Genomic DNA, 72089 nt, shown 5'->3' with positions numbered 1-72089 from the left:
TGTAACCAAGCTCACGCAAACCACCCCACCAACTCCCTCAGTGTCAATTTCCTCCTTCCCCAGGAATGCCAATAGTCCTGCAGGCCATGTCACTGGCAATTCTGATGATTCCTCTCCTGCCTGGGATTCCTCCGATGCATCCTTGCGTGTAACGCCTACTGCTGCTGGCGCTGCTGTTGTTGCTGCTGGGAGTCGATGGTCATCCCAGAGGGGAAGTCGTAAGACCACTTGTACTACTTCCACCAAGCAATTGACTGTCCAACAGTCCTTTGCGAGGAAGATGAAATATCACAGCAGTCATCCTACTGCAAAGCGGATAACTGAGGCCTTGACATCCTGGGTGGTGAGAAACGTGGTTCCGGTATCCATCATTACTGCAGAGCCAACTAGAGACTTGTTGGAGGTACTGTGTCCCCGGTACCAAATACCATCTAGGTTCCATTTCTCTAGGCAGGCGATACCGAAAATGTACACAGACCTCAGAAAAAGAGTCACCAGTGTCCTAAAAAATGCAGCTGTACCCAATGTCCACTTAACCACGGACATGTGGACAAGTGGAGCAGGGCAGGGTCAGGACTATATGACTGTGACAGCCCACTGGGTAGATGTATGGACTCCCGCCGCAACAACAGCAGCGGCGGCACCAGTAGCAGCATCTCGCAAACGCCAACTCTTTCCTAGGCAGGCTACGCTTTGTATCACCGGTTTCCAGAATACGCACACAGCTGAAAACCTCTTACGGCAACTGAGGAAGATCATCGCGGAATGGCTTACCCCAATTGGACTCTCCTGTGGATTTGTGGCATCGGATAACGCCAGCAATATTGTGTGTGCATTAAATATGGGCAAATTCCAGCACGTCCCATGTTTTGCACATACCTTGAATTTGGTGGTGCAGAATTTTTTAAAAAACGACAGGGGCGTGCAAGAGATGCTGTCGGTGGCCAGAAGAATTGCGGGACACTTTCGGCGTACAGGCACCACGTACAGAAAACTGGAGCACCACCAAAAACTACTGAACCTGCCCTGCCATCATCTGAAGCAAGAAGTGGTAACGAGGTGGAATTCAACCCTCTATATGCTTCAGAGGTTGGAGGAGCAGCAAAAGGCCATTCAAGCCTATACAATTGAGCACGATATAGGAGGTGGAATGCACCTGTCTCAAGCGCAGTGGAGAATGATTTCAACGTTGTGCAAGGTTCTGATGCCCTTTGAACTTGCCACACGTGAAGTCAGTTCAGACACTGCCAGCCTGAGTCAGGTCATTCCCCTCATCAGGCTTTTGCAGAAGAAGCTGGAGACATTGAAGGAGGAGCTAACACGGAGCGATTCCGCTAGGCATGTGGGACTTGTGGATGGAGCCCTTAATTCGCTTAACAAGGATTCACGGGTGGTCAATCTGTTGAAATCAGAGCACTACATTTTGGCCACCGTGCTCGATCCTAGATTTAAAGCCTACCTTGGATCTCTCTTTCCGGCAGACACAAGTCTGCTGGGGTTGAAAGACCTGCTGGTGAGAAAATTGTCAAGTCAAGCGGAACGCGACCTGTCAACAACATCTCCTCCTTCACATTCTCCCGCAACTGGGGGTGCGAGGAAAAGGCTCAGAATTCCGAGCCCACCCGCTGGCGGTGATGCAGGGCAGTCTGGAGCGACTGCTGATGCTGACATCTGGTCCGGACTGAAGGACCTGACAACGATTACGGACATGTCGTCTACTGTCACTGCATATGATTCTCTCACCATTGAAAGAATGGTGGAGGATTATATGAGTGACCGCATCCAAGTAGGCACGTCACACAGTCCGTACTTATACTGGCAGGAAAAAGAGGAAATTTGGAGGCCCTTGCACAAACTGGCTTTATTCTACCTAAGTTGCCCTCCCACAAGTGTGTACTCCGAAAGAGTGTTTAGTGCCGCCGCTCACCTTGTCAGCAATCGGCGTACGAGGTTACATCCAGAAAATGTGGAGAAGATGATGTTCATTAAAATGAATTATAATCAATTCCTCCGTGGAGACATTCACCAGCAGCAATTGCCTCCACAAAGTACACAGGGTGCTGAGATGGTGGATTCCAGTGGGGACGAATTGATAATCTGTGAGGAGGGGGATGTACACGGTGATATATCGGAGGATGATGATGAGGTGGACATCTTGCCTCTGTAGAGCCAGTTTGTGCAAGGAGAGATTAATTGCTTCTTTTTTGGGGGGGGGTCCAAACCAACCCGTCATATCAGTCACAGTCGTGTGGCAGACCCTGTCACTGAAATGATGGGTTGGTTAAAGTGTGCATGTCCTGTTTATACAACATAAGGGTGGGTGGGAGGGCCCAAGGACAATTCCATCTTGCACCTCTTTTTTCTTTTCTTTTTCTTTGCGTCATGTGCTGTTTGGGGAGGGTTTTTTGGAAGGGCCATCCTGCGTGACACTGCAGTGCCACTCCTAGATGGGCCCGGTGTTTGTGTCGGCCACTAGGGTCGCTTATCTTACTCACACAGTCAGCTACCTCATTGCGCCTCTTTTTTTCTTTGCGTCATGTGCTGTTTGGGGAGGGTTTTTTGGAAGGGACATCCTGCGTGACACTGCAGTGCCACTCCTAGATGGGCCCGGTGTTTGTGTCGGCCACTAGGGTCGCTTATCTTACTCACACAGTCAGCTACCTCATTGCGCCTCTTTTTTTCTTTGCGTCATGTGCTGTTTGGGGAGGGTTTTTTGGAAGGGACATCCTGCGTGACACTGCAGTGCCACTCCTAGATGGGCCCGGTGTTTGTGTCGGCCACTAGGGTCGCTTATCTTACTCACACAGTCAGCTACCTCATTGCGCCTCTTTTTTTCTTTGCGTCATGTGCTGTTTGGGGAGGGTTTTTTGGAAGGGACATCCTGCGTGACACTGCAGTGCCACTCCTAGATGGGCCCGGTGTTTGTGTCGGCCACTAGGGTCGCTTATCTTACTCACACAGTCAGCTACCTCATTGCGCCTCTTTTTTTCTTTGCGTCATGTGCTGTTTGGGGAGGGTTTTTTGGAAGGGACATCCTGCGTGACACTGCAGTGCCACTCCTAAATGGGCCCGGTGTTTGTGTCGGCCACTAGGGTCGCTTATCTTACTCACACAGTCAGCTACCTCATTGCGCCTCTTTTTTTCTTTGCGTCATGTGCTGTTTGGGGAGGGTTTTTTGGAAGGGACATCCTGCGTGACACTGCAGTGCCACTCCTAGATGGGCCCGGTGTTTGTGTCGGCCACTAGGGTCGCTTATCTTACTCACACAGTCAGCTACCTCATTGCGCCTCTTTTTTTCTTTGCGTCATGTGCTGTTTGGGGAGGGTTTTTTGGAAGGGACATCCTGCGTGACACTGCAGTGCCACTCCTAGATGGGCCCGGTGTTTGTGTCGGCCACTAGGGTCGCTTATCTTACTCACACAGTCAGCTACCTCATTGCGCCTCTTTTTTTCTTTGCGTCATGTGCTGTTTGGGGAGGGTTTTTTGGAAGGGACATCCTGCGTGACACTGCAGTGCCACTCCTAGATGGGCCCGGTGTTTGTGTCGGCCACTAGGGTCGCTTATCTTACTCACACAGTCAGCTACCTCATTGCGCCTCTTTTTTTCTTTGCGTCATGTGCTGTTTGGGGAGGGTTTTTTGGAAGGGACATCCTGCGTGACACTGCAGTGCCACTCCTAGATGGGCCCGGTGTTTGTGTCGGCCACTAGGGTCGCTTATCTTACTCACACAGCGACCTCGGTGCAAATTTTAGGACTAAAAATAATATTGTGAGGTGTGAGGTATTCAGAATAGACTGAAAATGAGTGTAAATTATGGTTTTTGAGGTTAATAATACTTTGGGATCAAAATGACCCCCAAATTCTATGATTTAAGCTGTTTTTTAGGGTTTTTTGAAAAAAAACACCCGAATCCAAAACACACCCGAATCCGACAAAAAAAATTCGGTGAGGTTTTGCCAAAACGCGGTCGAACCCAAAACACGGCCGCGGAACCGAACCCAAAACCAAAACACAAAACCCGAAAAATTTCAGGCGCTCATCTCTACTGCTGATGCATCAGTACCAACAGTGCATATTGGGTCATGTCGCAGAGTCTGTGTGCCTCTGTAGACGCTCAAGCTGAGCTGTTCTCCTGGGACCCAGAGGGCAAGTAAGAAAACGCCGTCTGAATGGCCAAGACACCCTTGCGTTTACCCAACCACTCCCCATTACCACCCCCAAACGCTGTCCTCCTGTCACTCACTTTGCAACTAATTCTGCGGTGCGACCAACATCACAATTCAATTGCTGCGCATGTGCAGTGCGGCTTTGACGCAATCACAGTAAGAAAACATTGGCCGATTTGAGTACATTAGTCGCTCTGCGGCTGCGTGTAATTTGGCCCTATATGGAATAGACACGCAGGCGCAGCATATTGAAGAGCCCCCCCCTTTTTTTTCTTTTCTGTGTGATTATACTTACAATTTCCCACAATTGGGAGGAGAACCTTATGCTGTGAATATTCTAATCAAAACAGTGTGGTTACCTTATTGTTTGAAGATATATTGTGTGTGTATATACACTTTCATTAACCCTTTCTTGGTAAGACTATGCGCTCAACTACTGCAATTCATAACATTTATCCAAAACTTTGCTGTGATTGCTTAAAGAACTTATTGTGAATTATCTCTTATACGTGCTGAATAGATTAATACTAGATTACCTATATTTTCGCCTGCTGGGATTGGATCTTCTAATTCATGTTAGAAGAATTGTATCTTGCTCTGTTGTCTATACTGGTCTAAAGCTATTGTCTTTAAATTATATTTTAAATAATATTAAAAGTTGAGATTAAATTATTGTCTAGAGTGCCCCTATAAATATGAGAGTTCTTTTCTACCCTGTGACTATTTAGGTTAAGTAAAGTTAAGTAAATTGTTATGCAGAAGTCTATTTTGTCTGGTTTTATTGTGATAATTACCTAACGTTTGTTTTTTTGGTGTTACAAATATAGTAACTACTAAATGTTTATTATATATTATACATAGGGCAGTGGTTTCCAAACTTTTTTGAATCACGGCACCCTAGAATATCTGAATTTTTTTCAAGGCACCCCTAGGTCAGAAATTTCTTATTGAGAAATTTAGAAAGAAATATTACATTAAGTAGATCGCGTTTATATGTCATCCTTAGGGTCAGTTGTGAGGTGAGGGACAAGATTTGCTTCTGTTTGACCACATATTTTATGACTGGCAGCCACCAGCACTGGTTTTGCCTATTATATTGACCATGAATAATTTGAATTGGTCCTGGACCACCAACCCAGGGCACCCCTGCAAGTGTCCCGAGGCACCCCAGGGAGCCACGGCACCCTGTTTGTGAAGCTCTGACATAGGGTATTAATGTTAGTGTAAATTAAGTACTTTAATCTTACACAAAAAACAAAACATTTTTGTTAAGTACTAATAATCCAAAATTATCATATGACGTCATTAAAGTATTATATGCCAGCACATCACATGGGAACATGTAAGTACTCTCTCTAATGACAATAAATACATTATAAATTCAAACAACCGTACCTGTGTACAGGGGCAGATTGGGATGGAAAACTAGCCCGGGAAATTTATGTAAGCAGCCCTAATAGGGGTGCGGTCTGACGAGGGGGTGGGGTCTGCTGAGGGGGGTGGGATCGCTCCTCGTAGGGCCTGATTATACGCAATTACGGCCTTCCTTGTGTCTTTTGCTTTAGCTGTGTCTGAGACCAGCAGGCCCGGCGACAGGGGGGGACAAAGGGGACACCTGTGATGGGCCCCGAAGCTCAGGGGGGCCCCAAGGATCATGACCACAAAAAACGGAGCAGTAGTACCTAATTATGTTTTTAAAATCATGCACTCCTGCCTCCTGCAAATTAAGGACAAAAACTATTTATAATTACAAGCGCGCAACCCCCCCCCCTCCTCCCATTACCCAGTCACTTGGTCCAGTCCCTTGCGTTGCCGTCGTGACGCTGGACTCTGGACTGGAGCCGCCGCCACGGACGTCATTCTCCTGGTCCCCGGACTTTGTAGCTTCACAGGTATGCCACTGCCCTCGGTATAGAGAAGCCGCTGCTGGAGGTGCAGGGAACCTGCTGCCGGAGGTGCGGGGAACCTGCTGCCGGCGGTGCGGGGAAGCCGCTGCCCGCTGTCTGGGGAAGCCGCTGCCCACTGTCTGGGGAAGCCGCTGCCCGCTGTCTGGGGAAGCCACCGGCGTCACCTTATGCCCTGTTCTTCCCTAATAATATCCCTTATAAAAGCCTCATTCCCCCCTCTCCCCCCGGTGCCTGTCACACAGGATTGTATATAGGTATAATACAGTATATAGTGTGTATGTATGTATATATATATACATACACACACACACACACACACACACACACACACACACATATATATATATATATATATACATAGACTCTGCAGATAAAAGGCGGCAATTGGAGATGTTCAAATCAGTGACATAAAGTGACATGTTTATTCAAAGTTTCAGGGTCAAGCTCCCGTCAGTCATCAGGATAACAGAATACAGTGTACAGTAGTGCCACCTCTCATCTGCAGAGTGTATACCTGGGGCACATGCCCTAATGAAGAGGTCACCAGGGCAAGTAACATCTGTTGGAGGATATGTTTGAGTGCCGGTTCATATGGATTTTACATATATATATATATATCCGAAAGAACGAGGCGGCACTCAGAGGCTTGGAAACACACTTTTCACGTTTCCAAGCCTCTGAGTGCCGCCTTGTTCTTCCGGATTTCTACAGGAGCACCAGAGCAAGACAGCCGCATGAGGCAGCAGGAGTACCGGGGTGTAGGTGACATATATATATATATATATATATATATATTTTAACCACCCTCGGCTTTAAAAGTAGGGGGTTGAGGGGGCCCCAGAGCTATCAGTGTACCGGGCCCCAAAATTTCTGTTGCCGGCCCTGGAGACCAGGGGCGGATTGGGAACTAAAAGTGGCCCTGTCAAATTTTGTAGAAGTGGCCCAACATGGGCAGCATAAACACACACAAGGGCAAGTGATGTACAGTGTCATAGTCGGGGAAGGGTAGGGGGGTACAGTGTATCATACATACAGGGGTAGGGGGTATAGGGTATCAAACAAGGGGGGTACATGGTGTGTAACACACAGGGGTAGGAGGGTACAGCTGGTCACACACCAGGGGTGAGGGGGTAGTGGGGGTCACACACACAGAGGTATGGGGTAAAGGGGGTCACACAAGGAAGGGGGGTGTAGGTGGATACAGTGATCCTCGGGTGTTCACCTGTCTGTGCACCGGTCCACCTTTTGGTGAGCAGCATGGTGTCACATGTGGGACCCAGGTACATGCCAAAGGGAAGGCTGGTGGCAGGGGGATCTAGGCTGGTTACGCAGTATGGTGAGTGCTGTGCAGCCCCATGGAACTGCCCGGCCAGTAATGTCAGGTGTGAGGTCCGAACAACTTGGAACGGATGGCCAGGCTCTGCTTCCCCCACCTTGGCGGAGGGAGGGTGCCAGGACTTGCGGGGAGGGGATCAGCATGCTCGGATCTGCAGCATACGGGGAGGGGGCTCAGATCTCTGGCATCATTAGCAGGAGTGGGTGCTCGACCTTGGCTCCTGTGTGTTGGTACTCAGATCTCCGGTCGGTGGGTGGGGGTGTGTGTTCAGATCTCCGGTGGGTTGGGAGTGCTCAGATCTCCGGCAGACAGGGTGGGGGTGATGGGCGTGTGCTCAGATTATTTATTAAGGCAGGGGGTTGGTTTAGGCTCCTGTGTGTTGGTGCTCAGATCTCCGGTGGGCAGGTGTGCTCAGATCTCTGCATCATTAGCGGGTGGGGGGTATGTGTTGGGCTCCTGTGGCCCCTGGTGGGGTGCGTCGAGGCTCTTCTGTAGATTGAGTGTGGTGTGACTGGGTGCAGGTGGAGCTGCAGGCCCTGGAGGAAGTCTGGGCCCCATAGCAGCTGCATCCCCTACACCCACAGTAGTTACGCCACTGCCACACATAAAATTCGGAGGTGAACATCACATACCCTAGATGGGCCAAGTGGTTCTTATTTGTCATCAAATTCTATGTTTCTATGTTTACCACCTGCACACTGAGGGAAAGTTAATGATACCTATTCACATACACTCCACCACTCAAGTGTGGTGCTCTGACCCCAGCTTGGGTATAATCTATAGCTCCCAGGACATTTGAGAATCCTGTGAGCCTACAGAAGTCGATGTTCAGGTACTGCCACTCTGACTCAGAACTGGGGAATGAGATATGTATACCCCATATTTTCCACAGGTCACATAATACTTGAGTAAAATTGCCATGAAAAGTGGCCCGTGTAATCCTCAACACCCTAGAGCAGTGGTTCCCAAACTTTTTTGAATCATGGTGCCATAGAGCATCAGAAATTTTTCATGGCACCCCAAAGCCAAAAGTTTCTTATTGAGAAATTTAGAAAGGAATCTTAAATTAAGTAAATTGTGTTTATATGTTCAAAATATGTTCAATTGTGTGGTGAGGGACAAGATGTGCATCTGTCTGTCCACTGTTTGGCCACATATTTTATGCTTGGCAGCCACCAGCACTGGTTTTTCCTATTACATTGACCATCAATTATATGAATTGGTCCTGGACCACCAATCCAAGGTACCCCTGCAAATGTCTCAATGCACCCTAAGGTGCCACTGCACATAGTTTGAGAGCCACTGCCCTAGAGCTAACAGACTGGAAGGAGCCTGTAGCAAAAAAGTGCAGGGCGCACAATAATTTATGTGGCCCAGACAATACATAGTTCTGCCAGACAAAGGTTCTAAATGATCTCTCACCCGCTCATATAAGTTCAGGAGGTTTGTGCAGATCAGCCTCTGAGAGCGGCAGCAGCGGGAAGTTTCTCTTTCCTGCAGCGCACACACTGTGTATCTGGCTAGTCTCATCATGTGCAAACAGATCAGATAAGGCACTTGCTAGTGTGGTCTGATCTGATGCAACTATGCCAGGAAAGTGTTTAAGGGTTGTGGCAGCTACCACCAGTGGCGTAAGTTCGTCCTAGACGCCCGGAGGCAATATAAATACAGGTGCCCCCCTATATAGAGGCAAAAAAATAAAATTATATATATATATATATATATACACATACACACACACCACACCACACCAATATTGATCCTGCAGGCTATATATATATAGGCAGAATGAGGGGTCATTGTATATATGAGGCGGGATGAGGCAGAATGGGGGTCATTGTATATATGACAAAAATGCAGATTCATTAAACGGGCATTGAAACGTTGCACTACTTCAATTGGTGTCAGTGTGCAAATCATTGGAGTGCCGCACCACCTCTATTTTGCTAAACTACTTTGCTGTGAGGGCACCCAATGTATTAGTCTATTATGTGGCTGTGCCAGACCCCTACCTCTATCTATATATACACAAACATACATACAGTATACTGGCAGTGCACTTATACAGGGAGAAAGGGAGCATAGATGGATACCTTGTGTAGTGAAAGAAGGCTCTACTCTCCTCCCCAATTACCGGAGGCAGAGCGCAATTAGGAAGTGGAATACAAGGCAAGCGTGGTACCAGCTCTTAAACTCCGCCTCGCACGTGTGTCCATCCATCCCGTCCCCCCCTTCCCCACAGCAGCGGGGAAACGGTAGCAGCAGCTCCTCTCCTACCTCCCACAGCAGGCGCTCACCAGCGTACTCTCCTGGGGTTTGCGCTGTGGTGGCGGCTTACAGGAATGAGTCAGTTCAGTGACGTAACTAGAAATTTTTCTCCCCCAAGCCAAAAAATTATTTCCCCCCCCCCTCCATAATTGGCAGTATAGAGTGTGTGGCTTCGTTGGGATGGCTTACCATAAAGGGGCGTGACATTGCAGGAAAAGACTGCGTTATACCCCAGTTTTCCAACCTGCACGCCCAGACGGGAAAGAAAAATAATCCTGATTCATGCCCCTTACATTATTTGTAATTTTTCCTCCTTATAGTAATGCCCAGTATACATTATGCCACATACTGCAGTGGCCCTTAGACATTATGCCACACACAATAATGCACATGACATAATATGCACACACCGTAATGCCCACGACACATTATGCCACACACCGTAATGCCCCCGACACATTATGACAGGAATCGCAATGCCCGTTATACATTATGCTACACACTGCAATGCCCCTGATACATTATACCACACACCGTAATGCCTGTGACACATTATGACAGGAATCACAATGCCCATTATACATTATGCTACACACTGCAATGCCCTTGATACATTATAGCACATACAATGTCTTTGACACAGTATAACACACACCACAATGAGCCTGAGACATTATACCACATATCACAATGCCCGCGATATAGTATACCATACACCGTAATGCCCGACACATTATGACACACACCGCAATGTCCGTGATACATTATGCCACACACCGTAATGCCCATTACACATTAAGTTCTACAGTAAGGCTTCTAATTACTTTTAAATTACCTGCTCGTTGCCAGGGGTTTCATGCTCTTGGTTCCATGCACGGTGCCAGGGGTTTTCATGCTCAGGGTGTCATGCTCGTTGCCAGGGGTTTCATGCACTGGGTGTCATGCTCGTTGCCAGCGGTTCCATGCACGGTGCCAGGGGATTTCATGCTCAGGGTGTCATGCTCGTTGCCAGGGGGTTCATGCACTGGGTGTCATGCTCGTTGCTAGGGGGTAGTGCTTGTTGCTAGGGCCGTGCTCCCAGTGCCACATATGCCCCCAGTGCCAGATATTCCCCCACAGTGTCAGGTATATGCCTCCAGTGCCAGGTACATGCCCCTAGTGCCAAATATACCCCCCCCCAGTGCCACATATGCCCCCTCAGTGCCTGCTCCCCCCAGTGCCAAATATTCCACCACAGTGCCACATATGCCCCCTCAGTGCCTACTCCCCCACAGTGCCAGCTATATGCCCCCAGTGCCTGATATTCCTCCACAGTGCCAGGCATATGCCCCAAGTGCCAGATATTCCCCCCACAGGGCCAGGTATATGCCCCCAGTGCCAGATCTTCCCCCACAGTGCCAGGTGTATGCCCCCAGTGCCAGATATTCCCCCACAGTGCCAGGTATATGCCCCCAGTGCCAGATATTCCCCCACAGGGCCAGGTATATGCACCCAGTGCCAGGTATATGCCCCCAGTGCCAGATATTCCCCCACAGGGCCAGGTATATGCCCCCAGTGCCAGATCTTCCCCCACAGTGCCAGGTATATGCCCCCAGTGCCAAATATATCCCTCTCCCCAGTGCCACATATGCCCCCCGCCCCAGTGCCAGGTATATGCCCCCCAGTGCCAGGTATATGCCCCCCAGTGCCAGGTCTTCCCCCACAGTGCCAGGTATATGCCCCCCAGTGCCAGGTGTATGCCCCCCAGTGCCAGGTCTTCACCCCCAGTGCCAGGTATATGCCCCCCAGTGCCAGGTCTTTCCCCCCAGTGCCAGGTATATGCCCCCCAGTGCCAGGTCTTCCCCCACAGTGCCAGGTATATGCCCCCCAGTGCCAGGTGTATGCCCCCCAGTGCCAGGTCTTCACCCCCAGTGCCAGGTATATGCCCCCCAGTGCCAGGTCTTCCCCCACAGTGCCATGTATATGCCCCCCAGTGCCAGGTATATGCCCCCCAGTGCCAGGTCTCCCCCCCCCCCCTCGTGCCAGGTATATGCCCCCCAGTGCCAGGTATATGCCCCCAGTGCCTGCCCCCCCCCTTGTGTTGGAGGGACACGGAGCGCATAGAGCGTCTCTCCTGTGTCCCTCCCTGGCTCTCTCCCCCGGCTGGTCTAATACAGGAAGTGCCGGTTCGTGAGCCAATCAGAGCTCACGAACGGCACTTCCTGTATTAGACCGCCGGGGGAGAGAGCCAGGGAGGGACACAGGAGAGACGCTCTATGCGCTCCGTGTCCCTCCAACACAGCAGGGAGGGAGACCGCAGATTGACATGCGGACGCTCGTCCGCATGTCAATCTGTGTAAAGTCAGTGGGCGCTGCGAGGCGCCCTCTTCAGGTTAGGAGCCCGGCGGCAGCCGACTCCGCTGCCTCCGGGACTTCCGCCCCTGGCTACCACAGAGGCTTAGACAACCATTACAAAGTATATAGCATGCAGACAACAAGGATACAACAGAGTAAGACCTGGCCCCTTTTATAAATCTCTATAGTATTTGTATATTTGGAATCAGTATGGAGGACTCTATGACTTCTGTGCTCCAGCTATGTACAATATGTTGGAAAAGGTTTGCATAGCCACACATTGGATGACTTCTGTCACGTCCTCTTTCCCAGAATGGGTTGCCATGAATATCTCAACTATCGTCCATGAGAGGCTTTTATATGATGGCAGGTGTCTCCAGATGCTATGGAATCTAGAAACAAGAGAGCAGCTGCACCATGCTATGGAATCTAGAAACAAGAGAGCAGCTGCACCATGCTTTGGAATCTAGTAAATCTACATGACTTTAGAGTCCTATTTGCCTGTGAATGTCCAAACATTATTAAATAAGTTATTCTGCGCTGCACAACTGCTGTCTGGGTTTATATAAAACTTAGCAATATAAGTGTCAATGTCAACATTATTTCTCCTCAACTGTAAATTTTCAAGCTAATTAAACTGCACTATAGCATGTCTTTATTTCTGTTCTTATTGAAAGCGCATTTTATAGGATATATATTCATACTTCAAAATGTATTGTACTTTGAATGTTTCCCCTTTATTTCTGTATCTTTATAAAATGTGAATAAAAATGCTCAATTTAAAAAGATTGTGTAAAAACTAGAGATGTGCACTTGAAATTTTTCGGGTTTTGTGTTTTGGTTTTGGGTTCGGTTCCGCGGCCGTGTTTTGGGTTCGACCGCGTTTTGGCAAAACCTCACCGAATTTTTTTTGTCGGATTCGGGTGTGTTTTGGATTCGGGTGTTTTTTTCAAAAAACACTAAAAAACAGCTTAAATCATAGAATTTGGGGGTCATTTTGATCCCAAAGTATTATTAACCTCAAAAACCATAATTTCCACTAATTTTCAGTCTATTCTGAACACCTCACAATATTATTTTTAGTCCTAAAATTTGCACCGAGGTCGCTGGATGACTAAGCTAAGCGACCCTAGTGGCCGACACAAACACCTGGCCCATCTAGGAGTGTCACTGCAGTGTCACGCAGGATGGCCCTTCCAAAAAACACTCCCCAAACAGCACATGACGCAAAGAAGAAAAAAAGAGGCGCAATGAGGTAGCTGTGTGAGTAAGCTAAGCGACCCTAGTGGCCGACACAAACACCTGGCCCATCTAGGAGTGGCACTGCAGTGTCACGCAGGATGGCCCTTCCAAAAAACACTCCCCAAACAGCACATGACGCAAAGAAGAAAAAAAGAGGCGCAATGAGGTAGCTGTGTGAGTAAGATAAGCGACCCTAGTGGCCGACACAAACACCTGGCCCATCTAGGAGTGGCACTGCAGTGTCACGCAGGATGGCCCTTCCAAAAAACACTCCCCAAACAGCACATGACGCAAAGAAGAAAAAAAGAGGCGCAATGAGGTAGCTGTGTGAGTAAGATAAGCGACCCTAGTGGCCGACACAAACACCTGGCCCATCTAGGAGTGGCACTGCAGTGTCACGCAGGATGGCCCTTCCAAAAAACACTCCCCAAACAGCACATGACGCAAAGAAGAAAAAAAGAGGCGCAATGAGGTAGCTGTGTGAGTAAGATAAGCGACCCTAGTGGCCGACACAAACACCTGGCCCATCTAGGAGTGGCACTGCAGTGTCACGCAGGATGGCCCTTCCAAAAAAACACTCCCCAAACAGCACATGACGCAAAGAAGAAAAAAAGAGGCGCAATGAGGTAGCTGTGTGAGTAAGCTAAGCGACCCTAATGGCCGACACAAACACCTGGCCCATCTAGGAGTGGCACTGCAGTGTCACGCAGGATGGCCCTTCCAAAAAACACTCCCCAAACAGCACATGACGCAAAGAAGAAAAAAAGAGGCGCAATGAGGTAGCTGTGTGAGTAAGATAAGCGACCCTAGTGGCCGACACAAACACCTGGCCCATCTAGGAGTGGCACTGCAGTGTCACGCAGGATGGCCCTTCCAAAAAACACTCCCCAAACAGCACATGACGCAAAGAAAAATGAAAGAAAAAAGAGGTGCAAGATGGAATTGTCCTTGGGCCCTCCCACCCACCCTTATGTTGTATAAACAGGACATGCACACTTTAACCAACCCATCATTTCAGTGACAGGGTCTGCCACACGACTGTGACTGAAATGACGGGTTGGTTTGGACCCCCACCGAAAAAGAAGCAATTAATCTCTCCTTGCACAAACTGGCTCTACAGAGGCAAGATGTCCACCTCATCATCATCCTCCGATATATCACCGTGTACATCCCGCTCCTCACAGATTATCAATTCGTCCCCACTGGAATCCACCATCTCAGCTCCCTGTGTACTTTGTGGAGGCAATTGCTGCTGGTCAATGTCTCCACGGAGGAATTGATTATAATTCATTTTAATGAACATCATCTTCTCCACATTTTCTGGAAGTAACCTCGTACGCCGATTGCTGACAAGGTGAGCGGCGGCACTAAACACTCTTTCGGAGTACACACTTGTGGGAGGGCAACTTAGGTAGAATAAAGCCAGTTTGTGCAAGGGCCTCCAAATTGCCTCTTTTTCCTGCCAGTATAAGTACGGACTGTCTGACGTGCCTACTTGGATGCGGTCACTCATATAATCCTCCACCATTCTTTCAATGGGGAGAGAATCATATGCAGTGACAGTAGACGACATGTCCGTAATCGTTGTCAGGTCCTTCAGTCCGGACCAGATGTCAGCATCAGCAGTCGCTCCAGACTGCCCTGCATCACCGCCAGCGGGTGGGCTCGGAATTCTGAGCCTTTTCCTCGCACCCCCAGTTGCGGGAGAATGTGAAGGAGGAGATGTTGACAGGTCGCGTTCCGCTTGACTTGACAATTTTGTCACCAGCAGGTCTTTGAACCCCAGCAGACTTGTGTCTGCCGGAAAGAGAGATCCAAGGTAGGTTTTAAATCTAGGATCGAGCACGGTGGCCAAAATGTAGTGCTCTGATTTCAACAGATTGACCACCCGTGAATCCTTGTTAAGCGAATTAAGGGCTCCATCCACAAGTCCCACATGCCTAGCGGAATCGCTCCCTTTTAGCTCCTCCTTCAATGCCTCCAGCTTCTTCTGCAAAAGCCTGATGAGGGGAATGACCTGACTCAGGCTGGCAGTGTCTGAACTGACTTCACGTGTGGCAAGTTCAAAAGGTTGCAGAACCTTGCACAACGTTGAAATCATTCTCCACTGCGCTTGAGACAGGTACATTCCACCTCCTATATCGTGCTCAATTGTATAGGCTTGAATGGCCTTTTGCTGCTCCTCCAACCTCTGAAGCATATAGAGGGTTGAATTCCACCTCGTTACCACTTCTTGCTTCAGATGATGGCAGGGCAGGTTCAGGCGTTTTTGGTGGTGCTCCAGTCTTCTGTACGTGGTGCCTGTACGCCGAAAGTGTCCCGCAATTCTTCTGGCCACCGACAGCATCTCTTGCACGCCCCTGTCGTTTTTAAAAAAATTCTGCACCACCAAATTCAAGGTATGTGCAAAACATGGGACGTGCTGGAATTTGCCCAGATTTAATGCACACACAATATTGCTGGCGTTGTCCGATGCCACAAATCCACAGGAGAGTCCAATTGGGGTAAGCCATTCCGCGATGATCTTCCTCAGTTGCCGTAAGAGGTTTTCAGCTGTGTGCGTATTCTGGAAACCGGTGATACAAAGCGTAGCCTGCCTAGGAAAGAGTTGGCGTTTGCGAGATGCTGCTACTGGTGCCGCCGCTGCTGTTCTTGCGGCGGGAGTCCATACATCTACCCAGTGGGCTGTCACAGTCATATAGTCCTGACCCTGCCCTGCTCCACTTGTCCACATGTCCGTGGTTAAGTGGACATTGGGTACAACTGCATTTTTTAGGACACTGGTGAGTCTTTTTCTGACGTCCATGTACATTCTCGGTATCGCCTGCCTAGAGAAGTGGAACCTAGATGGTATTTGGTAACGGGGGCACACTACCTCAAGAAATTGTCTAGTTCCCTGTGAACTAACGGCGGATACCGGACGCACGTCTAACACCAACATAGTTGTCAAGGCCTCAGTTATCCGCTTTGCAACAGGATGACTGCTGTGATATTTCATCTTCCTCGCAAAGGACTGTTGGACAGTCAATTGCTTGGTGGAAGTAGTAAAAGTGGGCTTACGACTTCCCCTCTGGGATGACCATCGACTCCCAGCAGCAACAACAGCAGCGCCAGCAGCAGTAGGCGTTACACGCAAGGATGCATTGGAGGAATCCCAGGCAGGAGAGGACTCGTCAGAATTGCCAGTGACATGGCCTGCAGGACTATTGGCATTCCTGGGGAAGGAGGAAATTGACACTGAGGGAGTTGGTGGGGTGGTTTGCGTGAGCTTGGTTACAAGAGGAAGGGATTTACTGGTCAGTGGACTGCTTCCGCTGTCGCCCAAAGTTTTTGAACTTGTCACTGACTTATTATGAATGCGATGCAGGTGACGTATAAGGGAGGATGTTCCGAGGTGGTTAACGTCCTTAACCCTACTTATTACAGCTTGACAAAGGCAACACACGGCTTGACAAATGTTGTCCGCATTTCTGGTGAAATACTTCCACACCGAAGAGCTGATTTTTTTGGTATTTTCACCAGGCATGTCAACGGCCCTATTCCTCCCACGGACAACAGGTGTCTCCCCGGGTGCCTGACTTAAACAAACCACCTCACCATCAGAATCCTCCTTGTCAATTTCCTCCCCAGCGCCAGCAACACCCATATCCTCCTCATCCTGGTGTACTTCAACACTGACATCTTCAATCTGACTATCAGGAACTGGACTGCGGGTGCTCCTTCCAGCACTTGCAGGGGGCGTGCAAATGGTGGAAGGCGCATGCTCTTCACGTCCAGTGTTGGGAAGGTCAGGCATCGCAACCGACACAATTGGACTCTCCTTGTGGATTTGGGATTTCGAAGAACGCACAGTTCTTTGCGGTGCTTTTGCCAGCTTGAGTCTTTTCATTTTTCTAGCGAGAGGCTGAGTGCTTCCATCCTCATGTGAAGCTGAACCACTAGCCATGAACATAGGCCAGGGCCTCAGCCGTTCCTTGCCACTCCGTGTGGTAAATGGCATATTGGCAAGTTTACGCTTCTCCTCCGACAATTTTATTTTAGATTTTGGAGTCCTTTTTTTACTGATATTTGGTGTTTTGGATTTTACATGCTCTGTACTATGCCATTGGGCATCGGCCTTGGCAGACGACGTTGCTGGCATTTCATCGTCTCGGCCATGACTAGTGGCAGCAGCTTCAGCACGAGGTGGAAGTGGATCTTGATCTTTCCCTAATTTTGGAACCTCAACATTTTTGTTCTCCATATTTTAATAGGCACAACTAAAAGGCACCTCAGGTAAACAATGGAGATGGATGGATACTAGTATACTTATGGATGGACCAGCGACTGCCGACACAGAGGTAGCTACAGCCGTGGACTACCGTACTGTGTCTGCTGCTAATATAGACTGGATGATAATGAGATGAAATCAATATATGTATATATATATATATATATATATATATAATATCACTAGTACTGCAGCCGGACAGGTATATATATTTATTATGTAATGACTGATGATGGACCTGCTGGACACTGTCAGCTCAGCAGCACCGCAGACTGCTACAGTAAGCTACTATAGTAGTATGTATCAAGAAGAAAGAGAAAAAAAAAAACACGGGTAGGTGGTATACAATTATGGATGGACCAGCGACTGCCGACACAGAGGTAGCTACAGCCGTGGACTACCGTACTGTGTCTGCTGCTAATATAGACTGGATGATAATGAGATGAAATTAATATATATATATATAATATCACTAGTACTGCAGCCGGACAGGTATATATATTTATTATGTAATGACTGATGACGGACCTGCTGGACACTGTCAGCTCAGCAGAACCGCAGACTGCTACAGTAAGCTACTATAGTAGTATGTATCAAGAAGAAAGAGAAAAAAAAAACCACGGGTAGGTTGTATACAATTATGGATGGACCAGCGACTGCCGACACAGAGGTAGCTACAGCCGTGGACTACCGTACTGTGTCTGCTGCTAATATAGACTGGATGATAATGAGATGAAATCAATATATATATATATATATATATATATATAATATCACTAGTACTGCAGCCGGACAGGTATATATATTTATTATGTAATGACTGATGACGGACCTGCTGGACACTGTCAGCTCAGCAGCACCGCAGACTGCTACAGTAAGCTACTATAGTAGTATGTATCAAGAAGAAAGAGAAAAAAAAAAAAACACGGGTAGGTGGTATACAATTATGGATGGACCAGCGACTGCCGACACAGAGGTAGCTACAGCCGTGGACTACCGTACTGTGTCTGCTGCTAATATAGACTGGATGATAATGAGATGAAATCAATATATATATAAATATATAATATCACTAGTACTGCAGCCGGACAGGTATATATATTTATTATGTAATGACTGATGGCGGACCTGCTGGACACTGTCAGCTCAGCAGCACCGCAGACTGCTACAGTAAGCTACTATAGTAGTATGTATCAAGAAGAAAGAAAAAAAAAAAACACGGGTAGGTGCGGTATACATATACAATTATATATATATTATATACAATTATATATATATATATATATATATATATATTAAACTGGTGGTGATTAATTAAACTGGTGGTCAGGTCACTGGTCACACTATCAGCAACTTGCAAGTAGTACTCCTAAGCAGACAATCACATTATATACTGGTGGTCAGTGTGGTCACAATGGCAATGTGGCACTCTGGCAGCAGAGTGCCAGCAAAAGTGTGCACTGTACGTTAAAATATGTACTCCTGCTCTCAGACTCTAACTGCTCCCCACTGTCAGTGTCTCCCCCACAAGTCAGATATACAGTCACACTATCTATCACTTCAGCAAGTAGTAGTACTCCTCCTAATGCTCCCCAAAATTACTAAAGTAAATAATACTGTGTCTCTCTCTACTCTAGTCTCACTCTCTATAAACGGAGGGGACGCCAGCCACGTCCTCTCCCTATCAATCTCAATGCACGTGTGAAAATGGCGGCGACGCGCGGCTCCTTATATAGAATCCGAGTCTCGCGATAGAATCCGAGCCTCGCGAGAATCCGACAGCGGGATGATGACGTTCGGGCGCGCTCGGGTTAACCGAGCAAGGCGGGAAGATCCGAGTCGCTCGGACCCGTGTAAAAAAAACTGAAGTTCGGGCGGGTTCGGTTTCCAAGGAACCGAACCCGCTCATCTCTAGTAAAAACTGATAGTGCATACATTTTAATCTAGCAGATTATGCACTTTAGTAAACACCATAGTCTTGGAAATGCAGTATTTAAAACATGTGTATAATAATGAATTATATGATGGTGACTTTGTCTATACAGACCACACTAATGCAGATGACCGTACCTACCAGTCAGTATATAAAACTCAATGACAACTGCACTAGATCTAATAAAGGCCAGAATACATACCTTTTGTAAATAAAATAAAAAAAGTACAATTATGCAAGTTATTATTACCAGTGGGATGACTTAAGTGTTACTTTTTATGTTTTTTCCAACTACATCCTTAAGGCCTATTTATCAATGAGTTTTAGCTGTTTCAAACTCCTTGTGTATAATAAATGGTGCTCCAGCCAATCAGCTCCCAACTGCCATTTTTTAAACACATGAAAGGAACTGATTGGCTGGAGCACCATTTATCATACACAACAACTTTTAAATAGTTAACACGTGTTGATAAATGGGCCCTTTAGTTTGCAATATGCTATATTGGAAATGTTATTTTCTCACAAGAAAACATTAAATCTGTTAACTCAACCACTAATTTTGAGTGGTAGGAAGGGCATGTCTTGGTGTAGTTCCTATAGGAACAAACCCAGCACCCATGTTTTACCATGTTCCCAATATATATATATATATATATATATATATATGTATAAAGAGGATATCTCTGTGGAGCGCACTTATTTTGTAAATTGATATAATTAGATTCATTTTAACGGATGATTCATAAAGAGAGGATGACCTTACACATGTAAACACCCATATTTAAAACACATATATCTTTTTATTATAAGAACAATATAGTTTAAATTCACATTTATATTAAAATGAATTGATAATGAACATTTATTTTACATTGAAGATACAGTTAAATGTTTTAACATTATTCATGTAAAAAATAAAATGATATAAAAGAGCTTTAATCCAACGCGTTTCATCTTATAGCGACTTCTTCAGGGGTGTTTTCTAAATAACAGCTCTCTGTTTATTTTGAAAAAGCTGTATCATTCATAAACATAGAATTTGACGGTAGATAAGAACCACTTGGCCCATCTAGTCTGCCCATTTTTTTTTATCCTTTAGGTAATCGCAACCCTCTTTGAACCTTAATTCCTTGTAAGGATATTCACATGCCTATCCCAAGCATGTTTAAACTGCTCCACAGTCTTAGCCTCTACCACCTCTGATGGAAGGCTATTCTTCTTATCCACTACCCTTTCTGTGAAATATTTTTTCCTTAAATTTCCCCTGAACCTGCCAACCTCCAGTTTCAGTGTATGTCCTTGAGTTCTAATACTTCTCTTCCTTTGAAAAATGTTTCCCTCCTGAACTTTGTTAAAACCTTTGGTATATTTGAAAGTTTCTATCATGTCTCCCCTTTCCCTTCTCTCCTTCATACTATACATGTTAAGATCTTTTAGCCTTTCCGGGTAAGTTTTGTGATGTAGGCCATGCACCATTTTAGTTGCCCTTCTTTGTACACTCTCTAATGTATTTATATCCTTCTGGAGATATGGTCTCCAGAACTGGACACAGTATTCCAGATGAGGCCGCACCAATGACCTATACAGTGGCATTATTACTTCTCTTTTCCTGCTACTGATTCCTATCCCTATTCAACCAAGCATCTGACTTGCCTTTCTAATTACTTTGTTGCATTGCTTTCCTGCCTTTAAGTCACTTGAAACAGTGACTCCTAAATCCCTTTCCTCCTCAGTAGTTTCCATTATAGTACCCTTGATACTATATTTAGCCTTTGGGTTTTTGAGACCCAAGTGGATGATTTTGCATTTTTTAGCATTAAACTGTAGTTGCCATGTTCTTGACCATTTTTCAAGCCTAGCTAGGTCATCAATCATTTGTTTTACCCCTCCTGGTGTGTCTACCCTGTTGCATATCTTTGTATCATCTGCAAAAAGGCATACTTTCCCTTCAATACCATTTGCAATGTCACCAACAAAGATATTAAAGAGAACTAGTCCGAGTACAGATCCCTGGGGTACTCCACTGGTAACATTTCCCTCCATAGATTGCACTCCATTTACTACAACTGTCTGTTTCCTATCCTGCAACCAGGTTCTTATCCATTTAACTATTCTATAATCCACCCCCACACTTTCAAGTTTATTTAGCAGTCTGCGATGTGGGACAGTGTCAAATACCTTACTAAAGTCTAGATATGCTACATCTACAGCTCCCCCTTGATCTATTATTTTCATCACAGAGTCAAAAAAGTCAATAAGATTTGTTTGGCATGATCTCCCACCAGTAAATCCATGCTGTTTTGGATCCTGTAACTTGTTTAATTTAAGATATTCCACATCTCTTTCTTTTAGTAGCTTTTCCATTACTTTCCCTACTACTGATGTAAGGGTTACTGGTCTGTAGTTACTTGCTTCTTCCTTGCTTCCACTTTTGTACAATGGAACTACATTTGCTCTTTTCCAGTCCTCTGGAATGGCACCTGTATTTAGTGACTGGTTAAATAATTCTGTTAATGGTGCCACCAGCGCCATCTTTTAGCTCTTTTAGTATCCTTGGGTGTATCCCATCTGGCCCCATTGATTTATCCACTTTTAGTTGTGAAAGTTCAGTTAGGACCTTCTTCTCTGTAAATGTACTTTCATCTACCTTATTTTTATGAATGTCCTTGCAACATAACTGGGGCCCCTTCCCTTCCCTTCTTCTGTAGTAAATACTGAGCAAAAATAATTATTTAGGTGATCTGCTATTGCCTTGTCTCCCTCCACCAAATTCTCACTCTCTGTCTTAAGTCTTATTATTCCTCCATTTGATTTTCTCCTTTTATTTATATACTTTAAAAAAGTTTTGCCCCCTTTATCTACCGACTGGGACATTGTCTCCTCAGCTTCTGCCTTTGCACGTCTGATCACTTTCTTAGCATCCTTCCGTCTGTCAAGATACACGTCTTTGTCATTATTATTTTGAGTCTGTTTGTATTTCCTAAAGGCCATCTTTTTTGCTTTCACACTAGTTGATACTTCTTTTGTGAACCACACTGGCTTCCTTTTCCTGGTGCTTTTCCTAACCAGTTTGATACAAAGATCAGTTGCACTTAGTATTGCACTTTTCAGTTTTTCCCATCTCTCCTGCACTCCTTCCAAGTTCCTCCAGTCCATCAATGAATCACTTAAACATCTCCCCATTTTTGCAAAGTCAGCATTTCTAAAATCCAACACCTTTGTTTTTGTGTGACAGGAGTTGGATCCTTTCTTTATACTAAACCATACTGCTTGATGATCACTGGATCCCAGGTGCTCACCCACATATATGTCTGATATCCTGTCACCATTTGTAAGAATCAAATCTAATATTGAGTCTTTGCGAGTGGGCTCCCTCACCAATTGCTTGAGAGATGCTCCCTGTAAGGAATGTAGAAATTTGCCACTTGTAGCTGAACTTGCAAAGGACCCCTCCCAATTTACATTAGATAAATTAAAGTCTCCCATGATTATAACTTCTCCCTTTAAATCCATTTTAGAGATGTCCAACAATAGGTTCCTGTCCAAATCCTGCCCCTGTTATTGTACTAGAAATTGTTTATAAAATAGATTAGAAAACTTGAGACATTTAGTGGGGTTCCTTATTATATATCAGTTTACAAAATAAGTGCGCTCCACAGAGATATCGTCTTTATTTTCATTGTTATTGATCTCTATCGACAAGGAATCCGCTCTGTGTTGAAGCTTGCCCCTTTTTGGAAATATATTAGTATTGATTTTAGCTAATTTAGAACCTACTAACTGACATAAAGAAAACAAAAACTTCAGTAGTGTATACTAAGAGCGCACTAAGGGATCATACTATTATATATATATATATATATATATACATATATATTTATATATACATACACACACACATGCACAGGATTTTAAAAGGGGAGGGTCCTGAATATGATATGTAAGTGGGAAAATGGGTTCCCATGATAGGGGCTGCAAGCTTAAATGTATTAATCAATGTATGAGCCAAACTCCATTATTTATTATGGGTTATTATGGTACGTGCATATATATATATATATATATATATATATTAGCTGAATACCGGTGCTTCGCTATGGAATTTCAAATATAATCACAAAGAGATGAAAAGTGCTGGCATTTAAGCAACTTTAGTACTGCTTTAAAAAATGTTAACATATAAAATACAAAACTACACGTATACCCGGATTGATGCTGTCAAAAGGCTGGCACTGAGAAGAATGATCCGCCTCCTTCTCTGCCCCGTCCCGCCTCTGATGCTGCCCTTCTCAATGCTGTGAATGTCGGGACGACAGGCCAAGCTCGCCCGCTGTATGTTAAATATGTAAGGTTTGCAGGGATAGGCTGACTCTATTCCAATGGGCCCTAGGTCTCCTTACTTAGCTTCTCGCTCTCCTTAGGGCTCCTCCTATTTTCGCACAACACTTCAGGTCACTGGGAGAGCTGTCGGTAGCCTTTACACAGCAGATAAGCAGTTGCTGACTATCAAGCTTACCTTTAATGCAGTTAAGAGTCAAAATATCTATGTCTCCTTTCCTCCTATTGCTGAGAGCAGTGGTGGAAGTACCGGAGTCAATGGAGTCGGCTGCTTCCGGGCGCAAGCCCTAATGGGGCACCTCCTCCATTGCTCTGGTGTCAGGGATAGATTACCTGCAGTGAGTCCTGCAGCATGATGAGCCTCGCAGCTGCAATACCGCACGGCTGTCAGTGTCCGGGGGGAGGAAGCAGGGGTCGGGTCACCTGTGGAGCCTGATGAGCGGTCACTGGTCAATGTCTCCAAACAGTGGGCGTGGTGTAGGCAGAGCGACACTCCCGTTACACCCACACTTCGCCACTAGTATGGAGACACTAATCCTAGGTCCTGTGTGCTTTGGGCTCATTCACTGATCTCGACAATGGCGGAAGTGAGATCAGCAGTCTAAATTGCAGTGTAAAAATAAAGAAGGGAGAGGAGCTGTGTGTGTTTGTGTGAGGGAGCCAACTTGGAGGTGGGAAATAATTTCTGTGAGAGGAAGGGAGGAGAGCTGTGGGGGGATCTGTGTAAAGGTGGTGCGCTGTGTGTGTGTGTGTGTGTGTGTGTGTGTGTGTGGAGGGGTTGTTGTTGCTGGTGGTGTCTTTGTATGGAATCTGTGTGAGGAAGAGAGCTGAGTGTGGGGTAGGGGGATCTGTGTAAAGGTGGTGTGCTTTGTTTGTGGGGAGAAGAACTGAGTGATGGTGGAGAGCTGTGTTTGGGGTGGTGGGGGTCCTGTATGAGTTAGGGACAGCTATGTTGGGGGGGGGGGGGCTCTGAGTGAGGGTGGTGCACTATATGTCTTTGAGGAGAACTGAGTGAGTGGGGAGAGCTGTCTGTTGTGTAGGGGGTCTGTGTGAGGAAAGGATAGCTATATGAAGGGGGATGGCGGTGTGTGTGTGGGGTCTGTATAAGGAGGGGAGAGCTATATTAGGGGATTCTGTATGAGGGAGGGATCTGAGTTAGGGGTGAGAGTTGTATGTTCATTTATTTATATATACATTAATATGGGGTCCCGAGGCAGTATATTGATTAGGGCCCTGTGGGTCTTTATCCGGATCTGTCCAGTCCCCACAATGGCCTGTAACATCAGCCCCAGGGGACACCACAAGTGCCCATCCACCATATGGAATCTTTTTCAGGCACCTTTCAGGAGGGGTATCCCATAAATAGGCCCAATAGCTGCATATTCTATTTTAGTCAATTTGTGTATAGATAGATATGCACAATATTTATTTTCCTTTTTTTTCAGGGGGGTAGGAATGACGACCAAAATCTAACTTGCCTCCAGGCGAATGGAATGAACTTACGCCACTGGCTGAGAGGTTCAGTAATGTTTAGTTCAAGTGAGAGATTAACCTCTGATAATTGAGACACTATCCTCTCCTGACTGGAAATAGGTTGGTTAAGTACTTATATCTGAAATCTATATATATTAAAGGCAAATACCACTGATTAAACGCAAAATCTCCTGAACCATAAGGCTGTACTTCCTTGCCAGTGGCAGTTTTAGAGCAGTCCATTATTCAAATGGGGGAGCCAAACTCAGCGATGTATTACAGTGTTTAGGATGGCTGTTAATGTGGCTCCCCTATTTGAATAATTGACTGCTCTGCAAATGCCACTGGCAAGGAAGTCCAAGAACAGAGCATTGTGTCCTCCCCCCTCTGCGACTGGTGTCGCTGGCACAATGCATTCTTTATAGCCCCGGCTGGGTGGGCTATCTTAACTCTCCTCTGTGAGAGGAGAATTACCAATAATCATCTCACCCCTTTTAACCCCTTTGTGGGTGGAAGTTTGAAAAATCCCTTCTCAGTGGGTGCCTATATCACAAAAGCAAGCTACTGTGCAAATGTCAAGTTTATAGTCCTTATGACTCAAGAGATTTTGGAGATTTTGTGATGAGTCAGTGGTATTTGATATATATATATATATATATATATATATATATATATATATCCAGAAAGTCCACACTCACTGCTCCAATTTGCAACCTGGGCGGTGCTCCATAAGAGATTCACAAGAAATCCCAAAATATATCCGAAAAAAGATACAGGCACTCACCACTTCCTTGATGATGAAAACTTTATTGGTGTGTCTCACATAGAGACAGTTAACAGCATGTCAGCAAAAGGTGTCGACTTTTTCGGCTCCATCTGAGCCTTTTTCAAGACTAATGGGCTGCTGGGTGAGAACCTGCTGTAATCTTGTTAGTCTTGAAAAAGGCTCAGATGGAGCCGAAACGTTGACACCTTTTGCTGACATGCTGTTAACTGTCTCTATGTGAGACACACCAATAAAGTTTTCATCATCAAGGAAGTGGTGAGTGCCTGTATCTTTTTTCGGATATCTTTTTTCGGATATATATATATATATATATATATATATATATTAGAGATGAGCGCCTGAAATTTTTCGGGTTTTGTGTTTTGGTTTTGGGTTCGGTTCCGCGGCCGTGTTTTGGGTTCGAACGCGTTTTGGCAAAACCTCACCGAATTATTTTTGTCGGATTCGGGTGTGTTTTGGATTCGGGTGTTTTTTTCCAAAAACACTAAAAAACAGCTTAAATCATAGAATTTGGGGGTCATTTTGATCCCAAAGTATTATTAACCTCAAAAACCATAATTTACACTCATTTTCAGTCTATTCTGAATACCTCACACCTCACAATATTATTTTTAGTCCTAAAATTTGCACCGAGGTCGCTGTGTGAGTAAGATAAGCGACCCTAGTGGCCGACACAAACACCGGGCCCATCTAGGAGTGGCACTGCAGTGTCACGCAGGATGTCCCTTCCAAAAAACCCTCCCCAAACAGCACATGACGCAAAGAAAAAAAGAGGCGCAATGAGGTAGCTGTGTGAGTAAGATTAGCGACCCTAGTGGCCGACACAAACACCGGGCCCATCTAGGAGTGGCACTGCAGTGTCACGCAGGATGGCCCTTCCAAAAAACCCTCCCCAAACAGCACATGACGCAAAGAAAAAAAGAGGCGCAATGAGGTAGCTGACTGTGTGAGTAAGATTAGCGACCCTAGTGGCCGACACAAACACCGGGCACATCTAGGAGTGGCACTGCAGTGTCACGCAGGATGTCCCTTCCAAAAAACCCTCCCCAAACAGCACATGACGCAAAGAAAAAAAGAGGCGCAATGAGGTAGCTGTGTGAGTAAGATTAGCGACCCTAGTGGCCGACACAAACACCGGGCCCATCTAGGAGTGGCACTGCAGTGTCACGCAGGATGTCCCTTCCAAAAAACCCTCCCCAATCAGCACATGATGCAAAGAAAAAGAAAAGAAAAAAGAGGTGCAAGATGGAATTATCCTTGGGCCCTCCCACCCACCCTTATGTTGTATAAACAAAACAGGACATGCACACTTTAACCAACCCATCATTTCAGTGACAGGGTCTGCCACACGACTGTGACTGATATGACGGGTTGGTTTGGACCCCCCCCAAAAAAGAAGCAATTAATCTCTCCTTGCACAAACTGGCTCTACAGAGGCAAGATGTCCACCTCATCTTCACCCTCCGATATATCACCGTGTACATCCCCCTCCTCACAGATTATCAATTCGTCCCCACTGGAATCCACCATCTCAGCTCCCTGTGTACTTTGTGGAGGCAATTGCTGCTGGTCAATGTCTCCGCGGAGGAATTGATTATAATTCATTTTAATGAACATCATCGTCTCCACATTTTCTGGATGTAACCTCGTACGCCGATTGCTGACAAGGTGAGCGGCGGCACTAAACACTCTTTCGGAGTACACACTTGTGGGAGGGCAACTTAGGTAGAATAAAGCCAGTTTGTGCAAGGGCCTCCAAATTGCCTCTTTTTCCTGCCAGTATAAGTACGGACTGTGTGACGTGCCTACTTGGATGCGGTCACTCATATAATCCTCCACCATTCTATCAATGTTGAGAGAATCATATGCAGTGACAGTAGACGACATGTCCGTAATCGTTGTCAGGTCCTTCAGTCCGGACCAGATGTCAGCATCAGCAGTCGCTCCAGACTGCCCTGCATCACCGCCAGCGGGTGGGCTCGGAATTCTGAGCCTTTTTCTCGCACCCCCAGTTGCGGGAGAATGTGAAGGAGGAGATGTTGACAGGTCGCGTTCCGCTTGACTTGACAATTTTGTCACCAGCAGGTCTTTCAACCCCAGCAGACCTGTGTCTGCCGGAAAGAGAGATCCAAGGTAGGCTTTAAATCTAGGATCGAGCACGGTGGCCAAAATGTAGTGCTCTGATTTCAACAGATTGACCACCCGTGAATCCTTGTTAAGCGAATTAAGGGCTGCATCCACAAGTCCCACATGCCTAGCGGAATCGCTCCGTGTTAGCTCCTTCTTCAATGCCTCCAGCTTCTTCTGCAAAAGCCTGATGAGGGGAATGACCTGACTCAGGCTGGCAGTGTCTGAACTGACTTCACGTGTGGCAAGTTCAAAGGGCATCAGAACCTTGCACAACGTTGAAATCATTCTCCACTGCACTTGAGACAGGTGCATTCCATCTCCTATATCGTGCTCAATTGTATAGGCTTGAATGGCCTTTTGCTGCTCCTCCAACCTCTGAAGCATATAGAGGGTTGAATTCCACCTCGTTACCACTTCTTGCTTCAGATGATGGCAGGGCAGGTTCAGTAGTTTTTGGTGGTGCTCCAGTCTTCTGTACGTGGTGCCTGTACGCCGAAAGTGTCCCGCAATTTTTCTGGCCACCGACAGCATCTCTTGCACGCCCCTGTCGTTTTTTAAAAAATTCTGCACCACCAAATTCAAGGTATGTGCAAAACATGGGACGTGCTGGAATTTGCCCATATTTAATGCACACACAATATTGCTGGCGTTGTCCGATGCCACAAATCCACAGGAGAGTCCAATTGGGGTAAGCCATTCCGCGATGATCTTCCTCAGTTGCCGTAAGAGGTTTTCAGCTGTGTGCGTATTCTGGAAAGCGGTGATACAAAGCGTAGCCTGCCTAGGAAAGAGTTGGCGTTTGCGAGATGCTGCTACTGGTGCCGCCGCTGCTGTTCTTGCGGCGGGAGTCCATACATCTACCCAGTGGGCTGTCATAGTCATATAGTCCTGACCCTGCCCTGCTCCACTTGTCCACATGTCCGTGGTTAAGTGGACATTGGGTACAACTGCATTTTTTAGGACACTGGTGAGTCTTTTTCTGACGTCCGTGTACATTCTCGGTATCGCCTGCCTAGAGAAGTGGAACCTAGATGGTATTTGGTAACGGGGGCACACTGCCTCAATAAATTGTCTAGTTCCCTGTGAACTAACGGCGGATACCGGACGCACGTCTAACACCAACATAGTTGTCAAGGACTCAGTTATCCGCTTTGCAGTAGGATGACTGCTGTGATATTTCATCTTCCTCGCAAAGGACTGTTGAACAGTCAATTGCTTACTGGAAGTAGTACAAGTGGGCTTACGACTTCCCCTCTGGGATGACCATCGACTCCCAGCGGCAACAACAGCAGCGCCAGCAGCAGTAGGCGTTACACGCAAGGATGCATCGGAGGAATCCCAGGCAGGAGAGGACTCGTCAGACTTGCCAGTGACATGGCCTGCAGGACTATTGGCATTCCTGGGGAAGGAGGAAATTGACACTGAGGGAGTTGGTGGGGTGGTTTGCGTGAGCTTGGTTACAAGAGGAAGGGATTTACTGGTCAGTGGACTGCTTCCGCTGTCACCCAAAGTTTTTGAACTTGTCACTGACTTATTATGAATGCGCTGCAGGTGACGTATAAGGGAGGATGTTCCGAGGTGGTTAACGTCCTTACCCCTACTTATTACAGCTTGACAAAGGGAACACACGGCTTGACACCTGTTGTCCGCATTTCTGTTGAAATACCTCCACACCGAAGAGCTGATTTTTTTGGTATTTTCACCTGGCATGTCAACGGCCATATTCCTCCCACGGACAACAGGTGTCTCCCCGGGTGCCTGACTTAAACAAACCACCTCACCATCAGAATCCTTCTGGTCAATTTCCTCCCCAGCGCCAGCAACACCCATATCCTCCTCATCCTGGTGTACTTCAACACTGACATCTTCAATCTGACTATCAGGAACTGGACTGCGGGTGCTCCTTCCAGCACTTGCAGGGGGCATGCAAATAGTGGAAGGCGCATGCTCTTCACGTCCAGTGTTGGGAAGGTCAGGCATCGCAACCGACACAATTGGACTCTCCTTGTGGATTTGGGATTTCAAAGAACGCACAGTTCTTTGCGGTGCTTTTGCCAGCTTGAGTCTTTTCAGTTTTCTAGCGAGAGGCTGAGTGCTTCCATCCTCATGTGAAGCTGAACCACTAGCCATGAACATAGGCCAGGGTCTCAGCCGTTCCTTGCCACTCCGTGTGGTAAATGGCATATTGGCAAGTTTACGCTTCTCCTCCGACAATTTTATTTTAGGTTTTGGAGTCCTTTTTTTTTTGATATTTGGTGTTTTGGATTTGACATGCTCTGTACTATGACATTGGGCATCGGCCTTGGCAGACGACGTTGCTGGCATTTCATCGTCTCGGCCATGACTAGTGGCAGCAGCTTCAGCACGAGGTGGAAGTGGATCTTGATCTTTCCCTAATTTTGGAACCTCAACTTTTTTGTTCTCCATATTTTATAGGCAGAACTAAAAGGCACCTCAGGTAAACAATGGAGATGGATGGATTGGATACTAGTATACAATTATGGACGGACTGCCACGGTTAGGTGGTATAAAAAAACCACGGTTAGGTGGTATATATTGTAATACAATTATGGATGGACGGACTGCCTGCCGAGTGCCGACACAGAGGTAGCCACAGCCGTGAACTACCGCACTGTACACTGGTTGATAAAGAGATAGTAGTATACTCGTAACAACTAGTATGACTGACTATGACGGTATAAAGAATGAAAAAAAAACCACGGTTAGGTGGTATATATTGTAATACAATTATGGATGGACGGACTGCCTGCCGAGTTCCGACACAGAGGTAGCCACAGCCGTGAACTACCGCACTGTACACTGGTTGATAAAGAGATAGTAGTATACTCGTAACAACTAGTATGACTGACTATGACGGTATAAAGAATGAAAAAAAAACCACGGTTAGGTGGTATATATTATAATACAATTATGGATGGACGGACTGCCTGCCGACTGCCGACACAGAGGTAGCCACAGCCGTGAACTACCGCACTGTACACTGGTTGATAAAGAGATAGTAGTATACTCGTAACAACTAGTATGACACTATGACGGTATAAAGAATGAAAAAAAAACCACGGTTAGGTGGTATATATTATAATACAATTATGGATGGACGGACTGCCTGCCGACTGCCGACACAGAGGTAGCCACAGCCGTGAACTACCGCACTGTACACTGGTTGATAAAGAGATAGTAGTATACTCGTAACAACTAGTATGACACTATGACGGTATAAAGAATGAAAAAAAAACCACGGTTAGGTGGTATATATTATAATACAATTATGGATGGACGGACTGCCTGCCGAGTGCCGACACAGAGGTAGCCACAGCCGTGAACTACCGCACTGTACACTGGTTGATAAAGAGATAGTAGTATACTCGTAACAACTAGTATGACTGACTATGACGGTATAAAGAATGAAAAAAAAACCACGGTTAGGTGGTATATATTATAATACAATTATGGATGGACGGACTGCCTGCCGACTGCCGACACAGAGGTAGCCACAGCCGTGAACTACCGCACTGTACACTGGTTGATAAAGAGATAGTAGTATACTCGTAACAACTAGTATGACACTATGACGGTATAAAGAATGAAAAAAAAACCACGGTTAGGTGGTATATATTATAATACAATTATGGATGGATGGACTGCCTGCCGACTGCCGACACAGAGGTAGCCACAGCCGTGAACTACCGCACTGTACACTGGTTGATAAAGAGATAGTAGTATACTCGTAACAACTAGTATGACACTATGACGGTATAAAGAATGAAAAAAAAACCACGGTTAGGTGGTATATATTATAATAATACAATTATGGATGGACGGACTGCCTGCCGACTGCCGACACAGAGGTAGCCACAGCCGTGAACTACCGCACTGTACACTGGTTGATAAAGAGATAGTAGTATACTCGTAACAACTAGTATGACTATGACGACGGTATAAAGAAAGAAAAAAAAATACCACGGTTAGGTGGTATATAATTATACAATTATGGATGGACGGACTGCCTGCCGAGTGCCGACTGCCGACACAGAGGTAGCCACAGCCGTGAACTACCGCACTGTACTGTGTCTGCTGCTAATATAGACTGGTTGATAAAGAGATAGTATACAACAATATACTACTATACTGGTGGTCAGGCACTGGTCACCACTAGTCACACTGGCAGTGGCACTCCTGCAGCAAAAGTGTGCACTGTTTAATTTTAAATTAATATAATATTATGTACTCCTGGCTCCTGCTATAACAACCTGCAGTGCTCCTCAGTCTCCCCCACAATTATTATAAGCTTTTATACATTGATGTGCAGCACACTGGGCTGAGCTGAGTGCACACAGACTGAGTCACACTGTGTGACTGCTGTGTATCGTTTTTTTCAGGCAGAGAACGGATATAGCAGAGAACGGATATATTAAATAAAAGTTAACTTAACAACAACTGCACTGGTCACTGTGGTAAACTCTGTCTGCGCAATCTCTCTCTCTCTCTCTCTCTTCTAATCTATTCTAATGGAGAGGACGCCAGCCACGTCCTCTCCCTATCAATCTCAATGCACGTGTGAAAATGGCGGCGACGCGCGGCTCCTTATATAGAATCCGAGTCTCGCGAGAATCCGACAGCGTCATGATGACGTTCGGGCGCGCTCGGGTTAACCGAGCAAGGCGGGAAGATCCGAGTCGCTCGGACCCGTGAAAAAAAAAGTGAAGTTCGTGCGGGTTCGGATTCAAAGAAACCGAACCCGCTCATCTCTAATATATATATATATATATATATATATATATATATATATATATTGTATGTGCACTCACCATAATAACTCACCATAATAAATAATGGAGTTTGGATCATACATTGATTAATACATCTGAGCTTGCAGCCCCCATCATGGGACCCCATTTTCCCACTTACATATCATATTCAGAAACTCCCCTCTTAAAATCTTGCATTTACCCCTGGGTCCTCAGGCAGTGGCCAGTGGCCAGCCCGACTCTGTTTGGGCCTCAGTCTTCTGAAGAGCACTGAGGTACCCAATAAATCTCCTTTGATAGCTCCTCTGGCTCTCCGGTGCAGGACAACCTCCACCTCTGGAATGTCTGAGTCACCAGCATTGTGGCCTCTGTTCTGCTATTCAGCTGTCTTTGCTTGGCCTGCATGCCACTCCATGTGGGTGGCAGCAACAAGTGATGTCATACATCACATTGAGGAGGAGCTGAAAGGGAGGAGCCAAGGGCACACAGTGTTTTGCCATGCTCATATATTTATCGGCTGACAAGGGGGTCCTGCCGGTGCCATTGATCTGCTTTTTATCAGAGGCCATATTCTTTGGCACTGCCTGCAGCTGTCCAGTGTACTACAAATAGTCACTCATACTCATTATTAGTAATGCTAATACCACTGGTTGAGGCCTTTTCATTGTGGTGGGCACCAGCGCAATGTACTTTTAAGACTGCCGGTAGTTCCCCCCCTGCCTATATAGTCAGCAGTAACAACAGTGTCCCTTCCAAAGAGTAAATAGTAACACACGGGGGGTCATTCTGAATTGTTCGCTCGTTGCTGATTTTCGCTATGCTGCGATTTGTTGCAAAATACGCATCCAAGACAAGAGTCAGAGTGTTGAAGGCATAAAGTGAGATTCCTTAAAATACTTGCAGTGCCTGTTAGAGATCTGAGTCGTGTCCTTGAAATTGTAGAGTGTACACAACGTGCGGTTATATACACTACACAAAACATCTTCCTATTAATGGGGGTCATTCCGAGTTGTTCGCTCGTTGCCGATTTTCGCTATGCTGCGATTTGTTGCTGACACGCCTGCGTTTTTTTAGCACACTCCCGGAAAATGCTCAGTTACCACCCAGAAACGCCCCTTTACTGTCAATCATTCACTGATCAGCAGTGCGACTGAAAAGCGCTGCAGGATCCACAGCAAATCTACTAAGTTTTTAGTTAAATAACTAAGCGCATGCGTCCTGCGTGTCTTGCGCATGCGCATTTAGCAACAAATCGCAGCATAGCGAAAATCGGCAACGAGCAAACAACTCGGAATGACCCCCATTAATAGGAAGATGTTTTGTGTAGTGTATATAACCGCACGTTGGCCCTCATTCCGAGTTGTTCGCTCGGTAAAAATCTTCGCATCGCAGCGATTTTCCGCTTAATGCGCATGCGCAATTTCCGCACTGCGACTGCGCCAAGTAAATTTGCTATGCAGTTAGGATTTTTACTCACGGCTTTTTCATCGTTCTGGCGATCGTAATGTGATTGACAGGAAATGGGTGTTACTGGGCGGAAACAGGCAGTTTTATGGGCGTGTGGGAAAAAACGCTACCGTTTCCGGAAAAAACGCGGGAGTGGCTGGAGAAACGGAGGAGTGTCTGGGCGAACGCTGGGTGTGTTTGTGACGTCAAACCAGGAACGATAAGCACTGAAGTGATCGCAGATGCTGAGTAAGTCTGAAGCTACTCTGAAACTGCTACGAGATGTGTAATCGCAATATTGCGAATCTTTCGTTCGCAATTTTAAGAAGCTAAGATTCACTCCCAGTAGGCGGCGGCTTAGCGTGTGCAATACTGCTAAAATCGCCTTGCGAGCGAACAACTCGGAATGAGGGCCGTTGTGTACACTCTACAATTTCAAGGACAGGACTCAGATCTCTAACAGGCACGGCACTGCAAGTATTTTAAGGAATCTCACTTTATGCCTTCAACACTCTGACTCTTGGATGACTGACGCATAGTTCTGCGAGCTACTCATTCACCAGATAATTGATAATTCAGATATAAATAAAAGCCAAGTGACGGAAAAGAATTGGGTGTGACTATAACAGAGATTAACTGGGGTTGCTGAGATAAAGTCACTTTTCTTTGTGTGACAATTTCTTAAAACCACAGTATTATTAACAATTAGTTACAATTAGTGATGAGCGGGTTCGGTTTCTCGGAAACCGAACCCCCCCGAACTTCACCCATTTTAGACGGGTCCGAGGCAGGTTTGAACCTTCTCGCCTTGCTCGGCTAACCCGAGCGCGCCCGAACGTCATCATCTCGCTGTCGGATTCTTGCGAGATTCGGATTCTATATAAGCAGCCGCGCGTCGCCGCCATTTTCACTCGTGCATTGGAGATGATAGGGAGAGGACGTGGCTGGCGTCCTCTCCGTTTATTGTTGAACTTGATTGCTTTATTGCTTAATTGTGGGGAGGATTGGGGAGCAGCTGTTAGGAGGAGTACAGTGCAGAGTTTTGCTGATAAGTGACCACCAGTTTTATCCGTTCTCTGCCTGAAAAAAACGCTCCATACCATATCTGTGCTCAGTGTGCTGCATAAAATATCTGTGCTCACACTGCTTAATTGTGGGGACTGGGGAGCAGCTGTATTATATAGCAGGAGTACAGTGCAGAGTTTTGCTGACAGTGACCACCAGTATACGTTGTCTGCCTGAAAAACACTCCATATCTGTGCTCAGTGTGCTGCTTTATTGTGGGGATTGGGGACCACCAGTATAATTAATATTATATAGGAGGAGTACAGTGCAGAGTTTTGCTGACACAGTGACCACCAGAATACTATATATAGCAGTACGGTAGGCCACTGCTGTACCTATCTCTGTGTCGTCATTCATTAAGTATACTATCCATCTACATTCTATACCTGTGGTGCATTTTAGTTTTGCAGTTTGCTGACACAGTGACCACCAGTATACTATATATAGCAGTATGGTAGGCCACTGCTGTACCTACCTCTGTGTCGTCATTCATTAAGTATACTATCCATCTACATTCTATACCTGTGGTACATTTTAGTTTTGCAGTTTGCTGACACAGTGACCACCAGTATACTATATAGAGCAGTACGGTAGGCCACTGCTGTACCTACCTCTGTGTCGTCATTCATTAAGTATACTATCCATCTACATTCTATACCTGTGGTGCATTTTAGTTTTGCAGTTTGCTGACACAGTGACCACCAGTATACTATATATAGCAGTACGGAAGGCCACTGCTGTACCTACCTCTGTGTCGTCATTCATTAAGTATACTATCCATCTACATTCTATACCTATGGTGCATTTTAGTTTTGCAGTTTGCTGACACAGTGACCACCAGTATACTATATATAGCAGTACGGTACGGAAGGCCACTGCTGTACCTACCTCTGTGTCGTCATTAAGTATACTATCCATCTACATTCTATACCTGTGGTGCGCCTCTTTTTTTCTTTGCATCATGTGCTGTTTGGGGACAATTTTTTTGAAGTGCCATCCTGTCTTGACACTGCAGTGCCACTCCTAGATGGGCCAGGTGTTTGTGTCGGCCACTTGTGTCGCTTAGCTTAGTCACACAGCGACCTTGGTGCGCCTCTTTTTTTCTTTGCATCATGTGCTGTTTGGGGACAATTTTTTTGAAGTGCCATCCTGTCTTGACACTGCAGTGCCACTCCTAGATGGGCCAGGTGTTTGTGTCGGCCACTTGTGTCGGTTAGCTTAGTCACACAGCGACCTTGGTGCGCCTCTTTTTTTCTTTGCATCATGTGCTGTTTGGGGACAATTTTTTTGAAGTGCCATCCTGTCTTGACACTGCAGTGCCACTCCTAGATGGGCCAGGTGTTTGTGTCGGCCACTTGTGTCGCTTAGCTTAGTCACACAGCGACCTTGGTGCACCTCTTTTTTTCTTTGCATCATGTGCTGTTTGGGGACAATTTTTTTGAAGTGCCATCCTGTCTTGACACTGCAGTGCCACTCCTAGATGGGCCAGGTGTTTGTGTCGGCCACTTGTGTCGCTTAGCTTAGCCATCCAGCGACCTCGGTGCAAATTGTAGGACTAAAAATAATATTGTGAGGTGTGAGGTGTTCAGAATAGACTGGAAATGAGTGGAAATTATGGTAATTGAGGTTAATAATACTATGGGATCAAAATGACCCCCAAATTCTATGATTTAAGCTGTTTTTTAGGTTTTTTTGAAAAAAACACCCGAATCCAAAACACACCCATATCCGACAAAAAATTTTCGGTGAGGTTTTGCCAAAACGCGTCCGAATCCAAAACACGGCCGCGGAACCGAATCCAAAACCAAAACACAAAACCCGAAAAATGTCCGGTGCACATCACTAGTTACAATAAATAATGGAAAGTAACATTACTAAACAGTTTTTGGTAATGTCTAATAGCCTATCAATTAATTGTTTCCTTTTAAACTGACTAACTTCCTAATACTTTGGAAATTTGATACTTTTTGTGAACTCGTGACAGCCTTCTGAAAAGAGGGCATGGCTTCGCACAAAGGGACATGGCTTTGCAGAGCCCTGCTGACATTGTAAAGGGGTGTGTCTTCATGGGGAAGCCCCCGATTACCTTACTTCGGGGAGGCGGGCAGGCTGCCCCGGAGTGCTGCAGGTTAATGTCACACTGCAGCACCTGGCTCCTGTCACTATGGAGAAGTTGGCATTTTGGCAACACCTGGGAGCGGCCCGCACCCGCCTTGTGATGCCACTTCTCCTCACTGGCCCAAGAAGTGTGTGATCTTCTCACATATCCCATAAAATGGAAAAGTTGCCCATACCAACCAATCAGCTTCTGTCATTTTATAGACTGTGTTAGATAAATGATACCTAGTAGCTGATTGGTTGATCTTGGCAATGTCTCCACTTTATTAAGGCTTTGCAACATCTCTCCCTCTGTGAGCTATGGAATACATAAAATGCAGGGGCAGATTAACGGAGGAGAGGGCCCGTGTGCAGGCTCCCTGTGACCCCCCTCCCTCTGGTAGCGGCCACAGCGCTATAGACTCTGTCTTTGTGCCAGAGTCTACTGCACAAGTCTCCAGGAACATGGCACTTGCACCTTTTTCCTGGGGACATATCTACTGCGCATGCGCAAATCACCGGGAAAATGGCCACCGCACCATTTTCCCAGTGAATTCTGTCTTTAGCGCCAGCCACTGTGGTATACTTGAATTCCCCCCATAGAAGCAATGTTAGCCTTTTATTATATAGGAAGGGTGCAGGGTTTGCAGTGTGGGCACGCGTGCACTGCAAACCCTGCATCTATTATAGATATGCCAATAATGAAATGCCCACAGTGTAATCTAAACATTATGACATAAGAATGTATGGTTGACATACAGTACAGTGCATCCGGAAAGTATTCACATCGCTTCACTTTTTCCACATTTTGCTGTGTTACAGCCTTGTTCCAAAATGGAATAAATTCATTTTGTCCCTCAAAATTCTACTCACCCATAATGACAACGTGAAAAAAGTTTTTTGCCCATTTTTGCAAATTTATTAAAAAAAAACTAAGAAATCAGATGTACATAAGTATTCACAGCATTTGCCATGAAGCTCAAAATTGAGCTCAGGTGCATCCTGTTTCCACTGATCATCCTTGAGATGGCGTCCACTTGTGGTAAATTCAGTTGATTGGACATAATTTGGAAAGGCACACACCTGTCTTTATAAGGTCCCATACTTGACAGTGCATGTCTGAGCACAAACCAAGCATAAAGTCAAAGGAATTGTCTGTAGACCTCCGAGACAGATTTCTATGCTATCCCACTTAGTTAGCCCCACTGGCTTTCGATCTTTTTCTGAGCTTACACAGACATACGGACTACCCTCCAATAATTTCTGGGTTTCTTTACAAATCCGACACTGTGTGACTTCTTTACCAGCTCATACTAAAGGGTGGCGCCTGACCTTAAAACCTTGTGCTTAAATGCCTCCCCCCCCCCCCACACACACACACAGACATTTGATATCCCAGTTGTATCAAAAATGTATGATTTGTCTCTCGCCCCCGACCCCTTCTTTTGTGATGGGTTGGCACAGAGACCTCCAAAAGGAGCTCACCGAGGATCAGTGGTCCCAAATATTCGCATACATGTTTGCCAGCTCTACTTCCATTCAGGTTTCAGAAACCCAATACAAAATTATGTCTAGATGGTACCGCTGCCCTGAGCGCCTTCACTAGATGTTCCTGACTGTGTCTGCCTTCTGTTAGCACTATGAGAAGTAGTTGGGTACCCCCATCCACATTTGGTGGCATTGCCATAGGCTGACTGGTTTCTGGCAACAGGTACACACGGTCACATATCAAATTACTGGATACCCGGTCCCTGATACCCCTAAATTTCGGCTCCTTAGCCTGATGGACATCCCTCTATCCCAATACAAAAGCTCTTTGCTCCGACATCTGGTGAATGTGGCTAGGGCTACTATACCATGCTACTGGAAGCCCACCTTACAACCTCCTATCTCTCGCTGGCTTCGTAGAGTCGATGTTTACATGACCATGGAGGATTTTGCCACACCCCTACAAATGGACGCCTCTAGATTTATTGCTACCTTGTCAAGTTGGCTCGTCTTTAAGGAATCTCAGGTTTATAAAACCTATATGACAACTGTCTCTACTACGGCATCTTAAAACCACAATGGCAACCCCCCCTCCCCTTTTTTATTCTTCTCCTTCTCTTTCCCCCTTCTTTTTCCTTTGTTCTTCTTGTTTCTTCAGGTTTCCATTTTTCATATATTCACTTGTTTGACTATCTCTACGATTTTATAGAGATTTTATGTTGTTTTTTTAAGATGCACTTACAATTAGAGATATGTGCTTTACATCCTATTCTATGTTCGCTATTTTCTCATATCCATAATGTGATTAATGGTTTTTAAGCATCTATGTGATTGATACCTTTTTGTCTTTTTTGTATGTCTTTCTTTGCTGCTCAATATAACTTGAGATCGCAAAAAAAAAAGACCTCTGAGACAGGATTGTCTTGAGGCACAAATCTGGGGAAGGGTACAGAAAAATATCTGCTGCTTTGAAGATCCCAATGAGCACAGTGGCCTCCATCATCCGTAAATGGAAGAAGTTCGGAACCACCAGGACTCTTCTTAGAGCTGGCCGGCCATCTAAACTGAGCGATTGGGGGAGAAGGGCCCTAGTGAGGCAGGTGACCAAGAACCCGATGGTCACTCTGTCAGAGCTACAGCATTCCTCTGTGGGGAGAGGAGAACCTTCCAGATGGATCCATTTCTGCAGCAATTCACCAATCATGCCTGTATGGTAGAGAGGCCAGACGGAAGCCACTCCTTAATAAAAAGCACATGGCAGCCCGTCTGGAGTTTGCCGAAATGCATCTGAAGGACTCTCAGACCATGAGAAACACAATTATCTGGCCTGATGAGACAAAGATTGAACTCTTTGGCGTGAATGCCAGGCGTCATGATTGGAGGAAACCAGGCACCACTCATCACCAGGCCAATACCATCCCTACAGTGAAGCATGGTGGTGGCAGCATCATGCTGTGGGGATGTTTTTCAGCGGCAGGAACTGGGAGATTAGTCAGGATAGAGGGAAAGATGAATGCAAGATAAATGATGAATGCAGCAATGTACAGGATGAAAACCTGCTCCAGAGCGCTTTTGACCTCAGACTGGGGCAACGGTTCATCTTTCAGCAGGACAACGACCCTAAGCACACAGCCAAGATATCAAAGGAGTGGCTTCAGGACAACTCTGTGAATGTCCTTGAGTGGCCCAGCCAGAGCCCAGACTTGAATCCGATTGAACATCTCTGGAGAGATCTGAAAATGGCTGTGCACCGACGCTTCCCATCCAACCTGATGGAGCTTGAGAGGTGCTGCAAAGAGGAATGGGCGAAACTGCCCAAAGATAGGTGTGCCAAGCTTGTGGCATCATATTCAAAAAGACTTCAGACTGCAATTGCTGCCAAAGGTGCATCAACAAAGTATTGAGCAAAGGCTGTGAATACTTATATACACGTGATTTCTTAGTTTTTTTTATTTTTTATACATTTGCAAAAATAAAAAATAAAACTTTTTTCATGTTGTCATTATGGGGTATTGGGGGTCATTCCAAGTTGATCGCACGTAGCTACTTTTTGCTGCTCGTGCGATCAACTAGACGCCGCCTATGGGGGAGTGTATTTTAGCATAGCAGGGCTGCGATCGCTTGTGCAGCCCCGCTATGCTAAAAAGGTTTTGTGCAAAAGAAGATTTGCCCTGCAGTTACTTACCCTGTGCGATGAATCCAGCGATGAAGATTCCGGAATGGATGTCAGACATCCGCCCTGCAAACGCCTCGACACGCCTGCGTTCGGATCTCCACGCCCGGAAAACGGTGAGTAGATGCCCCGATCCACCTCCCACCTGTCAATCTTCTTGCGATCTGCGCTGCGACCGCTCTCTTCATTCTGCCGTCGCTGAGCAACGACGCGCCTGCGCAGAACCGACCCGTTCGCACCGCTGTGATCAACCGCAGCGTGCGACCGGGTCGGAATGACCCCCCTTGTGTGTTGAATATTGAGGGAAAAAATTAATTTATTTCATTTTGGAATAAGGCTGTAACATAACAAAATGTGGAAAGAGTGAAGCGCTGTGAATACTTTCTGGATGCACTGTAGATATTACCTACTGATATGTAATGCATTGGTGTGTATTGTATATTTACAGGGTAACATCACTACTCTCCAAGTATAAGTGTTGACATCACTACACATCAAATATAACAATATACCGTATTTTAGAAAATATTCTGCTTTATGTAATGTGCAATATAAGCAATACACAGAATTCATCAAATGAATAAAGAAAGAGCAACTAGCAACATGAGCATGACTGAAGAGAGACAGTTAAACAGTGAGGAATGTTGGAATGAGGAGGGGTGTGTGTGATTGTGCTGCAGTGGGAATGCTGTGTACTGGGCAGAGCCCAAGAATAGACTCTGGTGAATATGGCATGTTCCTACAGCAAATATCACATTCACTCAGTGTCGCTCAAACACTAGAGTTCACTCAGAGACACCCAGAGCCTTCCATTAAATATTTATACAATCAGTAATCCCGTGTTATTCTGGATAATATCTGCCTGCACGCATTACGTTTTTGTTACGCAAAGAGATGCCACACACACAGATACCATCTATGTGTGTAGTTAGAAATAGATGCTGAGGAGGCTTCCACTATCCGCCTAGTTAGATATTAAGGGTCCCAGATTAGATTTAAGGGTCCCAGAAGCATAGACCTTTCTAGACTCTTGTTTCTATATTGTACCTCATCTGCTTATTATAGAAATATGTATATTTGTTTATGTTGGTGCACGTTGAGGGATTATCTGCTTATTCTCACAGTATCTACCAAATAAATAAGGATCTTTAAAGTGTATTTGTTGCCAACATAAACTAAGGAAACACACACTTTGTGTCTCAGGCTCCAGGGATGTTATTTGTTCCTAGTCAGCTGCATTTTCAGGAATATTACTTCCATTCATAAAACAGCTGCTTCTTTCTGTGTGTAACTGATGGGAGAACAACAATAAGACACTGGGGGTAATTCAGACCTATTCTTAGCAGCAAATTTGTTAGCAGTTGGGCAAAACCATGGCCCTCATTTCGAGTTGATCGCTCGCTAGCTACTTTTAGCAGCCGTGCAAACGCATAGTCGCCACCCACGGGGGAGTGTATTTCGCTTTGCAAGTGTGCGAACGCCTGTGCAGCCGAGCGGTACAAAAACATTTTGTGCAAAACAAGACCAACCTTGTAGTTACTTATTCTGTGTGATGACTGCTGCGACAAAGGTCCCGGAATTGACACGCCTGCGTTTTTCCAAACACTCCCAGAAAATGGTCAGTTGACACCCATAAACTCCCACTTCCTGTCAATCTCCTTGCGATCGGCTGTGCGAATGGAATCGTCGCTAGAAGCAGTGCAAAACAACGATGCTCTTTGTACTCGTACGCCGCGTGTGCACATTGCGGCTCATACGCATGCGTAGTTTTGCCATTATTTTAAATGATCGCTACGCAGCGAACAACGGCAGCTAGTGATTAACTCGGAATGAGGGCCGATGTGCACTGCAGGTGTGGCAGTTATAACATTTGCATAGAGAGTTAGATTTGGGTGGGTTATATTGTGTTTCTGTGCAGAGTAAATACTGCCAGCTTTATTTTTACACTGCAATTTAGATTTCAATTTGAACACATCCCACCCAAATCTAACTCTCTCTGCACATGTTATATCTGCCCCCCACTGCAGTGCACATGGGGTGGTCATTCCAAATTGATTGCTCGCTAGCAACTTTTTGCTGTGCTTCGATCAGATAGTCGCAGCCTATGGAGGAGTGTATTTTCGCTTTGCAAGTGTGTGAACGCTTTTGCAGCCGATGGCACAAAAATATTTGTTGCAGTTTCTGAGTATCTCTAGACTTACTCAGCCGCTGTGATCACTTCAGACTTTTTGGTCCCGGAATTGACGTCAGACACCCGCCCTGCAAACGCTTGGACACGCCTGTGTTTTTCCAAATACTCCCAGAAAACGGTCAGTTGACACCCATAAACTCCCTGTTTCTGTCACTCACCTTGTGATCGGCTGTGCAAATGGATTCTTCGTTAAATCCATCGCCCAGCACTGATTCTCTTTGTACCCGTACGACGCACCGGCGCATTGTGACGCATACGCATGCACAGTTTTGCCGAGTTTTAACCTGATCGCAGCACTGCAAAAAGTTGCTAGCGAGCGATCAACTCGGAATGACCCCCATGGTTTTGCCCAACTGCTAACAAATTTGCTGCTACGATCAAGTCTGAATTACAGACAACGTCTCAGTCTGCCTTTTCAAATAATTTTACTTATTAAACAACAAATTATACAAATAGTGATAGTGATAATAGCGGAATTCACAACTTTTTAGACAAAAGTATTAGAATGTACCAAACCCTAGTATACGCAAGTATGCCTGGCCAATAAAGCTGATTCTGATTGTGTGTTTGTTAAACGTCCCCTTGGGGTTTTACCACATCACTATTCTCTGGCCAGTCTATGCATGTGGTCATTCTGAATGCAGGCACGGGCAGGGCTAGGGTGCGAGGGGGGAGAGGTTAGTTTTAGGATGCGGGAGGGGGGGTTTAGGGCTAGGCAATAATGAGGTTAGGGATTAAGATTAGGGATAGCATGGAATTACTCACCTGAATGCCAGAGGATCATGATTGCCAGGACCCCCCAGCAGATGCTGCTGGAGCTGCTAGGAGAAGGTAAATAAAACCATTATTATAGTCAATAGTAATCTATCCTTAAAAATACAAATTTTCTATCTATTTTCTATCTGTTAAGTGACAGATAAAACAATTATCATAAGCAGCCCTCCTGCTGTATGAATAACAACATGTGTGCATATCTAACATTTCTGAAATTGGAATACTATTTAGCAGAGCCGTAACTACGTGTGTGCTAGGTGTGCCTGGCACACAACGCAGTCGCCCTGAGGGCGCACGGCCAGCAACTATGTCAGCAGCTTGTAATGAGTCAAATTGACTCATTACAAGCAGCCTGTGCCGTTTGCACCACCGGAGAAGAGGAGCAGCGTCAGCGGAGGACCCGGAGGAGGAGGAGGGAGGGGGACTGGAGCCGCAGCAGCGCTATGTAATTGGTAGCGGCGCCGCTGCAGCATTCCCTCTCCTTCCGCATTGGCTGGCCGGCGCTGCTTTGAATGCTGGGATGCGCTTCCCTCATCCCAGCATTCACAGCGGCGGCGGGCAGCCAATGCGGAAGCAGAGGGACTGCTGCAGCGGCACCTCTACCAATTACATAGCGCTGCTGCTGCTCCAGTCCCCCTCCCTCCTCCTCCTTCTCCCCTGCCCGGGATCTGCCAGCACCGAGGAGCCTGACTGCCTGAGCCAGCGGGGAGAGATGGTAAGTATCCGTCTGTCTGTCTGTCTGTGTCTCTCTATCTATCTATCTATCTATCTATCTATCTATCTATCTATCTATCTATCTATCTCTGTCTATCAATCTCTCTATCTAGCTATTCTGTCTGCCGTAATGTGTAAAAAGGGTGACGCTGCCTGCCGTAATGTGTAAAAAGGGGGACTGTCTGCCGTAATGTGTAAAAAGGGGCTCTACCTGGTGTAGTGGCGCTACTGTGCGGCGTAATTTGAATAATGGGGACTACTGTGCACCATAGTATGAATTGGTATTATTTTGTGGCCACACCCCTTCCCCATGAAGCCACAGCCCTAAATTTTTGACGCCCGCATTTTACATATGGGGGGGTGCAAATACCTTTTCTTGCACACAGCGCTAAAATGCCTAGTTACGGCACTGCTATTTAGCAACCATTATTAAACCATATAGCACGATTAATAGGAAAAAGGAGACAAAACATAATCATTGTAATCCATAATATCCATGGACCTCACCTTCTCATATATTTTGGGAGCCAAAAATTAATTATCTTCAGACACAGCTACATCTTGACTGTCGGCCGTATATTCTTGAAGAAGTGTAATGGATTAATTAGGTGAAGTATGGCTAAAGTCGGTGTCAGTCCATGTTTTAGAAACTTATTTTTAAAACGATAAATACGAGGGAACACTGTGCTGGCCATTAGAAGTAGCAATAGACAAACAGCAAGCGTAAGTCATCTTCCCATGGAATATGTGAAACCTACAGTATACCACATTTCCTACCTGTCCCAATGTAGAAGCAACAGACCTGATTCCAGTTGACTATCCTGTGAATCAAAATTTTTGCCCTGATTCCAGAACAGTTGGGAAGGGGGTAGGGGGGGGGGGGGGGGGGGTTACAGTTGACTGCAATTATGCACATACCAGGGGCAGATGTGTTAGGTACTGCTTGATCCCACCTGTCAGCCCAGTTTGAAGGTGTGCCAGGGTGTGCGTCTTCTGTCGTAGATTTCCTAGCCCCGGAAGTGTGAAAATACTGCCCATCCTGAGTATCCTGAGGGTTACTCAGATTATCCGATGGAACTTCATTAGCATATTTCCAGACAGCACCTGCGCCCAAAAACTGTGTGAACTGCATCCATATTCAGAATCAGGCCCATTGCTATCATTTGGCAAGTCTATATAAGGTGTGCCTAAACGTTTAGCCAAATATCAGTATCTATCCTTATAAAATGTCTCAGCGTGTTGTTGAATCAACTTACAATAAAGTGTATGGTTTTAGTAAGACTTTTTTTGTTTGCGCCCTATTCTTTCCATACATATAGTAGGACAGTCTAACCAATCGAGTAGAGGATGACATAGGACCCTTCAATATTAGTATTCCCTGCACCTAATTCCTAATGACAACGTCACCCACAGCAGGTTTCCTTTGTGAAGGCTGAACAGTATTTTTTGTGTGAGCAATTCTTGCCATATTCCTGGCAGCAAAGTCCTGTACATGCTTTATCTATTCTATGGCTGTGCAAACAATTATTATTTTTCTAGCAAAATATTACAGGAGAGCTGGCACTTGTAGTGCATGCCATAATCTTTACCACAATTTTAGTTTTCCTTTGAACTCACGAATTTGTAAAAACTATTTTGAATTCCCATTGAAGATGTTACCTGTCTGAGGATGTAATTTGTTCCATCCCATTACTTATTATTTCATTAATATTACACAATGACACCATTATAACTAAACAGAATTTATTCTGCCAAACTAGAAAACAAAATATAGGCTGTCCACCTTGACATGGCAGGAAGTCCCAATGAGGGGTGGTCTTCAGTATGCCGGCTGTTGGGATCCCGGCGCTCAGTATACCGGCGCCGGAATCCCGACACCCGGCATACCGACAACTATTCTCCCTCTTGGGGGTCCACTACCCCCCCTGGAGGGAGAATAAATAGCGTGGCGCAAGGGGCTCATTTGCGCTCGCCCAGCTGCCGGTATTCCGGCGGTCGAGATCGGCGACGGCATACCATACTACAGTGGTTCTCAACCGCGGTCTTCAAGTACCCCCAACAGTTCATGTTTTTCAGGTTTCCTCACAGGATTGCAAGTGAAGTAATTTGCTCCACCTGTCGGTCTTTTAAAATGTGTCAGTGAGTAATGAATACACCTGTGCACCTGCGAGGAGACCTGGAAACCATGAACTGTTGGGGGTACTTGAGGACCGAGGTTGAGAACTACTGCCATACTACACCCCCAATGAGTGTCATGCTGAAGTCAATGTTAATAACCCAGAACATGCAGCAAAAATATTTCCCTTTCTTTCAGCTGCCTGCCCAAAATTACACATTTTCTTCTTGTGTCCTTGCTGTGTACAGTTGAAGCAGATGAACAGTTATACCTCTTTTCCACTAGCTCAAAAAACACGGGTAAATGCACGGGGGCGCGCATTTACCCGTGTTTTTTGCAAGTGGAAAAGGGTAAACCCGGATCAAGTGACCCGTGAATCCTACCCAGCTATTTACCTGGGTAGGACACGGGAATGATCCGGGTAGGGTTGTAGTGTAAACGGGAGCCGTGTCGATGCGACACGGCTCCCGTTTACACTGTATGGAAGGGTGGCGCTGGGAGATCATGTGATCTCCCTGCGCCGCCCCTGCCGCGTTACTAGAAGCGTCACCAACCCGGCATATGCCGGGTTGTGACTGCTGATGGGAAAGGGGCCGAGCACGGGTCGCAGCAGGGGGCAGCTCCCGTGTCAGGCTCCCGGCTGCGACCCGTGCTTGTAAGTGGAAAAGGGGTATTAGTTGCCCATTGACTTGGCAAAAGCCCCTGGGAAATGTACTGTCCTCTCCCTGTGGATCTCTGCAACTCATCAGCATTACCAGTAATAAAGCAAACGCTCATTAATGTAGTATTTTCCACTACTGGCTGTAACAGATGTCTACCTATAATAACTTGTAATACAGCTGTTTTCAAATCATCTGCAATTTCAGCTACAATTAATTTTATTGAATGTTCTAATCCAGATATCTTCTGCACAGACTGTTCAATTGTGGGAATGTTATCCTAGTTATCCAAACCACCTCATTTCCTCCAAACATAAAACACCATACTCTAAAATCATTCTACCTAATACAATAATTCATTCACCATTATAACAGCCACTATGCACTTTATACATTTTTATTATGTCTGAAAATAAAAATTCCTCCCATCTCATTCATTCATTCATTCATTCATTCATTCATTCATTCATTCATTCATTCATTCATTCATTCATTCTCTCTCGTTCAGTCTCCCATCTCTATTTATTATTTCTGTCTCCCCCCTATCCACTGTCTCTCTCTGGCTCCCCCATCATTCTCTCTCTCTCTCTCTTACACACACACGCACACGCACGCACATTCTCTCCATTTCCCATCTCCCTGTATTCTTCCTGTGTACCCCAATTCACTAACTTCCTCCTGCCTCCCCCATAATTGCCCCTCCCTCCCTCTCTCTCTCTCCATTTCCTATCTCTATATATTCTTCATGTCTCCCCATATTCAGTAATTCTCTCCTGCCTACCCCGATATTCTCATTCTCTCTCTGTCAATTTCCCATCTCCCTGTATTCTTCTTGTCTCCCCTATTCACTATCTCCTGCCTCCTCCACCATTCTCTCTCTCTCCATTTCCCATCTCTCTCTATTCTTCATATAATCCCCATATTCACAATTTATCTCCTGTCTCCCCATCATTCTCTCTCTCGCTCTCCATTTTCCATTTCCCTGTAGTCTTCCAGTCTCCCCATATTCTCAATCTCAATCCTGCCTCCCCCATCACTCTCTCTCTATCTCTGGGCGGGATGTACTAAGCGGAAAATGCGGTAAACCCCCTGTTTACCGCATTTTCCTGATGTACCATCCCCCGGCTGGCAGGTCAGCGCCGCGGCGAGGTTCGCCAGCTTTAGCTGGCGATAGTTCATAGAAGCCTTTGGGCTTCTCTACGCGGCGCTGTGTGAGGGATCCGATCAAATCCCTCCCAGCATGCCTTGCGGCCTGCCCCCGTCGCTCTGCGCATGCGCAGACTGACTCCTGGGGCCGAATCCCGGAAGTCAGGCTGCCGCTGTGCATCGCGGAGGACAGCTCTTATCGGAAGATCTGTACTCCGCAATGCTTATTGCATATGTAAGTACATATGCGATCAGCATCGTGGCGATGGGCGGCGATGTACATTAGTACATCCCGCCCTCTCTCTCTCTCTCTCCATTTCCCATCTCCCTGTATTTTTCCTGTCTCCCCCTATTTACTAACTCTCTCCTGCCACCCCCATCATTCTCTCTCTCTCCTTTTCTCATCTCTGTATTTTTACTATCGCCTGCCTCCCCATCATTCTCTCTTTATCTCTCTTTCTCTCTCTCTCAATTTCCCATCTCCCTGTATTTTTCCTGTCTCCCCCTATTCACTAACTCTCTCCTGCCGCCCCGTCATTCTCTCTCTCTCTCTCTGTTTCTCATCTCCCTGTATTTTTCTTGTCTCTGCGTATTCACAATCTCTCTCCTGCCTCCCCCATCATTCTCTCACTCTCTCTCTCTCTCTCTCTCTCCGTTTCCCATCTCCTCATATTCTCCCTGCCTCACCTTAATCTGCCCCTTAATTTCTTACTGTTGCGATAAGCAGCAATAATGGTATCCAATCAGAATGTTGATATGCAGAATGTAGGCAATCAGTAGAGTGTAGACATGGATATTTGGTCGTCATGTAAAATGTCGATATTCACAAAAGCTAACATGGCCAAAATGTCGGCATGTTTATAATGTCAACCGTTAACATGTCGACACCAGAATGTTGACATACCATTTCTTTTGCATATTTTAGCCTAACCCTAACCCAGTAGCCACACTAATTATAGTAATAGTATCAGTATGAGTGATTAGATTCACTGATTATACACCAATCGTCATCATCATCATTGCGTATTTTGCACCTAGTGTAGATCAGCACAAGGTAAGCTGGGTACACACTTGTCCAATCCATGAGAGATCTGACTCCCGACTGACCGATTTACCTGACATTGGACAAGTGTGTATCATCCGCTGACCAACCCACACACCCAATCCTGGTCAACTGTGGAGGGCGGGATGTGCCGTTAGGTATGGGGGCGGGGAACAAGGTGACGGGACCGGACACTGCACCTTTGCAGAGTTTGGCAGCGAGCAGCATGCAGAATACTGGCTGCATGGTTTCCCATTTAAAAAATTGGCACTGTCACGCCATTTTTGAAAATCGTGGTTCACTACGTCATCACTCTGCCCCCTTGTACTGGCTAATATTAGCCATCGCGAGTAGCGGAGGCAGTCTGACAGCGGAGGAAAAGCGATGAAGAGCTCCTGAAGATAGAAGAAGCCATGGGAGTCCCAGATGGGCAGCGGCCATGCAAAAGAGCTAAAAGACCGCTGCCCTCCAGGTGAAGGTGCTGTATAATAAAATATTAAAACATTCGGTGTTGTTATTTTAATATTTATTTTACTGGGGAACTATTGGTATAAGTGAGCCCTTAATGCTCCACCTGCTGGTATTGTGGTTTTCCAAGTAACAGCATGCAGTGGAGGCTTGCTGGGACCTGTAGTCCTCCTGTAGAAAACAAATATTATTTTATCTTTCAATAATTGCTATCAACTCTGCACCCAGGGGTGCTGGGGATAGTCCCGGGCTTCAGTCCTGGCCTTCGGTGCCCTGGAGATAGGGGACCCCTTTATTGGGGGGGGTCCCCACTTCCCCAGGAATCCACGGCCTGGGCTGACTACTTAGGGTGGATGAATGCTTCCACCACGGGACGCCGTCAAGTGTGTCTCCTGACTGTGGCATTACCTTGATGCTAGTGGAGCCTAGTACTGGTTCTGAAAATATGGGGGACCTCTACTTGCTTTTTTCCCCATATTTTTGGACCAGTGCTGGCCCGAGGCTGGTTATGCCTTTATGGGGGGACCCAACTTTTTTTTTTTTGGAAGAAACATTAAAATGCTGTTTCCACCCCCCCCCCCCCCCTTCACCATTATAATCATATAATTAATTAATTATATGATTATAATCATATGATTCAGTCACCACAGGGTTATATTCCTGCCTTGGGTGGTGGCGTGGACCACCACCCGAGTGAGGATTCCGGGCAACCGCCGGTATTTCACTAGATGTCGGGATTCCGGTGTAACTTGAATGCCTCCCCTTTAGAATTTAGATATACTCCCATAACACTACCCCACAAGTTGGGCGGTTCTGTGCAATTGCATTGTTGCTGCCGAGTTCTCAACCCGAACCGCCTAAGGGGGTAATTCCAAGTTGATCGCAGCAGGAAATTTTTTAGCAGTTGGGCAAAACCATGTGCACTGCAGGGGGGGGGGGCAGATATAACATGTGCAGAGAGAGTTAGATTTGGGTGGGTTATATTGTTTCTGTGCAGGGTAAATACTGGCTGCTTTATTTTTACACTGCAATTTAGATTGCAAATGGAACTCACCACACCCAAATCTAACTCTCTCTGCACATGTTACATCTGCCTCCCCTGCAGTGCACATGGTTTTGCCCAACTCCTGCTGTGATCAACTTAGAATTAAGTTCCAAATGGAAAGAATGGTCTGGTCTGCTCAGGAAAAAGGATATTTGCAATAATGCATAAATTATTATTGTATGCTAAAACTCGGCATTTGCGCCCATGTACATAGGGGGTCATTCCGAGTTGTTCGCTCGCTAGCTGATTTTAGCAGCATTGCACACGCTAGGCCGCCGCCCTCTGGGAGTGTATCTTAGCATAGCAGAATAGCGAAGGAAAAATTTTCAGAATTGCGAATCGAAATTTCTTAGCAGTTTCTGAGTAGCTCCAGACCTACTCACAGATTGCGATCAGCTCAGGCCGCTTAGTTCCTGGTTTGACGTCACACACACGCCCAGCGTTCGGCCAGCCACTCCCCCGTTTCACCAGACACTCCCGCGTTTTTCCCTGACATGCCTGCGTTTTTCCGCACACTCCCTGAAACGGCCAGTCTCCGCCCAGAAACACCCACTTCCTGTCAATCACACTCCGATCACTTCAACGATGAAAAGTCTTCGTTCGGACGTGAGTAAATCTACTAAGTTTTGAGCAAAAATACTTAGCACATGCGCACTGCGAACCATGTGCATGCGCATTTTAGCCTTAATCGCTCCGTTGCGAAAAATGGCAATGAGCGATCAACTCGGAATGACCCCCATAGATCCATCTGACTCATTTTTTTGGGCCCTCCAGGGACAAAAACATATGTGCATGGAATTCATCGAACAACTACAAAAGGGTGTACTAAGGTCAGATTCTTCTCTAACTAGGGCATTTGAGTAGTAATGGAGACTTCCGTTGACAGACCTTTTCACATTCATTTGTTTAAAATTACTTGCTCTGGTGCTTTTTGGGTTCATGGGGCATATCCAATCAAGTGCAATAATTGTCTTCGCTTGGCGTGCAAAATTTTGGACAGCCGCAGGGTTTTTTGCTATACAATTGGCAGCAAGAAGTGTAGCCCCACAATTTCTATAGGAATTACCGCGGATGCTTTCTCACAGCTTCAAAGCAGATGTAGTCAGGGAAATTCCTTATTTTAAAGGCAAAAATGTCAGAACTTGGTTCAGAAGCCCTTGGACAACGCCCTAATGACTAATCAGGCAATTGGAAGTTTTCAATTAGCCTAACTGGGATAATAATTATATGTCATTACTGAAGTGAAATTCTGCAAAATGCAGAATAATGGGTTAAAAAATGTGACAGGTGTTTTAAACATTGCAGATGGAAGGTACAGCTGGTTTTTAATCTTTTTTAAAGTTGCCTTAAATTACCTCAAAATCAACATTTTAATTATTTTTGTAATTATTTAAATAAAAAAAGTTTGCTTTTAACGGTTTTTTTTTTTTTTTTGCTTTGTTAAAGAAAATGCATAAATCAGCCATTTCAAAGATTTTAAAAGCTCTAAATATTTTTCCTTGGGATAGTAATTGACATTAATTTATTATTTATTAACAGTGTCTTTTGTAGCGCAGCATATTCCGTTGCGCTTTACAACATCTTTACTGTTATCCAATATTAACTCTATTTTATTTCAGGGTACAGGCTGTTTGCCACATTTTTTATTTTTTTTAAATTTCCTGGATTTTTTTTCCAAAACAAAAATTGCAACTTTTTTTATTTTTTATTGGATAGCATGGGAATTGGGAGCTTTCTTACTCATGGTAATAAAAACTTGGGGGGTAATTCAGAGTTAATCATAGATGTGCTAAATTTAGCACAGCTACGATCATTTACTCTGACATTCGGGGGGACGCACCGCATGTCAGCCCCCCGCACAACTACAAAAGCATTGTACAGCGGCGATGCTTTTGTACTTGACAAGTAGCTCCCTAGTTGCGCAGCTCCTGCACGCTGGCAGGGAGCTACTTGTCGAATCCTGGGTCGCAGCGGCTGCATGTGACATCACACAGCCACCGTGGCCCGCCTCCCCCCGCACGGTCCAGGCACGCCTGCTTTGCCCACACCGTGCCCCCAAAATGGCAGCTAAACACCGCCGGCCCACCCCCTCCCGCCCAGCGAACGCCTCTACCTGTCTATCAGGCAGTGGCGATCGCTGGGCTGAGATGCCGATCGTATCTCTGGCATGCACATGCGCACTGCGGCACATGCGCAGTTCAGACCTGATCGCCTGCTGTGCGAAAACGCACAGCAGCGATCAGGTCTGAAATTAGCCCCTTAGTCACAATAGCTGCATTAATTTTTGCTGCAAAAATCGTGCAACCAATTGGAAATGCCCCTGTGTCTCTCTGATCGAGCACTTACATTTTTTTTTAATTTTCTAGAAATGATATAGAGTAAAAGTATTTCCTGAGAAAGACTAACACAATTAAAAGAATTAGCATGCCCACTGTTGTGACTGGATTTAGAAAGTAGTGCAAAAATCACCCAATATCTATGATTTCCTTATGATTAATAAACACGAGGAAATAAGTTTTATGGTGCAATTGGTTTCAGCTCCTGTCATTTTTCAAACCCAGTGTGAAAAATTAGTTAAAAGCTACTTGGTTGGTACTTATTAATCAGTAGCGGATCTTGCCACGGGCAAGCAGGACTTTTGCCTGGGGCGCCGCCTTCCGGAGGGCGCCGGCGCCATCCAGAGGGTACCGCACCATGGCAAGATCCGCTACTGCTGTGTCCCCCGCTGGTCCCGCTGTGAAGGGAACTAGACGCTACGCGTCTAGTTTCTCTTCGTGGAGAGGACCTTTGCTGTGCGGTGCGCGATGACGTCATCGCGCACCGCACAGCATTTCAACGGCGCTACTCTACTGTACAGGGGGCGTAACTGACCAAGCTCCCTGTATGAATCCACGCCCCTATTTCCTGCCCGGGGCGCAAAAAGGGCTAGAACCGGCCCTGTTATTAATCTCTGTTATCTCTCTCCAAACTTTGCTAACTCTTCCCCTACAATTCTTAATTGGTGAGAGAAGTAAATTAATAACGTCTTCATATAGAAAACATGCACGTTTGCTAATCTTTGGTTAGTTCCATGCTATTGTCTCTACATGAACATCAATATATTATGCGGTCATGTATGTCCAGTAATAACATACTTGTTATGTTTAAACATAGTTTCGCTTTAATTTATTGTTTTTTACTGAGAAAATAAAGGCAGCTGCATAAATCTCACAAACAAATCGTGCACAGTAAATTTCATAAAGTTCTGGAGTCTTTTACATTGAAATTCCTTCTTGGAATTCCGTCTAACGCTTTACCTCTTTTCCATTTGTGACCTGGCCTTGCAGCCTATAGAATGATACTGTACATTACTTACTAATTTTACATCTAGCATTGTTTATAAAAGTTTCAGCCCCAGTATTATCCTAATATGTGAGTATAGCTGCAATCTGTTTCGTATCTTCAAGATGTATTCTTTGTCACTTAGTGCTCTTCCCTTCAAACTATAGTTCAGGTGTCTCTCAATACAAAGCTTATGAGACCTAAACTTTCCTCTGTACAGACCATTCTTGCTGGAAATAATGACACTGGTTGTAGACATTAAGGCCGAGGTTTAAAGCAAGTGTATTTACAAAAACACAAGTGCCTGTTCTGTTATGCATAGAGCAGAGGTTCCCAAACGGTGTGCCGTGGCTCCCTGGGGTGCCTCGGGACACTTGCAGGGCTGCCCTGGGTTGGTGGTCCAGGACCAATTCAAATTATTCATGGTCAATATAATAGGCAAAACCAGTGCTGGTGGCTGCCAGTCATAAAATATGTGGCCCAACAGAAGCAAATCTTGTCCCTCACCACACAACGGACCCCAAGGATGACATATAAACGCGATCTACTTAATGTAATATTTATTCTACATTTCTCAATAAGAAAGTTTGGAAACCACTGGCATAGAGGAATGACAATTCAGGCTTCCACAAGAATAGGGGTAAAGTACGGGCAACTCCCAAAAACCTTATCATTTACTATTTACTTTTGAATACATAGCGAATGACCTGTCTTTCACATACAGTACATTCTGTGCATGCCAAAGGGAAGTTATGTATTAGATCTTCCCCTGAACGACAGTGAAATGGGGCAAGGTTCACTGGAAGCAATAAACAGATGCCACGAGTATATTACTTCCTGTAAATATTTGTATTTTTAGTTTTATATAGAGTCCGTAAATATGGGTGTGGTAAAGAAGATCTAGATAGTCTAGTCAGAGTCAATTGCATACCTCCCAACTTGTTTGTCCCTTGAAGAGGGACTTCGGCGGGCGGCCGATATTAGGGGCGTAGCCTTTGGCCAGGCGGCGTGACCTCAGGGGTTAGGGGGCATGGCCTCACGGCAAGCGCCACTCTCACTAACCATGCCCCCCTGTTTTTATCAATATGGGGGCATGGACAGAGCTCAGTGAGCTGCTGACAGCCCCCTGTCCCTCTCTGCCGGGGAACAGACGCTCACAGCGCACAGCATCTATTTCCCGCTGCTCTGCTCCGATCGGTAAGTGACAGAGGGGATCTCCCAACTGCCCCACCCCACCCTCACCGCGGGACACTGCGACCCACAAGTGGGACAGACCGTGATAAACGGGACTGTCCCGCCAAAATCAGGACAGTTGAGAGATATGCAAGTATGCAATTGGTCGACACCATATGGTTGAAATACATTAGGTTGACAGGTACAAAAGGTTGATACAGTAGGTACAAAAGGTCGACAGATGAAAGGTCAGAAGGTACAAAAGGTCGACAGGGTGAAATGGTCGACCTTTTTTTTCCCACCAATCTTGTATATTTCATGTTCTGTGACAACCATCAGTAGAACGTAAACCGTTGCAGGCTCACTTGGCTCGCCACGCTTCTTGCCACAGGTTATTATTCCTAATCGTAATAAACGTGGACAGTAAATCAAGCAAATGTTGGGATAAATATGAACCCTCCCCCCAAAAAAATGTGTCGACCATTGGTGTGTCGAACACTGTTATGTCGACCTTTTGAACCCATCGACCTTAAGCACTGTTGACATTTCATCTGTTGAACATTTGTACCTGTTCACCATGTGGACCTGTTTATCTGTCCGGATACCATAAATCTATACTTATGCATATATAGGTGTATATATATATATATATATATATATATTTATTTGCACACCCCAAATGCAAAGAGTTATTATGTATGCATATATGCAATGGAACCTGACTTAAAGTGACTGCTCTGCAGAGGAACCTATGTTAGAAGCAGCTTGTCCTGTGATTATACCGTATACCCCTTATCCCCAACACAACAGGGGCAAACGCTCAGGGCTGCAGGCGTAGATCTCAGGACAGCTGCTTCTAACATGGGCAGCTTCACGTTGCCTGCTCACAAGTTGGTAGCTCCAAGCATCTTTTTGTGTTAATCCATGGAGGAAAACTGCAAATATTGGCCCTCATTCAGCCTCAGTAGCAGTTTTGCTAAAAAAATAAGATTTTACTCACCGGTAAATCTATTTCTCGTAGTCCGTAGTGGATGCTGGGAACTCCGTAAGGACCATGGGGAATAGATGGGCTCCGCAGGAGACTGGGCACTCTAAAAGAAAGATTAGGTACTATCTGGTGTGCACTGGCTCCTCCCTCTATGCCCCTCCTCCAGACCTCAGTTAGGATACTGTGCCCGGAAGAGCTGACACAATAAGGAAGGATTTTGAATCCCGGGTAAGACTCATACCAGCCACACCAATCACACCGTATAACTCGTGATACTATACCCAGTTAACAGTATGAAATATAACTGAGCCTCTCAACAGATGGCTCAACAATAACCCTTTAGTTAGGCAATAACTATATACAAGTATTGCAGACAATCCGCACTTGGGATGGGCGCCCAGCATCCACTACGGACTACGAGAAATAGATTTACCGGTGAGTAAAATCTTATTTTCTCTGACGTCCTGGTGGATGCTGGGAACTCCGTAAGGACCATGGGGATTATACCAAAGCTCCCAAACGGGCGGGAGAGTGCGGATGACTCTGCAGCACCGAATGAGAGAACTCAAGGTCCTCCTCAGCCAGGGTATTAAATTTGTAGAATTTAGCAAACGTGTTTGTCCCTGACCAAGTTGCAGCTCAAGTGAGCTAAAGACGCGACTTCCGGTCATTGGAACGCACGTGACCCGCATTCACTACTTCCGGTTTCCGGTTTCCGGTTGCGATCGCGGAGGTGCGCGTCCTGGAGCACAGTGAACAGACACTCATAGGATACAGCTGTGTTCATTACCTCATGGGGTTTAAAAGCACTTCCTTGAGCCAGTACAACCACGCTTCTGATGAAGGACACTGGGTCCGATACGCGTTAAGCGTGGCTCTTGCTTTTAATCTGAATTGATCCTTGGACACTTTGGACACAACCATCTTCAGCTATCCTGCATGCTACTGGACCTCTGGAGAGATAGTGCACGTCTTCCATTGCCACCTGCTGGGGCTGCAGTGATTTCCTGGGTGATATACCATCTGTGTTGTCCTATGGATTATATTACATGCTTATGTTCTTTTAATTTCTTGTAAGTTTTATCGGTGCATTAAAACCAGTGCGTGTTTTAAAAAAAATACTACACTATGGTCGTTGTTTAATGGTGCCTCGTATTTCCTAATTCCATTCAATTGGAGAAAGAGGCATCTATCATTGCAGGTCTCTTGGGACACTCACTCATTGTGTTTGAATTATTGGTGATTTGAGGAACGTCTAGAGTGCAAACTGTCTCACCATCTCATGAGGATCTACCTACTAATAAGGGTGAATGAAAAATTTACCAGCAATTTCTATTTTACATGATAATTTTGATGAGCGTTAATTTTCAAGTGTAATATTTCTTTTTCACTATTGTTCACTCTTGAAGTGTGGGGTCACTTCTATTTACACTAGATATAGCTGCTCTTCAAGTTTCATTGCGCATATCATTGGATACAACTGTTACAATACAAGTTGCAGCTCGGCAAAGTTGTAAAGCCGAGACCCCTCGGGCAGCCGCCCAAGATGAGCCCACTTTCCCCGTGGAATGGGCTGTTACTGATTTAGGATGCGGCAATCCAGCCGCAGAATGCTCCAGCTGAATTGTGCTACAAATTCAGCGAGCAATAGTCTGCTTAGAAGCAGGAGCACCTATTTTGTTGGGTGCCTACAGGATAAAAAACGAGTCAGTTTTCCTGACTCCAGCCGTCCTGGAAATATAAAATTTTAAGACCCTGACTACGTCCAGTAACTTGGAATCTTCCAAGTCCCTAGTAGCCGCAGGCACTACAATAGGTTGGTTCAAGTGAAAAGCTGATACCACCTTAGGGAGAAACGGGACGAGTCCTCAATTCTGCCCTGTCCATATGGAAAATCAGATAAGGGCTTTTACATGACAAAGCCGCCAATTCTGACACACGCCTGGTCAAAGCCAAGGCCAATAACATGACCACTTTCCACGTGAGATTTTCAAATCCACAGTTTTAAGTGGCTCAAACCAATGTGATTTTAAGAAACTCAACACCACGTTGAGATCCCAAGGTGCCACAGAAGGCACAAAAAAGGGGCTGAATATGTAGCACTCCCTTTACAAATGTCTGAACTCCAGGCAGTGAAGCCAGGTCTTTCTGGAAGAAAATCGACAGAGGCGAAATCTGGACCTTAATGGAACCCAAATTTAGGCCCATAGTCACTCCTGACTGTAGGAAGTGCAGAAAACGACCCAGCTGAAATTCCTCTGTTGGGGCCTTCCTAGCCTCACACCACGCAACATATTTTCGCCAAATACGGTGATAATGGTTTGTGGTTACTTCTTTCCTGGCTTTTATCAGCGTAGGAATGACTTCCTCCGGAATGCCCTTTTGCTTTAGGATCCGGAATTCAACCGCCATGCCGTCCAACGCAGCCGCGGTAAGTCTTGGAACAGACAGGGCCCCTGCTGTAGCAGATCCTGTCTGAGCGGTAGAGGCCATGGGTCCTCTGATATTATTTCTTGAAGTTCTGGGTACCAAGCTCTTCTTGGCCCCTCCGGAACCACGAGTATCGTTCTTACTCCTCGTTTTCTTATTATTCTCAGTACCTTTGGTATGAGAGGCAGAGGAGGTAATACATAAACCGACTGGTACACCCACGGTGTCACTAGACCGTCCACAGCTATCGCCGGAGGGTCCCTTGACCTGGCGCAATATCTAGTTTTTTGTTTAGGCGGGACGCCATCATGTCCACCTGTGGCCTTTCCCAACGGTTTACCAACAGTTGGAAGACTTCTGGATGAAGTCACCACTCTCCCGGGTGTCGGTCGTGTCTGCTGAGGAAGTCTGCTTCCCAGTTGTCCACTCCCGGAATGAACACTGCTGACAGTGCTAAGACGTGATTTTCCGCCCATCGGAGAATCATTGTGGCTTCTGCCATCGCCATCCTGCTTCTTGTGCCGCCCTGTCGGTTTACATGGGCGACTGCAGTTATGTTGTCTGATTGGATCAGTACCGGCTGGTTTTGAAGCAGAGGCCTTGCCAGACTTAGGGCATTGTAAATGGCCCTCAGTTCCAGAATATTTATGTGTAGGGACGACTCCTGACTTGACCAAAGTCCTTGGAAATTTCTTCCCTGTGTGACTGACCCCCAGCCTCGAAGGCTGGCATCCGTGGTTACCAGGACTCAGTCCTGTATGCCGAATCTGCGGCCCTCTTGAAGATGAGCACTCTGCAGCCACCACAGTAGAGATACCCTGGTCCTTGGAGACAGGGTTATCAGCCGATGCATCTGAAGATGCGATTCCGACCACTTGTCCAAGAGGTCCCACTGAAAGGTTCTTGCATGGAACCTGCCGAATGGAATTTTGCTTCGTAAGAAGCTACCATTTTTCCCAGGACTCGTGTGCAGTGATGCACCGATACCTGTTTTGGTTTCAGGAGGTCTCTGACTAGAGATGACAGCTCCTTGGCTTTCTCCTGTGGGAGAAACACTTTTTTCTGTTCTGTGTCCAGAACCATCCCCAGGAACAGCAGGCGTGTGGTAGGAACCAGCTGTGACTTTGGAATGTATAGAATCCATCCGTGCTGTTGTAGCACTTCCCGAGATAGTGCTACTCCGACCAACAACTGCTCCATGGACCTCGCCTTTATAAGGAGATCGTCCAAGTACGGGATAATTAAAAACTCCCTTTTTTCGAAGGAGTATCATCATTTCTGCCATTACCTTGGTAAAGACCCTCGGTGCCGTGGACAGTCCAAACGGCAGTGTTTTGAACTGGTAATGGCAATCCTGTACCACAAATCTGAGGTACACCTGGTGAGGATGGTAAATGGGGACATGTAGGTAAGCATCCTTGATATCCAGGGATACCATGTAATCCCCCTCCTCCAGGCTTGCAATAACCGCCCTGAGCGATTCCATCTTGAACTTGAATTTTTTTATGTATGTGTTCAAGGACTTCAAATTTAAAATGGGTCTCACCGAACCGTCCGGTTTCGGTACCACAAACAGTGTGGAATAGTAACCCCGTCCTTGTTGAAGTAGGGGCACCTTGACTATCAGCTGCTGGGAATACAGCTTGTGAATTGCCTCTAGCACAGCCTCCCTGCCTGAGGGAGTTGTCGGCAAGGCAGATTTGAGGAAACGGCGGGGGGGAGACGCCTCGAATTCCAGCTTGTACCCCTGAGATACTACTTGAAGGATCCAGGGATCCACCTGTGAGCGAGCCCACTGATCGCTGAAATTTTTGAGGCGGCCCCCCACCGTACCTGGCTACGCCTGTGGAGCCCCCGCGTCATGCGGTGGACTCAGAGGAAGCGGGGGAAGAATTTTGATTCTGGGAACTGGCTGACTGGTGCAGCTTTTTCCCTCTTCCCTCGTCTCTGTGCAGAAAGGAAGCGCCTTTGACCCGCTTGCTTTTCTGAAGCCGAAAGGACTGTACCTGATAATACAGTGCTTTCTTAGGCTGTGAGGAAACCTGAGGTAAAAATTTTTCTTCCCAGCTGTTGCTGTGGATACGAGGTCCCAGAGACCATCCCCAAACAATTCCTCACCCTTATAAGGCTCTATGTGCCTTTTAAAGTCAGCATCACCTGTCCAGTGTCGGGTCTCTAATACCCTCCTGACAGAATGGACATTGCATTAATTCTGGATGCCAGCCGGCAAAATATCTCTCTGTGCATCCCTCATATATAAGACGACGTCTTATGTTCGCAAAATAGTATCCCTGTTTGACAGGGTTACAGACCACGCTGCAGCAGCACTATCTGCAGGTCTCAGTCTAGTACCTGAGTGTGTAAATACAGACTTCAGGATAGCCTCCTGCTTTTTATCAGCAGGTACCTTCAAAGTGGCCGTATCCTAAGACGGCAGTGCCACCTTTTTTGACAAATGTGTGAGCGCCTTATCCACCCTAGGGGATATCTCCCAGCGTAACTTATCCTCTGGCGGTAACTGGCAGTAACTTTTTAGAAATTATCAGTTTCTTATCGGGGGAACCCACGCTTTTTCACACTTCATTCACTCATTGGATGGGGGAACAAAACACTGCCTGCTTTTTCTCCCCAAACATAAAACCCTTTTTTAGTGGTACTTGGGTTGATGTCAGAAATGTGTAACACATTTTTTATTGCCGGGATCATGTAACGGATGTTCCTAGTGGATTGTGTATATGTCTCAACCTCGTCGACACTGGAGTCAGACTCCGTATCGACATCTTGTCTGCCATCTGAGGGAGCGGGCGTTTTTGAGCCCCTGATGGCCTTTGAGACGCCTGGGCAGGCGCGGGCTGAGAAGCCGGCTGTCCCATAGCTGTTACGTCATCCAGCCTTTTATGTAAGGAGTTGACACTGTCGGTTAATACCTTCCACCTATCCATCCACTCTGGTGTCGGCCCACAGGGGGCGACATCCCATTTATCGGCATCTGCTCCACCTCCACATAAGCCTCCTCATCAAACATGTCGACACAGCTGTACCGACACACCGCACACACACAGGGAATGCTCTGACTGAGGACAGGACCCCACACAGCCCTTTGGGGAGACAGAGAGAGAGTATGCCAGCACACACCAGAGCGCTATATAATGTAGGGATAAACACTATCACTGAGTGAATTTTCCCCAATAGCTGCTTGTATAAACAATATTGCGCCTAAATTTAGTGCCCCCCATCTCTTTTTAACCCTTTGAGCCTGAAAACTACAGGGGAGAGCCTGGGGAGCTGTCTTCCAGCTACACTGTGAAGAGAAAATGGCGCCAGTGTGCCGAGGGAGATAGCTCCGCCTCTTTTTCGCGGACTTTTCTCCCGCTTTTTTATGGATTCTGGCAGGGGTAATTATCACATATATAGCCTCTGGGGCTATATATTGTGATTATTTTGCCAGCCAAGGTGTTTTTATTGCTGCTCAGGGCGCCCCCCCCCCCCCCCCCCCCCAGCGCCCTGCACCCTCAGTGACCGGAGTGTGAAGTGTGCATGAGGAGCAATGGCGCACAGCTGCAGTGCTGTGCGCTACCTTGGTGAAGACTGAAGTCTTCTGCCGCCGATTTTCCGGACCATCTTCATGCTTCTGGCTCTGTAAGGGGGACGGCGGGGCGGCTCCGGGAACGAACACCAAGGACGGGTCCTGCAGTCGATCCCTCTGGAGCTAATGGTGTCCAGTAGCCTAAGAAGCCCAAGCTAGCTGCAAGCAGGTAGGTTCGCTTCTTCTCCCCTTAGTCCCTCGTTGCAGTGAGCCTGTTGCCAGCAGGTCTCACTGTAAAATAAAAAACCTAACATATACTTTCTTTCTAGGAGCTCAGGAGAGCCCCTAGTGTGCATCCAGCTCAGCCGGGCACAGAAATCTAACTGAGGTCTGGAGGAGGGGCATAGAGGGAGGAGCCAGTGCACACCAGATAGTACCTAATCTTTCTTTTAGAGTGCCCAGTCTCCTGCGGAGCCCGTCTATTCCCCATGGTCCTTACGGAGTTCCCAGCATCCACTAGGACGTCAGAGAAAGCAAAACTGCTACTGCTTACAATCGCATACTGGGGGCTGCCCAGCACAGGGCAAGGCCGCCCAGCATGTGAGGTGTCAACCAGAAATCAGTGAATAGTGTAAGCCCCCTGCACACGCAGCGAGGCTGCGTATGTAGACGCACCATTGCCACGTTTCCTATCGCAGGAAACGCAGGCGACGTCATTGGGCCGTCCCGAAAGCAGCCTTGACACGCCTGCATTTCCTGCTGCTCTCCCATCAAACAGCGAATCGCGCCCCCAAACACTTCATCATTTGCATTTACATCCTTCCGGAATGCAATCGTAAAGTGAAAGTATGCATGCTGCAGATGCTGCGTGCACGCGTTACGGATGCTATGCATGTGCAAAAGGCCGAAAAGAGTCCGTTTGCAAATATTGCAATATTGCAACTGATAATGAATTAGGCCCATTGTTTATAAATACGTATTGTGATCAATGTCTACAATATAAAATATACTTACATCACAATATTAGATGGCAGTGTACTACTGTCTTTGTAAAATGAGTTCCGCTGAGCAATAACAGACATCCACGCGAGCGAAGCCACGGGCAAACGCTAGTATATGTAACATATTACAGGCCCTGACAGCTTAATTAGTCCATCTGGGACCCTTAACTGCTAGGCCCTGCTCCCCTCTACCATCTCCTCTGTCTTCTATGCTCAGAGGAGAATAGCGCAGTGGGCCCACTTCAGAGATGGACGCAATGTCCATGTTGTACACTGTTGTTTTTTTTGCCACTGTGCATGCGTATAAGATGCTCTGTGCATGGTCTTGTGACAGGAGTGAGTCTTTGCAAAGTGAGTGACAGGCAGTGACTATGTGTGGGAGGTAATGGGCCAGTGATGACTCAAATGCAGGTATGACGCGACTGTTTTTGGAGTGTGTCTGAGCCTGTGACTGTGATCTGGTACACAGTTATAAAGCCTCAGACATCTTAATTCCTGCCACCATACTGTGCAAGCATAGGGTTATTCTGCAGGTCAATTATCGACTGATGTACATCCGATATCTGCGTCTTCGTTCACAAGCGATAGATCTGAGACGCCTGCACTGGGTGTCTCAATACAAATCCCAGTGGCTGTGACATATTTTCACACAGCCGCTGCGTACTAATACCCAACTGTGACGGTAAGTGCCGTTACTAGAAGTCTGCCTGTCCCGGCAAAGTGAACTACTTGCCCCCTCCGCCCCCCTCACACACACACACACACACACACACACACACACACACACACACACACACACACACACACACACACACACACACACACACACACACACACACACACACACACACACACACACACACACACACACACACACACACACACACCAAAAAAAGTTTTCAGGTAAGTCCTTTCCTAACGATAGACATAACACTGATCCTAACGAAACCTAACCAAAACCATTTTTGACAACGTGGACATTCCATATGATGACATTTTGTTGACATTTTCCAGGTGTCAACAATTATGACATTCTCACCATATTGACATCATAACTGTCTACATCAGGCATGTCCAAACTGCGGCCCTCCAGCTGTTGTGAAACTACATATCCCAGTATGTCCTGACACAGTTTTGCTGTCAGAGAATGCAAAAGCTGTGTCAGGGCATGCTGGGATGTGTAGTTTCTCAACAGCTGGAGGGCCGCACTTTGGACATGCCTGGTCTACATTGTCAGTGTCGGCAATGTGACTGCATACCACTCATTACCATCTGAGATGAAATAGTTGCCACATTTTCCTGCAGAATGAGGATAGTGTAGAACAGCAGCAAACTGCAATGTAGAAGCAGTGGAAAATAAGCACTTTTACAGCAACGTACAGCGTACAGTACTGCCCCCTACAGTTCAGGCCATTCATAATGCAATGGCTTCCATTAATCATAGTTGTCCAAAACTAAAATATGATTTGCTTTCTGTACACTAAGTTTCATGTTATTGTATACACACCAATCAGTGTTTACAAGTAATAGAATGTCCATTTAGTTCTTTTATTTGTGTTTTTATCTGCTGACATCACCTATGAGAAAAATACCTTATTTGAGCAATGTAAGTTCTAGTCAAACTACACATTTTGCAACTTTTCCAGTAGTACCACATCTGCTGCTATATTTATTGTGAAACAACTGGACAGGAAAGACAATCAAAGTTTTCAAAATTGTTTTAGGGAATATTCCCCCTGTACCATGGCCAGGCATGTTTTTCCAGAGGAATTTTGGTGTACATGGTGTGTTTCCTCCAATCGTTTTTGTTCTACCCTAAACTGCTCTATCATTTTTTTCTTCAAGCCTTTATCACAACTTAATCTACCTGCCCCCCCCCCCCCGCCCCCCTCCCCATCTCATAGGGCAGTGGTTTCCAAACTTTTTTGAATCACGGCGCCCTAGAATATCAGAATTTTTTTCACGCCACCCCTAGGCCAAAAATTTCTTATTGAGAAATTTAGAAAGAAATATTACATTAAGTAGATCGCGTTTATATGTCATCCTTAGGGCCAGTTGTGTGGTGAGGGACAAGATTTGCTTCTGTTTGGCCACATATTTTATGACTGGCAGCCACCAGCACTGGTTTGCCTATTATATTGACCATGAATAATATGAATTGGTCCTGGACCACCAACCCAGGGCACCCCTGCAAGTGTCCCGAGGCACCCCAGGGAGCCACGGCACACAGTTTGGGAACCTCTGTCATAGGGGGTAAGTCCCAGGAACCAAGTTTCACACGTAGCGTTTTACGACCCATTTTGCCTGGGCTTGCAGCTTTACCCGGGTCTTGGCTATGTTGACCCAACCTGGGTCGGATATCCCGACCCATGCTCAGTACTAGGATTATTTCCAGGATCGACCCGGGCTGCCTGTAGTGTGAAAGGCACGACCCGGGTCATGCCTAAAAGGATCTGATTGTCACGCACAGTAGTGCTTGGTTATGACACTGCATGACTCAGGTTCATTGTGAACAGTGAATAACCCAGGTCCGTCATCCATATGTGGAAGGGGGTAAGTATTGAAACCCCAGCTTCAATCCGTGCTCAGTGTCCGGGGTCAGAGCCAGGTTTAGGTGTGAAAGGGGTATAAGAGTGTATATAGGCTATTCAGGCTATAAGTGAAATATATTAGTAGGCAATTGAGACATAAAAGTGGAACTAAATTTCCTTTGTGTGTGATTTTTACTTCACTATAATAAGTTGAGCCTGTTGTGTATGTAGTATCTGACTATATATTGTCATTTAATTCTGAAATACATATTATTTTCTTTTACCAGTACCATAGACAGTGCAACAGTGGCAATATGTTTTCAATGTGAGGGAGACATCTTGTGGCGAATTACGTTATAGCTATAAATATATTTAACTTTTGAGGAAAGGGTGAACTACAGTAACTGGACACACAGAAACATATAGGCATTAGTGTACTAATCAGGCTGGTGTATAGAGAAGCCATCTGCATTCATAGCCAGGTACTTACACCCCTGAGTAATGTGCAGTCAGGATACACCGAAACGAATATTGGACATTTCTGACTTGAGGATGTTGTGCCAGAGTGTCATCACTGGAATACCTGTATGACAATAAATAAGCTGGTTTGTTTAGAGCACCTTTGACACCTTCATGTGCTTGCAATGCAATATGTTTTCAGAAAGGATGATGCTTTGTCATGTTTCTTTTTACACACCTAAATATATAATATTGTATGTGCTGGTGTCTGTTTCTCATTGTTGGGCAGATTTATTAAGCCTGGTGAAGTGATAAAGTGGAAGGTGATAACGCACCAGCCAATCAGCTCCTAACTGCCATGTTACAGGCTGGGTTTGAAAAATGACAGGAGCTGACTGGCTGGTGTGTTATCACCTTCCACTTTATCACTTCACCAGGCTTAATAAATCTGGCCCTATGTTACTTATTACATTTATGAATCATTCCACCTTTTATTAGTAGGTGTGTGGTGCTTTTCTATATACAGGTATGTAGTATAGTGTGAGACGTGTGTATTGTGAAAATATTTCTTTTAGAACAGGATTTTAATACAGATTGGATGTGGGGAACAAAGGGCAGCTCTGAATAAAGTACATCATAGGCCACTATCTTGACATAGGGAGTTTATTGTCATGTTGTGAGCAGAAGAAGGTATACCGGGTAGGCGGTATCCGGTCTCTAGGTCGACAAGACTTAGGTCGACAGTGTCTAGGTCGACCACTGTTGGTCGACAGTAAGTAGGTAGACATGGTTTCTAGGTCGACAGGGACTCTAGGTCAAACACGTTTGCTAAGTTCTACAAGTTCGATACTTTGGCCTCTGAGGACCTAAAGTTTGGTCAATCTGTTCTGCAGGAACCTCAGCACTCTTCCTCCCATACTGGGAGCTTTGGTACATCCCCATGGTACTAAATTGGACCCCAGCATCCTCTAGGACGTAAGAGAAAATAGGATTTTATATACCTACCGGTAAATCCTTTTCTCGTAGTCCGTAGAAGATGCTGGGCGCCCACACAGTGCTTCGTTTCCTGCATTGTTACTCGGTTAAGTATTGTTGGTTCAGCCGTTACTGAATCGTTTCTTGTTGGTTAGCTTGGCTTTCCTTTTGTTATGTGTGAGCTGGTGTGAATCTCACCACTATCTGTGTATTTCCTTCTCTCGAAGTATGTCCGTCTCCTCAGGCACAGTTTCTAGACTGAGACTGGTAGGAGGGGCATAGAGGGAGGGGCCAGCCCACACTATTAAACTCTTAAAGTGCCAGTGGCTTCTAGTGGACCCATCTATACCCCATGATACTAAATTGGACCCCAGCATCCTCTACGGACTACGAGAAAAGGATTTACCGGTAGGTATATATAAAATCCTATTTTTTGAAAGACTGAGCTTGAGGTGGCAAGATGGTATGTGAGATGCAATCGCTAAAACACATTTAGCAATGTCGGCCAAGAGATCCGAAGAGAATAGATAAAATTTGGGTAGACCATACTTGCTTACTTTTGAAAAAGCATTTCAGGGAGATTGTGAAAGTAACACCTACCAGCACGGACGTGTACTGCTAGATCTGAGAGGCGTGTCATAAAAATGACTTCCAAATGTAAATGAGCCCATAAGTTAGTCTACTTGTTGAAGAAATGACACCAATATTTTTGGGGCTTTTTTCATGTATTGTGTTGTACAAGAAGTATCAAACCTTCCTTTCCTAGGAAAGGTTATTGAGAAAGTGGTTGCAAATCAACTGGAAACTAGAGATGAGCGGGTTCGGTTTCTTTGAATCCGAACCCGCACGAACTTCACTTTTTTTCCACGGGTCCGAGCGACTCGGATCTTCCCGCCTTGCTCGGTTAACCCGAGCGCGCCCGAACGTCATCATGACGCTGTCGGATTCTCGCGAGGCTCGGATTCTATCGCGAGACTCGGATTCTATATAAGGAGCCGCGCGTCGCCGCCATTTTCACTCGTGCATTGAGATTGATAGGGAGAGGACGTGTCTGGCGTCCTCTCCATTAGAATAGAGATAGATAGATTAGATAGAGAGAGATTGTGCAGAGTCGCAGACAGAGTTAGTTTACCACAGTCAGTGACCAGTGCAGTTGCTAGTTAACTTTTATTTAATATAATATATCCGTTCACTTCTCTCTGCTATATCCGTTCTCTGCCTGAAAAAAAAAACGATACACAGCACAGTCAGTCACACAGTGTGACTCAGTCTGTGTGCACTCAGCTCAGCCCAGTGTGCTGCACAGTCATCAATGTATAAATTAAAAGCTTATAATTAATTGTGGGGGAGACTGGGGAGCACTGCAGGTTGTTAGCAGGAGCCAGGAGTACAATTATATTAATTAACAGTGCACACTTTTGCTGCAGGAGTGGTGACCAGTGCCTGACCACCAGTATAGTATTGTTGTATACTACTAATATCTCTTTAAATATCAACCAGTCTATATTAGCAGCAGACACAGTACAGTGCGGTAGTTCACGGCTGTGGCTACCTCTGTGTCGGCACACGGCAGGCAGTCCGTCCGACCAGAATTGTATTATTTATTATTATATACCTACCACCTAACCGTGGTTTTTTTTTCATTCTTTATACCGTCATAGTGTCATCCTAATTGTTACGAGTATACTACTATCTCTTTATCAACCAGTGTACAGTGCGGTAGTTCACGGCTGTGGCTACCTCTGTGTCGGCACACGGCAGGCAGTCCGTCCGACCAGAATTGTATTATTTATTATTATATACCTACCACCTAACCGTGGTTTTTTTTTCATTCTTTATACCGTCATAGTGTCATCCTAATTGTTACGAGTATACTACTATCTCTTTATCAACCAGTGTACAGTGCGGTAGTTCACGGCTGTGGCTACCTCTGTGTCGGCACACGGCAGGCAGTCCGTCCGACCAGAATTGTATTATTTATTATTATATACCTACCACCTAACCGTGGTTTTTTTTTCATTCTTTATACCGTCATAGTGTCATCCTAATTGTTACGAGTATACTACTATCTCTTTATCAACCAGTGTACAGTGCGGTAGTTCACGGCTGTGGCTACCTCTGTGTCGGCACACGGCAGGCAGTCCGTCCGACCAGAATTGTATTATTTATTATTATATACCTACCACCTAACCGTGGTTTTTTTTTCATTCTTTATACCGTCATAGTGTCATCCTAATTGTTACGAGTATACTACTATCTCTTTATCAACCAGTGTACAGTGCGGTAGTTCACGGCTGTGGCTACCTCTGTGTCGGCAGTCGGCAGGCAGTCCGTCCATCCATAATTGTATTATTATTATAATATATACCACCTAACCGTGGTTTTTTTTTCATTCTTTATACCGTCATAGTGTCATACTAGTTGTTACGAGTATACTACTATCTCTTTATCAACCAGTGTACAGTGCGGTAGTTCACGGCTGTGGCTACCTCTGTGTCGGCAGTCGGCAGGCAGTCCGTCCATCCATAATTGTATTATTATTATAATATATACCACCTAACTGTGGTTTTTTTTTCATTCTTTATACCGTCGTCATAGTGTCATACTAGTTGTTACGAGTATACTACTATCTCTTTATCAACCAGTGTACAGTGCGGTAGTTCACGGCTGTGGCTACCTCTGTGTCGGCAGTCGGCAGGCAGTCCGTCCATCCATAATTGTATTATTATTATAATATATACCACCTAACCGTGGTTTTTTTTTCATTCTTTATACCGTCGTCATAGTGTCATACTAGTTGTTACGAGTATACTACTATCTCTTTATCAACCAGTGTACAGTGCGGTAGTTCACGGCTGTGGCTACCTCTGTGTCGGCAGTCGGCAGGCAGTCCGTCCATCCATAATTGTATTATTATTATAATATATACCACCTAACCGTGGTTTTTTTTTCATTCTTTATACCGTCGTCATAGTGTCATACTAGTTGTTACGAGTATACTACTATCTCTTTATCAACCAGTGTACAGTGCGGTAGTTCACGGCTGTGGCTACCTCTGTGTCGGCAGTCGGCAGGCAGTCCGTCCATCCATAATTGTATTATTATTATAATATATACCACCTAACCGTGGTTTTTTTTTCATTCTTTATACCGTCGTCATAGTGTCATACTAGTTGTTACGAGTATACTACTATCTCTTTATCAACCAGTGTACAGTGCGGTAGTTCACGGCTGTGGCTACCTCTGTGTCGGCAGTCGGCAGGCAGTCCGTCCATCCATAATTGTATTATTATTATAATATATACCACCTAACCGTGGTTTTTTTATACCACCTAACCGTGGCAGTCCGTCCATAATTGTATACTAGTATCCAATCCATCCATCTCCATTGTTTACCTGAGGTGCCTTTTAGTTCTGCCTATAAAATATGGAGAACAAAAAAGTTGAGGTTCCAAAATTAGGGAAAGATCAAGATCCACTTCCACCTCGTGCTGAAGCTGCTGCCACTAGTCATGGCCGAGACGATGAAATGCCAGCAACGTCGTCTGCCAAGGCCGATGCCCAATGTCATAGTACAGAGCATGTCAAATCCAAAACACCAAATATCAGAAAAAAAAGGACTCCAAAACCTAAAATAAAATTGTCGGAGGAGAAGCGTAAACTTGCCAATATGCCATTTACCACACGGAGTGGCAAGGAACGGCTGAGGCCCTGGCCTATGTTCATGGCTAGTGGTTCAGCTTCACATGAGGATGGAAGCACTCAGCCTCTCGCTAGAAAACTGAAAAGACTCAAGCTGGCAAAAGCACCGCAAAGAACTGTGCGTTCTTTGAAATCCCAAATCCACAAGGAGAGTCCAATTGTGTCGTTTGCGATGCCTGACCTTCCCAACACTGGACGTGAAGAGCATGCGCCTTCCACTATTTGCATGCCCCCTGCAAGTGCTGGAAGGAGCACCCGCAGTCCAGTTCCTGATAGTCAGATTGAAGATGTCAGTGTTGAAGTACACCAGGATGAGGAGGATATGGGTGTTGCTGGCGCTGGGGAGGAAATTGACCAGGAGGATTCTGATGGTGAGGTGGTTTGTTTAAGTCAGGCACCCGGGGAGACACCTGTTGTCCGTGGGAGGAATATGGCCGTTGACATGCCAGGTGAAAATACCAAAAAAATCAGCTCTTCGGTGTGGAGGTATTTCACCAGAAATGCGGACAACAGGTGTCAAGCCGTGTGTTCCCTTTGTCAAGCTGTAATAAGTAGGGGTAAGGACGTTAACCACCTCGGAACATCCTCCCTTATACGTCACCTGCA

Source organism: Pseudophryne corroboree, chromosome 5, assembly GCF_028390025.1.
Source record: "Pseudophryne corroboree isolate aPseCor3 chromosome 5, aPseCor3.hap2, whole genome shotgun sequence".
Classification (NCBI taxonomy): Eukaryota; Metazoa; Chordata; class Amphibia; order Anura; family Myobatrachidae; genus Pseudophryne; species Pseudophryne corroboree.
This window is presented reverse-complemented; position numbering follows the sequence as displayed.